General features: G+C 44.0%; 8 protein-coding genes and 1 long non-coding RNA gene across 10 annotated transcripts; 5 read left to right on the top strand and 4 right to left on the bottom strand.

Annotated features, from left to right (window-relative positions):
• The first annotated feature begins 14,648 nt into the window (after positions 1-14,648).
• On the top strand, positions 14,649-18,546 carry MGP2 (MALE GAMETOPHYTE DEFECTIVE 2). The gene is made up of 10 exons (XM_078577713.1): positions 14,649-14,953; positions 15,689-15,775; positions 15,879-15,956; positions 16,026-16,117; positions 16,207-16,408; positions 17,100-17,190; positions 17,274-17,332; positions 17,428-17,576; positions 17,644-17,725; positions 18,047-18,546. Exons 1-10 carry the CDS (start codon positions 14,705-14,707, stop codon positions 18,416-18,418), a joined length of 1,461 nt encoding a protein of 486 aa, XP_078433839.1. The 5' UTR covers positions 14,649-14,704; the 3' UTR covers positions 18,419-18,546.
• A 408-nt stretch (positions 18,547-18,954) lies between these two features.
• On the top strand, positions 18,955-26,081 carry SFC (ARF GTPase-activating protein). The gene is made up of 19 exons (XM_078577709.1): positions 18,955-19,136; positions 19,593-19,669; positions 20,378-20,478; positions 20,772-20,842; positions 22,274-22,336; positions 22,591-22,635; positions 22,821-22,886; positions 22,976-23,023; positions 23,115-23,210; positions 23,287-23,328; positions 23,443-23,658; positions 23,770-23,901; positions 23,989-24,219; positions 24,303-24,389; positions 24,477-24,818; positions 24,988-25,115; positions 25,215-25,308; positions 25,377-25,762; positions 25,867-26,081. The coding sequence occupies exons 1-19, from the start codon at positions 19,092-19,094 to the stop codon at positions 25,976-25,978; spliced, it is 2,382 nt and encodes a 793-aa protein (XP_078433835.1). The 5' UTR covers positions 18,955-19,091; the 3' UTR covers positions 25,979-26,081.
• Positions 26,082-26,192: 111 nt separating this feature from the next.
• CRN (Protein kinase superfamily protein) lies at positions 26,193-28,560 on the top strand. The gene is made up of 2 exons (XM_078578881.1): positions 26,193-27,200; positions 28,263-28,560. The coding sequence occupies exons 1-2, from the start codon at positions 26,392-26,394 to the stop codon at positions 28,558-28,560; spliced, it is 1,107 nt and encodes a 368-aa protein (XP_078435007.1). The 5' UTR covers positions 26,193-26,391.
• Positions 28,217-29,875, bottom strand: LOC144705165 (tRNA dimethylallyltransferase). The gene is made up of 7 exons (XM_078577715.1): positions 29,670-29,875; positions 29,483-29,600; positions 29,373-29,416; positions 29,156-29,266; positions 28,995-29,087; positions 28,811-28,911; positions 28,217-28,751 (listed from the first exon to the last, which is right to left on the bottom strand). Exons 1-7 carry the CDS (start codon positions 29,747-29,749, stop codon positions 28,582-28,584), a joined length of 717 nt encoding a protein of 238 aa, XP_078433841.1. The 5' UTR covers positions 29,750-29,875; the 3' UTR covers positions 28,217-28,581.
• A 1,647-nt stretch (positions 29,876-31,522) lies between these two features.
• Positions 31,523-32,230, top strand: MRPL11 (mitochondrial ribosomal protein L11). The gene has a single exon (XM_078577716.1). It carries the CDS (start codon positions 31,620-31,622, stop codon positions 32,082-32,084), a length of 465 nt encoding a protein of 154 aa, XP_078433842.1. The 5' UTR covers positions 31,523-31,619; the 3' UTR covers positions 32,085-32,230.
• Positions 32,231-40,437: 8,207 nt separating this feature from the next.
• Positions 40,438-41,927, bottom strand: LOC144705167 (uncharacterized). Its single transcript, XR_013581993.1, has 2 exons — positions 41,772-41,927; positions 40,438-41,014 (listed from the first exon to the last, which is right to left on the bottom strand). It is a non-coding gene; the product is annotated as an uncharacterized LOC144705167 (long non-coding RNA).
• A 278-nt stretch (positions 41,928-42,205) lies between these two features.
• LOC144705161 (auxin response factor 2-like) lies at positions 42,206-45,638 on the top strand. Its single transcript, XM_078577710.1, has 14 exons — positions 42,206-42,398; positions 42,476-42,588; positions 42,932-43,027; positions 43,112-43,168; positions 43,256-43,411; positions 43,493-43,577; positions 43,696-43,786; positions 43,874-44,038; positions 44,131-44,250; positions 44,321-44,399; positions 44,472-44,643; positions 44,729-45,018; positions 45,104-45,294; positions 45,389-45,638. Exons 1-14 carry the CDS (start codon positions 42,329-42,331, stop codon positions 45,528-45,530), a joined length of 1,827 nt encoding a protein of 608 aa, XP_078433836.1. The 5' UTR covers positions 42,206-42,328; the 3' UTR covers positions 45,531-45,638.
• LOC144705162 (aspartokinase 2, chloroplastic-like) lies at positions 45,597-48,989 on the bottom strand. Of its 2 annotated transcripts, none has more exons than XM_078577711.1 (14): positions 48,842-48,989; positions 48,283-48,663; positions 48,109-48,191; positions 47,986-48,026; positions 47,668-47,822; positions 47,280-47,429; positions 47,108-47,203; positions 46,918-47,034; positions 46,713-46,832; positions 46,531-46,623; positions 46,351-46,467; positions 46,149-46,268; positions 46,003-46,065; positions 45,597-45,809 (listed from the first exon to the last, which is right to left on the bottom strand). In XM_078577711.1, the coding sequence occupies exons 2-14, from the start codon at positions 48,661-48,663 to the stop codon at positions 45,678-45,680; spliced, it is 1,668 nt and encodes a 555-aa protein (XP_078433837.1). In that variant the 5' UTR covers positions 48,842-48,989; the 3' UTR covers positions 45,597-45,677. The 2 variants fall into 2 exon arrangements, with proteins under 2 accessions (XP_078433837.1, XP_078433838.1); XM_078577712.1 differs by having other exon boundaries at positions 46,149-46,265.
• Positions 48,990-50,629: 1,640 nt separating this feature from the next.
• On the bottom strand, positions 50,630-52,520 carry LOC144705164 (transcription factor ICE1-like). Its single transcript, XM_078577714.1, has 4 exons — positions 51,463-52,520; positions 51,179-51,403; positions 50,922-51,092; positions 50,630-50,828 (listed from the first exon to the last, which is right to left on the bottom strand). The coding sequence occupies exons 1-4, from the start codon at positions 52,360-52,362 to the stop codon at positions 50,745-50,747; spliced, it is 1,380 nt and encodes a 459-aa protein (XP_078433840.1). The 5' UTR covers positions 52,363-52,520; the 3' UTR covers positions 50,630-50,744.
• Between the last annotated feature and the right edge of the window lie 15,902 nt (positions 52,521-68,422).

The raw sequence follows: 68,422 nt of genomic DNA, 5'->3' as shown, positions 1-68,422 counted from the left end.
ACGTGTGACCAGTGAGTAAGTGGTCACACGTGGGGGGGGCATTTAATGAAAGCCTCCCACGTGGGAGGCCACTTAAATGTCTCCCACGTGGGAGAATGTTAAAGGAGGGGGCATTTAAAGCCCCAAACCCTAGCCGCACAGTTGAGTAATCCATTTTTCTTGTTTTTTTTCAGTTTGAGATCTCCTCTCCTCCCTCTCTCTCTCAGGCGCCGCCTCTGGCTGGAGCACCCTTCCTCTGCCTCCTTCCACTCCTCTTCAAGATCTGACATGGTATCAGAGCCAGGTTTTAAGTGGAGATCGACCTCTACAACGTTTTGAAGGAGCATATTTTCTGTAGATCTAACCCTAAAAGGGCTCGATCTGTGATCTTCAGAAAATATTTGAAGAATTCCTGCCCTCCTCGCCTGGGATCTAACCCTAGAAAGGTTCTTCCAGCAATCTGCAGCATCTGCAGCAGTGAGAAGGAATCCTTCCCAAAGTCTCTCCAAGTTTCTTTCAAGTTTCTTCAAGAATGCCAAGTTCTGGAGATGCAAGCACCTCCCAGAGTCGTCCTGAGATGATTCAAGACAGTCGTGAAGGGTCTGCGGCAAGAGTTGCAGAAACTGGGGCCGCTGTTTCAGAGATTGGAAGATCTGCAGTTATATTTCCCCCAGCCGAAGTGAAATTTGACGGGGGAAATATGTTCGAGTGGTCAAAAATGGTGACGTTGACGGTCTATGGGTGTTTTACGGGGATCACTTGACTGATCTTCCTAGAAACCCTACTGATCCGGACTTCAAGAAGTGGAAAGCGGAGGAGTCGCTTATCTTGGGCTGGATGTTGCGGTCTATGACCCCTGAGATGAGACGGGATTTCTTGTACTGCGAAACAGTCAAGGGATTATGGGATGAGATCCAGAGATATACTGCTGAACAGTCACACGACTGGCGGATTTATGAGTTGAAGGTTCAGGAAACCCTTGCACGACAGGGCAGTGAGAACGTTAGACAGTACTCCTCTCGGCTGAAGGCGATATGGAGGGAAATCGATCATTTGTGGCCCACGCAGAATCCTCAGTCGGTGGAGCGCCAGTACATACTAAAACAGCGGATTTTCACGTTCCTTATGGGACTGAATTCCGTATACGAGTCTGTGAAAGAGTCAGCTCCTTCACAGGGAGAAGCTACCATCGCTGGAGGAAGCAATTGGCGCCATTTTGCAAGCCGAAAGCCGATTTGGGGTCACCTCAAACTCACAAGGGCAGACTTCCGCTGCACTGCTCACAAAGAGGCCGGAGAGTCGGACAGACCTTGCTGGGAACAGGACAGCACGCCCATTCCAGCCAAGTACATCGGCAACGGGTGAGGGAGAAGATAGCCGTGATGCACTCTTCTGCAATTACTGTAAGAAACGGCGCCATACCAAAGAAAACTGTTGGAAACTTGCCTGGAAGAATCAGAACTCCGGGAAGAGAGCTATGGCTGTCTCGTCACTACCTCAGACCCCTAGTGGAGCTGTGGCGAGTCCCGAAGTCGAGGAAGTTCAGCAAAAATTGAGTTCGGCTTCACTAGTTCAGTCAGGTAATTCCTCTTCCCCAAAATGGGTTGCGGATACAGGGGCTACTGACCACATGTCTACAGGGATCCCTATTCACTGATTACATGCCGACAAGAGGGCCCCACCGAGTTCAGACTGCCGGGGGAAGGTCACTACCAGTTAAGGGGATCGGTGACATTGTGATTGGTTCTCTTGGAACCCTGCAGAAGGCTCTGCATGTCCAAGACCTTAAAGCAAATCTTATCTCATTACAAAAATTAGTTGACGATTACAAGTGGAGATTCGTCCTTGATAGTGACGACTGTTTTCTGTGTGAAAAGGTTTCCGGGAGGAGGATTTCATCCCTTAGAAGAGATGGTGGACTACTTCTCCTCGAGGCGTCTCCACAGAAGTGCTTAGTGGCGAGAAGAAAGTGCCCCGTGGAGGAGAGGGTGATGCGTCTACATCGGCGGATGGGACACCCCCCTTTTAAGTTGCTGAAAAACTGTTTCCCCACTCTGTTTCGGGGTTTTTTGGAAGACAATTTTTTTTGTGAAGCCTGTCATGTGGCTAAACATCGTCGTTCAACTTTTAAATCGATTGAAGACCGTTGCTTGTCACCCTTTGAGCGTATCCACAGTGATGTATGAGCGTATCCACAGTGAGCCCAACGAACAGTCTTACCGGCTGTCGTTGGTTCGTAGTTTTTGTGGATGATTGTACGAGGGCATCGTGGACCTACCTGTTGAGAACAAAGTCAGAGGTGCCTGAAATTCTGATCAACTTCTGCCGGCTGATTTCAACACAATTTGGGAAGCAGATAAGACGATTCAGAACCGACAATGGGACTGAATTCTTCAACTCATCGGTGGAATCATATTTTTCAAGTCACGGAATTATCCATGAATCATCATGTGTCAACACCCCCCAACAGAACGGACTGGCAGAGCGGCGTCTGGGGTACATTCTTGCTGTGACGCGCTCCTTGCTGATTGATGCGAGTCTCCCGAAGAGCTATTGGGGAGAGGCAGTGCTTACTGCTACTCATCTGATTAACCGACTTCCGATGCGAGTCATTGGGTATCTGTCACCTTTGGCCTTGCTAACTGCTGAGTTCCCGGGGCTCAAACTCTTCTCAGGACTGCCAGCCCGTATCTTCGGCTGTACGGCGTTCGTTCACCAGACTGCTGGGAAGCTAGATCCTAGAGCTTTGAAGTGCGTCTTTGTGGGGTACTCGGGTACCAAAAAGGGATACCGATGCTACCATCCACCCTCCAGGAAGTTCTATGTGTCTGCCGATGTTACCTTCAACGAAGCAGAATTCGTCTACAGAAATGAAGGTTCACCCACAACAACTGAAGCAATTGAGATTTCAAGCGGACTACAATTTTTGTCCCTTCCGGAGACGCGAGTTGAAAATGTTGGGGGACGAGAACCATCCGACAACACAAGTGAACAGATGACATCCGACAAGGAGAGTATAGCAGACCCGGAGAGAACTGCCCAGGAAGAAGAAGTGGAAGATTCGAGAATCCTACGATCGTCATCGAAGAGTCCAAAGAGCAAGATGTGCCAGCTGACGAAGATGCACTTGTAACAGCCTTGCCAGAGCCACTCCAGGATGATCTTGGATGGCCAATTGCACTACGCAAAGGTGTGAGGGCCTGTCGATCGACCACAAGATACCCAATTGGGAAATATGTGAAATATGAGAAGTTGGGAAGAGAATACAAAAGTTTCCTCACCATGCTGGGAGGCATCGCGATTCCAACCCGAGTTGAAGAAGCGCTTCAAGATCCGGGATGGAAAGCCGCCATGGATGAGGAGATGGCTGCCCTACAAAAGAATGGAACCTGGGAACTTGTTCACCTTCCTAAGGGCAAGAGGCTAGTTGGGTGCAAGTGGTGTTCACTCCAAAGTTTAACAGAGCGGGACATTGGAGAGATTAAAGGCCAGATTGGTTGCTAAAGGCTACACTCAAACAAGGTGTGGATTATGATGAAACCTTTGCCCCAGTGGCAAAGTTCAACACAGTCCGGGTACTCATTGCAGTGGCAGCAAAGTGTGACTGGGGAATCCTGCAGTTCGACGTGAAGAACGCATTCCTTCACGGAGAATTAGAAGAAGAAGTTTACATGCAACCTCCTCCGGGCTATCAACAACCAGGCAAGGCAAATCTCGTTTGCAGACTCAAGAAGGCTCTTTATGGACTAAAACAGTCTCCTAGAGCATGGTTCGGCAGATTCACCGGGACTATGTTGAAATTAGAGTACCATCAAGCTCGTGGAGATCATACACTCTTCATCAAGCACGGTTCTGGTGGAAGGATCACTGTTCTACTGGTCTATGTGGATGACATCCTCATCACCGGGAGTGATTCAGAAGAAATTCAGCGGCTGAGTGGTGCGCTGTCCACTCAGTTCGAAATGAAGGAGTTGGGGCAGTTGAAATATTTTTTGGGAATTGAGGTAGCTCACTCGAGTACTGGGATCTCCCTGAGTCAGCACAAATATACCCTGGACCTACTCAGGGAGACGGGACAGTTGGGATGCAAGCCAGCAGCAACCCCACTAGATCCGAGTATGAAGATTGGGAAAGGAGATGATGGGGCGCCAGTGGACAAGCAATCCTATCAGAGGTTGATAGGAAAATTGATCTACCTCAACCATACCAGGCCGGATATCTCATTTGCAGTCAGCCTACTCAGTCAATTTATGAGTGAGCCCTATGAAATCCACCAGCAAGCAGCTTACAGGATCCTGGCGTATCTGAAATTCACTGTCGGACAGGGTCTATTGTTCACGCGCAATGGAGGACTTAAGCTCGAGGCGTTTACAGACTCTGATTGGGCTGGCTCCCTGGTTGATCGCCGGTCCACATCAGGTTATTGCACCTTCTTAGGAGGCAGTTTGGTCACTTGGAGAAGCAAGAAGCAGAAAGAGGTATCTCTGTCAAGTGCCGAGGCGGAATTGCGGGCTTTGAAACGGGGTGTTTCCGAGTGCAGATGGCTCAAACATCTACTTGAAGACCTTGCGCTCTACGATGAAAGTGGCACTACTCTCTACTGCGACAACCAGTCAGCACTTGCAATTGTCAAAAATCCGGTTCAACACAACCGAACAAAACATATGGCCCTGAATCGTCATTACCTGACCGAGAACATTGACAGAGGGGTCATACGGCCCCAGTTTGTCCCATCGATGGAGCAAACAGCGGACATCTTCACTAAAGCTCTGCCAACGTCGAGATTTCAGGCATTGGTGTCCAAGCTCGGCATGGTCAACGTCCACGCCTAGCTTGCGGGGGGGTGTTGAATGAGCCTGAAATCCTCCATTTCTTCCTTAATAACTCTCTGCCTCAGTGTAGGTGGGCCACAGTTTATAAGTGGCCCACCAGGAGGCCCATTGTTACTCTCATTCCCCCTTATTTCTTCAGGTGACAGCGCAGGAGCAAGGAGGCTGTCTGACGTAGGACGACTATGGGATGGACGATTTAGGGCGGATGACGAGGCTATGGGTAGGAATGGGTTAAGGGATAAAACAATCCACAGAAATCACGGTCGATTCTCGGACTTAAAACCGATGAAATCTGGTGGTGCAGCTCCGACCCTTATCGAGGGCGGGAGTACTGTCTTCCCCCACCGCGACGATGCCTAAGCACCGAAATCAATACCTCGAATTCACGTCGCGAAGAAACACTCGAGAAAAGGAGAGAAGAAGAGGAAATCCAAGTCTAATTCTGACGGCGGTGGAAACTTCCCGAGAAAATACTGAGCGGAGAACACGTCGACACCACAGGGTTCAGGTATACCTCAGCACCGTGGTGCGTGTAGAGGCCGCAGGTAATTCTGCTCGTGGCGACGGCGCGCGTGATATCGAACGGGCGCCCGGCGTTGTCCGCCCGTGGACGCATGAAGCGGAGGCGCACGGCGGCGCGGGGATGGCACGCGGTGGCGTGGCGCGGCGTGTGACCGCGCGGCTGCGGCGGTGATGACGACGCAGCGGCAGCGTGGCGGGCGGTGGTGGCGCGGCGGCGACGGTGATGACGGCGACGGCGGCGGCATTTACGGGAAGGTTAGGGCAAGATGAGGGGTAGGGCAATCCTCCAAGAAGAGTTAGAAAGAAAACTCAATTCTTGAATTATGATTGCCTAATGAGTTCTTGAAACAAATGACCTTATATAGGCCTTGGAGGAAAGAGAAAATAACTAGAAAATAAGACGCAAGGGAAAACGTGCATCACGTCACGCCAAAGGGCAGTTGTGGATCTGCCTTTGGCGTCGTGTCATGACGCGCGTGGAGACGTGCGCGGGTAGTGACGTGGCGGACGACGGTTGTGGCGTGTTGACTTCTTCGTTGACTCCTGTTGACCGAGGTGGGTTGACTTCTGTTGACTTCATCTTTGGATCCGTAACGTCTGTGTTGACCCCGACTGCCTGCGGTGACGTGTCCCAGGCTGATGCATTGGCGTCCTCGCCATCACTGTCTCCCTCGTGTGACCAGTGAGTAAGTGGTCACACGTGGGGGGGGCATTTAATGAAAGCCTCCCACGTGGGAGAATGTTAAAGGAGGGGGCATTTAAAGCCCCAAACCCTAGCCGCACAGTTGAGTAATCCATTTTTCTTGTTTTTTTTCAGTTTGAGATCTCCTCTCCTCCCTCTCTCTCTCAGGCGCCGCCTCTGGCTGGAGCACCCTTCCTCTGCCTCCTTCCACTCCTCTTCAAGATCTGACATATTTCTATCATAAGCTTATATTTTTAATTAATATCACTTATCCTTCAGTACAAAATAATTGATCCTTCTTGGGTTTTTTGTTCCTGAAGTTTTCCTTGTGTTAGTAGTTGTTGTCAAAACCATGTCTCAAAAGAGATGAGGAGACTCATATACTAATGGGACATACTTTTGCAACTCATCTTCATAGATAATTGATTAAATGAAAAGGGGCTATCTTAATTAAAGTCATTTTTCAATTTAAATAATAAAATTCATTAGCCTTTGATTGCTAAAAAATGGCATTTTAGTGATGTGTAAGGATCATATCCAAAGAAAATGATGATTATGAATTCAATATTATTTAAATGAGATTAAATATGCGAGAATATAAACTTGTAAAGCAAGATGTAGAAAGAAGAGGAAAATGGTGTGTTAGAAAGGTGATAAATAATATCAGTCCAGATATTATCAATATTAATATGAATGATAGAAGGTAGAAATTAATGATGTCATGTAAATAACAAGAAATATTAATGGAAAAGACAAAGTGAACCGACAGTGTTGGGATAAGAAGGTAGATATATATATAGATATCTATATATATATATATATATATGGGTATATATTTATGTGAATATGATTCTTGCACGATGATGATGAAAGGTGAAACAGATGGTATAAGGAGTGGTGAAAGTGATAGGAAGTGATGTGATGAGATGGATCTAACCTAACAACAATAATGACAATGAAGCAATGTAAAGAAAAATGCCTCAACCTAGATACTCATGGTTTTCCAAGATCATGACCATGTGCAACTTCAGGTTAGCTTCTCCACATATACATTTCTCCTCACCCTCTAGAACACCAAGGACATTCTTAAAGGATCTCTAAACTCGCTCTCATTAAAAATAGCCTACCATTGTAGATATTAATATCAAATATATTTTTACAACGATCGGTTCCTCATCTTATAAACTTGATGGAATATATAGGAGTGAAGAAAGATGAAGCTTCCGTAAAAATTTTAGCTCGATTGGCCTTTTGGATCATCAGATATAGCGGCTTCAATTCAGAGAAATCATGGGCATTGATTTGTTTAACATAATCTCTCTCCTCCATGATGTCGCCACCTATCCCTTCTAGGATTTTATTTCCTTAACTTTTCTGAATATACTTTACAATGATAGGCTAAAAATGTTGAGTCATTCTTGAACTAAAGCTCCAAAAATGACACAAAACCCTACACATAATGATATAAAAATGAAGAAATTAAAATGATTAACTGTGGCACATCACTAGGCCATGTCAACACTCCATTGCTTCTGAAAAATGACATGAGGTCACATTTCATCATCTCAATAAAATAGGCGTAACTATTAATATTTTATATGAGTTGTAGTGATGCATTTTGTGAGGCACCACGTCTATGTGTTTTTACTTTTTGAACCCTTGACACGATGTCACCTTGCGCGCCACCTTATTTAACTTTCAAAACATATAATAAATGATAGATTGTCAATTTTTTAGGGCTGCCACATGTCATTCTATCATTTCCTTGAGACTGTATTCATTGTAGTTTTAAGCTGACATTTTCTTATTAGTTCACATCACCTTGTGCACTGAAGAAATAAAAACCCGTCAACAAATGACTGTTTTGCATTATAATAATGGCATATTTTTTCAATGTTTAGTTTTGTTCATTATTATAAAAAAACTTTGATTGGTTGCAATTTGATCAAATCGAATGGCAACACATGGAAGAGTGAAAAATAACATCAAAAGCCCTTCAATAATTCCAAAAACAAATAATTTGAGTATATATTCTGACTTAGAAAATAATACCACCCAAAAGATAATGTCATAAAGTTCTATAAATTTATTTTCAATAAAATTAGAATTTTATTTTATTAATGGTTATGAGGCCAGAAAATCCATAAAATAGCAAAAACATCTACGCAAATCATTTTAGGCTTGATAAACATGCATTATAATCACTTTAGTGTAGATAAGCATGGAAAATTCATGATTTTAGTCTAAGAAGTAGTATATTATCACAGATCAGTCCATATACTCTATAAACTGAGGGAACTGGATCTATCATGAGAACTTTTGAAAAAATCATTGCAGACTAATCATTTCACCCCATGAGAGATGCAAGAACAGAAAGTTGTTCATCATATATGATCCGAGGAAATAGAAGACTAAAAAATCATAGAGAATAAAGAATCTGACCTGGGTTAGCTGAATGATTACCCTCTCTCATTCTCTCCCTCCCTCCCTCTGGAACCTTAAAGATGTAGTGGCCATGTTACCTTTAATGTGTACTATTGACCAGGTTGGAGATTTTTGATAGTTCGGGATGGTTTTTGTCCCATCCCATGTTCAATTTTTTTGGGTCATTTGAATTTTCATCCCAAGACCATCCTATAAAAACCATACATCCAAAACTTTCCAGTACAGGTACCATCTAGTTGGAAAATATGTGCACCCATAGTGTATCGATTTTGTATGATGTAGACCTTCTAATTGAGAAATAGATCATGAAATGAAAACTAGTACGTTGATATAGCGCCCCCTAACACCTATGGATGAAACTGTTTCCCATCCCAAAATGAAAACAAAACTGGGGAACGACACGGTGAGACCAAAGTTTCATCATATTGAACTGAACCAGACCATCTGTTAGCCTTTTTAGGGCTGATCATATGTTCGATCTGATTCCAATAGGGACGTCATCCCATTTACTTATGGCACATCATTTTTCTCCCCCCTCATCAATCCATTCCCATTGATGATCCCACCACTACTGCAACCAGTACCACCAACAGTTGCCAGTGCCATCACCACTATTGTCCAACTCGGTAAGACCTCACACACTGCCTTCCTCTCTTTCTCCCTCTCTACATCTTTCCCTCTCTCCCTCTCACACCCACTCTCTCTAGCCCTCTTCCTCTCACATTCTCTCTCTAGCCCTCTCCCTCTCCCTCTAGCCCTCTTTTCATCTCACTCTCGCTCCCTCTCGTAGACCCTTCCGCTTAGTCTCTCACTCTCTCATCCTCTCCCTCTCTCAATATCTCCCTCTAAAACTCTCTCCCTCCCTCTCCCCCTTTCACTCCCTCCCTCTTGCAATCTCTCCCTCTTATACTCTTTCCATCTTGCACTATCTCAATCTCACACTCTCACTCTCCCTCACTTTTAGAGTGAGTGATAACATCAAATTAGATCAACAAAGTTATGCTTTTACACTCCTTTTTTTAGATTTTCACTAGCATTATTCACCATTTAAGGGTAAAATGAGAAATTTATTATTTAATTACTAAGCTCTAATTTTATATATTTTATTAATTTTTGATACTAACCCCACTTGAATCTTTAGAGTCAAGTGCATTTCTCACATCTTCTTAGAGTTTTATTTAAAAAACATGACCTAGATAAATACAATGATGAATTTGAGATACAAATGAGAGGAAAGTAGAAACCTAAGGTACTTATTAGATAATAAGGGGAGGCCCAATACACAAGAATCCCATTCTACAAGCTCATTCAAACCTCCTTAAAGACCGTGTCAACTAAAGGCAAGAATGTGGAATTAACCTGCCATTTGAATTTGAAATGTCTATTTTAAAATCTGAGAAGGAGGTCACATGGGTCAAGGCTGTAAATAAATAAATCCTAGCCCTCCAAGCCCTTGGAATTAAATCAATGGCTGGGAGAGTTAGGGCATATCTATTTATTCTCTTCTCCCCTCTCTTTGTAACTCAACCTGGATTTCTGCTCCCAACTTTTTGCTGGAGGCCTAGTGCATTAGATTTCTTTGATTCATTCTTGTTCTATAAGGCTGTGGGAGAGAGAGAGTTCAGGAGTGATCAAGATTCTTGGAAAAAGAACACCACTTGGCCCTTGGGGAAGTGACAACAGTTCATGTAATCTCCTAAATGTTTGATTTAAATTTTCTCACAATTTTTTCTAGGTAAATATTCCATAGATAGCCTAGACTTTAAGCTTTCTCACGTATCAAAAAACACTGAAAAGTTTATCCTCTAGCAAAAGTTACAACGTTTTCGGTCTACTACCCTCCGACCGAGTGACGCCGCCCACGAATTACGGCCAAAGGTTTTCTTCAACGTTAAATCTTATCTATTGCCCTAAAAATTCTCCAAAAGTTAAATTCTATTATTAGAACTTATCTAAAACAAAATAAATATGCATTTCATTTATTTAAAATAGTTTTGACTAGTTTTCCTTTATTTCATTGATTTTCCTATTTAGAAAAAAATCCAAGAAAAGTATAAATCCCCTAAAATATTATTTTCAAATATATTTGAAATGCAATTTACTCTCTCATTGCCTGCTGCTTGTGGATTCGACCCTTACCCTATTCTAACTAGGAAATTTTCATAAAGTTCGTTGCATAAATCATAGATTTAAAATGATTTAATTAACCCAAATTCTGGTTTATTAGTGAGAGAGTAGAGTGAGAGGTAGATAATGAGAGAGTAATGTAGGGAGAGAATAAGAGTGATAAAAGAAGAGAGTGAGAGATCCTCTCTCCCTTTCTCCCTCTCTTCCTCTCAAAAACTCCAAGGCTTCTTTGTAGTCCCAAAATTAGGGTCTATTTTTTAGATTATTCAATAAAAATATAACCATGCACTCACTTATTAATATTAGGTAGTGATTTTGTATATATCATCTCCACAGAGAATAGTGATTATGGATTTAATATTATTAATATAGTAATTATTGAGATGAGATGAGATACATTCTAAATACAAAATTGATTGACGAGAAAATTTGAGTCGAGATAGTGATATTAAGTTGAAGATAGTAGTTGCTAGATAGTAACAATTTGGTTTTGAGAAGGTAGAGTAAATGTGAGAATGAAATAATGATGATGCAAAGAGTGACGAGAATGGGACACATAATGAGTCAAGTACAACAATTAACGAGTAAGTTAACAAGATGATGATATGAAGGCGATAATACATTACTTATGAGGCGATGATGTGATGGTGAGATGTGGTAGTGAAGTTGATCTAAGCTATAAACGATGTCGAGAAAGAACAATATGAGGCAAAGAAGCTTCCCATATATCGTTACGTTCTTTCAAGATCATGGCTATTTATGAGCCTAGGTAAGCTCCTCCTCTTCTCTATTGCTTCTTCCCATACACCCATGACACCAAGAACACAATTGATGGATCTCAAAAACTCACTATCTTTCAATCAGCCCTCATGAGTAGGAAGCAAGTTTAAGGATGATTTTGATAGTGATCTGCACCTCTATTTACAGATTTGAGGGTATGGATGGAAAGAGGTGTTGAAGAAAAATCATCCCTGAAAATTGAAGCTCAATCAGACCTTTGGATTCTCACATATTGCAATTTGAAGTTGGAGCAGTCCTAACAATCCATTTTCTCTCTCTCCTTGTCATTGGTGCTAATGCTTCCTCTTTTTTTTCTGTTTTTGGTTACCTCGTTAGTTCATCATTTAATGATTGGTGTGATAGCTTCTTCTTTTGTGATCGTGCACTCTGGGAAGGCCACATGTACCAGCGTAAACGACAAGACAAAAATATAGATTTATTGTTTACGCATTGTGTGATGTGGTGTTGCGTCACCCCGTGCCATGCCATGAAATTCTTGCTTTTCCCCCTTTCTCTTGTGGATGACATGCTGACGTATGTCCTTCATGGCAGAAAAGGGGGGATATTCCCACATCATTACCTGATGTGACATGAATTTCCGCATGCAGCGTTAAGATTTTTTTTCTTTTTAATCAATTTTAGGGGTACATGTGTGTACCACGCCGTAATTGTTGAGTTCTCTTTTCCCCCATTTTTATTCTCTTCTCTCTCGATTATTATATCACATTAATTGTGATTTGAATCACATCTTTTATCTATTGGTCCACATCACCTCGGTGAATAAAAATAAATATTTTATATGATAATGATTGGCACGTTATGGCATCGCGACTTGCAACAATCAGAATTGCACCTTTTCACAATGATTAGCGCAGCTAATCATTACAGATTCTCCTGATTGGTCGATATTTGATGAATCTAATGGCGACAAGCATCAAGCGCATATTCAAGGAAAAAATATAATAATAATTCCACATAAAAATAATACTAAGTCAGAAAAATATAAAAAATATTTATTTTGATATAGAAAATTTGTACCTCCATAATTATAAGGTAAAAATTCATAAAATTTTATTTCTAATCAAAAAATTAATTTCTTTAAGAATATGATGTCGAAAAAATCCTTAAAAATTCCATTAATCATTTAAAGTTTGATTACACACATAGAATTGTTTGAACTCATACATATGTGTATTTTTCACAGAAATAACCCAAAAATTTACGTGTCATCACTTCCCCTCTCACTCTACTTTCCTTTTCTCACTATCTCCTACTATCACTCTTTCATTATCTCCCTCTCTCGTTCTCTCCCCACGAACTCTCTCACTCTCATACTTTTTTTCTCTCCCATTCTCTCCCTCTCTATGTCTCACCCTCTACCTTTCTCATTCTCATACTCTTTCACTCTGCCACTCTTTCACTCTCGCTCTCCTCTTCTTAGTCTTTCGCATTGACTAGTCCAAACCTAACTGGACCGCGGCAAGATTGAGACTGGATGGAACTTCAAGCCTAGGTTTAGGTTTTTTGCTAAAATTGGAATGAGACTGGACTGTGTCCTTCCGGAAGAATAACCATCCCATCCCAGCTGAGGCCTTGGACGCGACAGTTTTTGCCCTCCCCCCCCCCCCCCCACCCCACGAAAACGTCCCATTCGTGTCCCTACTGGTGACCGATGATGGTAAGGGACGGTATGTATATAGTTCTGGTGCATCCGGGACGTGGACAATGGATGGGACGGGATGAAGATCGTCACGTCGGACGTCCCCAATCAGTGCAGGGACGCAAAGGGGACAGTTTTTTTGTCTGAGACGTCCAGTATGGACAGCTTTTCATCCGAGTGGACGAAAAATGTCCCGTCTGGAGGTCTTGGGACGAATTTTTCCGTCCTGATTTTCGTTCAACCTCGCAGATGGGACGACATTTTCGTCTCGGGATGAAAAGACCGTCCCATCCCTGCAATGTAGTCCATACGGACTAGGGATCAGCAAACGTCATCCGTCACGTCATGCGTCACCGTGATGGACATGTGACGGATGACGTGATGGCAACGGTGACGAATCAGATGAGCCATGACGGTGACAGTGATGCGTGATGGGTTGCCCGTGACGGTGACGGGGTTGCCCGTGACGGTGACGGGGTTGCCCGGACGGGTGATGTGACGAAAAAGTATGTCACGGACGACGATCTGCAGTGGATATTCATCCACGGTCGTTCAACGGCCCAGAGAAGGAACTCCGCCATCTTTGCCTCCTTGCACTCCGCGTATCGCATCCTATAGTCCGCCGTCAGATCTTCGTCTCTATTTCTTCTGATAAACTGTCAGCAATTCTGCTTGCATGATTGTGAATTTTGATGGTTTCCTTGGTGAAGCACCGGGTTTGAGATTAATGTGAACTTAAGAGAGCATGAAGAAGAACAGATCTTATCAAATGGAAAATGAACACAATCTAGTAAATTTTAGGCGATTCTGCCCGTTGGATCGTAAAAATTGAGGAATTTCTCAAGGAAATCACTGGGAGTTTCTCTCTAGAGAAAATCGCAGACAGGAAAGTAACATACCAGAGATTGATCGCAAATCAGGGTCAATTTCGTTTCTTGAGGAAACCCAGAAGAATGCAACAATTGGGGAATCCACGGAAATGAGAAAAAACCTCGAAAAGTACCCGGATTCGACGATTTGAACAAGAACAACCCCGTTACACGTCCCTCTTCTCTTGGGTCGGCGAAAGTGGGGTTGCGTGGGAATTCCTCCAGCGAATCTGAGGCAGATTATTCTAATTGTTTGGCCAGCGGAGCCCTTGCCAATGAATCTCTCTTCTCGATGAATCCCTCTGCTCCAGGCTTCAACCTAAGGTCCAGGGGGCTTCGACCCTTCTACGGGAGAGAAGAAGACAGTGAAATCTACGGCAGAGAAGTAGAGGAGAATATGCGTTAGAGGAGATAATAACATAGTAAGTGAACTAATAACATATCATAAGAAGTAATAATAATAATTATTATTTGGCATAATTTTGTAATTTCCATCACCAGTGACGGTGACGGCGTCACCGTGATGGTGATGGCGTCACCGTGATGGTGACGTGACGGAATGAGGATGCGAGGACGCGTGACGGGTACGTGATGGGTACGTGACGGATTTTTTGTCACGTCACCGTTCGTCACAGCTCGTCGTCCGTCCCGTCACGTCCGGGGCGTCACGTCCCGGACGTACCGTTCCCTAGTGTGGACATATTATATAATTCAATTGACAGATTATATAATTCAATTGACAGATTCTATATGAATTTCTTCTCTTGCGTCGGTCATCTCGCACTGGGAGGTCGGGAGAAGAGCAGCGATGATAGCTGGCGGGGTGAAGAGCAGCTCCGGCAAGCGGCCCACCTTACTCCTCCTCCTCTGCTCCGTTCTTGTATTCTCCGTGCTTGTATTCTCCACTCAATCTACTTTCTTCTCGGGAAGGCGATCAAGTATTGGGACAAGTTTTGTTGTGGGGGACGATGAATCTGCCGCGGACGAGACGAGCTCTCCCCAGATCGAGGATATTGAGACACTTTCCGGATTCCAGTCCCAAGTCCAGCAATGCGTGGTATTCTATACCTGTCTCTTAATCTTCTCCGTTCAGTGCTTAATGAACACGTGATTGTTTGAGTTTCTCTGATCCCCCGGATCTGCAAAGGCCAGGAATTCTCTGGATTCCAGTCCCAATTCCTACAGTGTGTGGTATTCTATACTTGTCTTTGAATCTTCTCGGGTCAGTGCCCGGTTAACGCGTGATCTTGTGAGTTTGTCTGATATCCCGGATCTGCAGAGGCCAGGAATCATTTGAATTCTAATTGAGAGCAGGTAGATACTTTTCTGTGTTCTCCAAGGAATTGGAGACCCGTACTTAAGAAACTGACCAGGAGGTTGGAAAGTGGGCAAGATAGGATGAAACTAAATTGATTGTCAGTTGTTGCTTTCGTAGTTACCTGATTGCGCTATTTTCACATACCCCGAAGTTGTAGATTCCTGAAGAAACTGGAGCAGTTTTAACTTTTCTCAGTTTCTTCCGTTACCTCATTCACTGGTAGCTTTCCTAATGTACTTAAATTAACCCCGTGCTCTATGGCCTTCATAGATTGAGTTACTTTTCCTAGATTAGAATTTCTAAACGTACTTCTTTTACCCGTTGAGGAATCCGTCCGGCAATTCTCCTTTACTCTTTCAGTAACTTGCAGTGTTTTTTTGAGGATATCTTGTATCTTCTCCGACATTGATTGAACTGAATATTTTGGCTGCGGTTTTCCTCGTTAGTCCCTAACATGTGTGATCTGCTTCCCAGGCAAGTAGAGGACTTGGATTGGAGGCACATATTCTTGATTATTGCAACATAACCCTCAAATTCCCCGAGGGTACAAACAGTACCTGGGTACAGCACCTTTTGTACAGCATCCAATATTTTTTAATTTCTGTGTTCTTCATGAAAATTTGTATCGAGTTAAACATTTACCCGTTTTTTTCTCCCGTTACAGTACAATGCGCAGTTCAAAATTTTTGAACCATTAGAGTACAAGTATGATCTCTGCGATGCTATTCTTCTGTGGGAACAGGTTAGCTTTTACTGAGGCTCTCATGCTGGTGTGAAAATGCTTATTCTGTCGTTGGTGGTGAAATGGCAGTACCGTAATGTAACAACTGTGTTGACACGAGAGTACCTTGATGTGAGACCAGATGGGTGGCTTAAATATGCGGCAATGAGAATCGCGCAGCTGTAAGATTTCATTTAAAAATTGTAAGATTTGAAGATTTTATTCATCAGGATGAAAAAAATATCTTAAATTCAGAAAATGTGGATTGCAGGGGTGCTGACAAATGTTACAATCGTTCTCTTTGTGAGGAGCATCTAAACCTGCTCTTGCCAGCAATGCCGCCTTTCCACCCACGTCAGTTCCAGACATGTGCAGTAGTTGGGAACTCAGGGGATCTCTTAAAGACGGAGTTTGGAGAGGAGATTGATAGTCATGATGCTGTTTTCCGTGACAATGAGGCCCCGGTCAATGAGGTAAACTCCAGTTTCTTCTTTCCTCATGAAATGTAATTGTATCCCCAAACTCTCTTTCTGATTTCCATGGCTACCTTCAGAGTCGTTTCCCTTAAAATACCTGTGGCCCTCTCCCTAGGAGCGCAGTCAAAAAGTTGAATCAAGCCAGTTCAGCAAAGAAGATGATTCCAAAGGGGGCTTGAATCCATCATTTATCTTCCTCTTCCTTTCTGAGGTCCTTCATCCGATTATTGTGTTCGCCATCATCAATGATGATGAGATGATGATGACGAGTCATTCGTCTGAGACATGATGATGATGACAATAATGAAATCGTCACTACATCAACTCTCGTCTATTGTTAACGTTGACGATTTTGTCTCATCATCGCCTCTAGTCACTCTCCCTCTGTTAGCCTCACTCAGATGATGACAATACTGTCATATACACTCATGTGGCAAACAATGATGATGACGTTGACAAGCTTTGGATGACGATGACAATTGCCATCATCGTTCATAAACACTACTCGATGGAAACATACACCACGGTCTCCATGAAAATGCTGTCAAATATGTTATCTCTAGTGTCAAGTTTATGTCATCCTATTTTGCCTCTTTTAAACGTTTCTGTTACTGTTTAAAAAACATTAGATGGTGATAACTTTCAATGAATGCTTTAATGTTGAAGAGTGAGATTTTTTCTTTCTTAGAAATACGCCAAGCACGTGGGGTTAAAGAGAGACTTTCGTCTTGTGGTGAGAGGTGCTGCAAGGAACATGGGTGCAATTCTTGAAGGATCCTGTAAGTTTACATCAATCAATTTTCTTAATATCTATCTCCATTTTTTCACTCAACTAGTCTCTGTGCTTTTTATCTCTCTACAGCTGACGAGGTGCTCATCATCAAAAGTGTAACTCACAGGGACTTCAATAAAATGATAAAGGTAAGAGCTCTATCATACCATCTATTCATGTTGGGCTAAAAATTAATGATTAATTTCAACAAGCACCTGGAGGTTTGATCTGTGATCAATTCCAGGAGCTCCCAAATCCAGTCTATCTCTTCCAAGGGATAGTCCTGAGGAGGGGCGCCAAAGGAACCGGGATGAAATCTGTGGAGCTTGCTCTCTCCATGTGTGACATCGTTGACATCTACGGCTTCACCGTTGACCCGGGTTACACTGAGTGGTAACTTCACGGCCACCCTCATTCTAACCTTCAGTTGTTCTAACTCCCACAATTCTCTCTCTTACAGGACCCGGTACTTCTCAGAGCCAAAGAAAGGGCACAACCCACTGCAGGGGAGGGCATACTATCAGCTACTGGAGTGCTTGGGGGTGAGCATCAAGTAGACATGGTTGTTCGGTTCCTTTTGTGCGAATTTTTCGTTCTGTTCAGTTTTCCGAACAACAATATCAAATTCGAACAGATCATCGCACAGACCCATGTGCGATTCTATTGTTCGCTTTGTGCGAATTTTGTTCGAATGTGCGAATTTTGTTAGTTTTTGCACAAAAAAGAACAGAACAAAGAACAAGGCCCTGTGCGGTTCTTTTGTGAGATTTTTTTGTTCGTTTCAAACAAACAGGACAGAACAACCATATCTAGCATCAAGCGCAGTTGATAATGGGCTTAATCCTAAGGATTTTTATGGGCAGGTCATCAGGATCCACTCGCCGATGAGGGTCGGGCGGGCCCGGGACTGGGCCGACGTGCCGGGCCGGGAGGCCATAGCCCGGGCCCATGGTGCAGCGTGGAGGGTGAAGACGGGCCAGCCGGGGCCGAGCCCATTCGGGCGGTGCAAGGTATGGGGCCGAGTCGATCCGACGGTGGTTGGACCGGTGTCCGGCTCGCCGGACATGAGCCGGACGAGGAGAAACTCCAACTACAGCAAGTGGGAGACGATGCTGTTGACGAGCCTGAGGAAGGAAGCCCAGGCCCACTGGGCCCAATTGGAGGGCGTCTCTCTCTACAAGATGGACGGCAACAGGCTGGACGACCTCGTCTGCGTGAGGCACGCCCATTCCTAGAGAGAGACTGGTGACGTGGCGTTGTGGGCCCACGATATGTTGGCCGTTACGGGCGATTCCGAGTCCGATTCGCCGGAGTTGGGCTCGGGTCAACGATGTGAAAGGAAATGAAGGAAAATTTTGAAAAAGTCTTCGGCTGGAAAGGAACGAGTCAGGGCGAGTCGGGGTCCGAGTCGGGCCGAGTTGGGGGGCGGTTCGTTCTGCGCCGGTCAACTTGGCAGAGGGAAATGATGAGAAAGAAATTCCTCGTCACTCTTTCCCCTTTCTGCGCTTTTCTTCGTTCTTCCCCCTTCGCGTTGTCCCTCGTCTCTCTATATCTCTGTTTCCTTGTTTGGATTGCTTCTCATTGACGGTCGCTCGCTCTAGATCGCGTTGGGGTTTGCGAAGTTCTAGGTTTCGGCGTTTCTTGTCGTGTTTTCCGAAATTTCCGAGCTTTTGGAGCTCTCGGCTTCATGCCGGGAAGTGATCGAAAATGTTTGAGTATTGTGAGGGATTCATGGACCGGAATGCAATGAAGGAATGGTGTGGCATGTCAGAAATCTGCGACTTGTAGGCGAAAACGGTTTGGAGGTCGCGCTGGAGTGTTCCTCTCGGTTTGGAGGAATGGTGGTGAGGGGTCAGCTTTCATGAGGATTTGCTTCTTCAGGAAAAGTAAAGCGATCAGGGTTTCAAGATGTATTTTAGCAAGCTCGACGACTCTCCGATGTTTCGGAAGCAGGTCTGGAAACCGTCAAACTTAGCTTTTTCATTGTGGTTTCTTCGTCTGTTGTGCCAGACGGATGATGCTTGTTTCTATTTGAGATGTTTCCATTTTTTTTTCATCTTACGTTTGCTGATGTTTGTTTCTATTTGAGATGCTCTTTCGGCATCCCTCTCTTTATTACATGTTTTATGCTTTGAATCTGTCTTCTGGTCCTCCAACAAGTTTTTCAGTAATAGAAAGCATGCGGCTCGCATGAGCACAATCGATAAGATTGAAAACCTGTAGTCTGCATCTTTTGTTGTACATCGCATACTTCGTTATTCCTTCCCATTCTCATTAATGCGTAGCTTCTTTAAATTCTTACTGAGGAATTCATGATATTAATAAATCCATATTGCGTTGAATTTCTCAAATTATGACATATTTCTCCTCTCGCTATCACTCTTTGTTATCCGACATTTTTATTTACAGATGCAGTCGCTCGAGGAAAGTGCGGAATTACTACGAGAAAGGAGCCTGAAATTTTACAAAGGATGTCGGAAGTACACGTAAGTTAGCTTTTACACTTTATCTGAAAATGTATTCGGATGGCAATATTTCACATGTTCTACCATAGATAAAAGTCGCTAATGCTTCCAGCAGGCTGCAGCATGGTGTTCATTTAACACGCAAGATGTAATGAGTCTTTTTTTTATTTGAGATGTCGCAGCATTTAATTGCGACGTATCGTTTCTGGATATCTTAGTGAAAGTAAAGTTTTTTTTTCCTTTACATTAATGATCGTTGTCATTAATTGTATCTAAATTATCTTCCAGTGTATAGTATGCATTTCTTTGATATATCCGTATTTACAGTTAGTTTTGAAACTTTAGGTTAACGTTGCTTTAACATTTTTTTCAACAATGGAAGATGATCACCCATAATCGGTGATCAGCCTGATAGTATATACACATGAACATGAGTTACAAGGACTGAAGGATTCCCCTCCCCATTCATGTCCTTCTAAACTAGCATGAAACAAGACCCTCCACTTATTGAGTGACGCTGTCCATTGGAGCTGGCCTCCCCTAGTAAACGATCTTATTACAACGCAGCCAGATGGCCCATAGTATCACGAGTAGCCTTCATGTTTGTCATTGCTTTTTATCACTTCTGTGTTTTAGAAAGATTGTTTGTTGGACCCTTCCATGTTTATCCCTTTTTGGTTTCAAGTTCATAATGATTGTATCCTTTCTCTTACTCCTCTGAATTTTCAGGGAGGGTCTTGGTGAAGGTTATGATGGGGACATTTCTTTTGCAAGTTCTTTGGAAATGTTTGGAGGTGGCCACAATGACCCCATCTGTGTGGCCTTTGGAGGTCAGCCTTTTATCTACCGTTGTAGTGTGATTGTTTCTTTGTGCTTTTTTATCTCAAAAGATGTTCTTTCAATAAGGAAAGGGATCCCTCTACTTTCAGTATCACTCACTCAACATGTGGCGGATCGAATTAACTGTCTCAATTCATTCTTTATTTATCCATTGTCCTGTCCAGCTAGGCACTATTATACATTTCTTGCAAGATGTATCAGATGATCTTATAATTTAATTTCGTTATCACCGCATCCAAAGAAGTCTTCTCACCTGCTGAAATTTTATTTCTTATCAAATTAGGGCCTGTCATGACAAAATTTACTATTGCCCTAAGGGAAATTGGGACATACAAAGAAGTCCTTCGTTCACAGGTAATTTCGTAACCTTTTGAAAAGTACTTTGAATTCAGTCTCTATGTTTAATTCCTAAAGTTTTCTTGGGTTACTGGTAGGACTCTTCTTTTCTCTTCATATAAAATTGCCTTTTTAGTTTGATAACTTCTAATGATAACTGGTCATATTGTGAGAAACATGATTTATAAAGGGTAATCTTTGTGGTTTTTTTCTTTTTCAACATGAGATAGTGAGCTTGATTAGGTAACTCATTCCAGTTGTCTTGATTGTGATCCGATAGTTACGCTTGAGATATGATATGATCTTACACCCCCATCAGCACTGTATTCCATTGAGGATATTTTGTTTATATAATGGTTTCCCTTTGAGTAGAGAAACATGATTTAGTAGGGCAGCATACAAAGTGAAAGTAACCGTTGCCTTTTAGAGTATGTTAGAATAATCATAAAGTAGTTTAGTTTTCCATAGAAGCCAGCAGGTTTCTATCAAAACTGCGGCCGCCTTTTCTATCCCTTCTCTGTTTTCGTTGTGTGATCATCAGAGGTCAACTTAAATGACATAACGATGGCTTAGTTATCAGCGTTGTATGTTTTTTCGTTTTCGCGTCCGTGGGGGTACTCAAGGTGTCCATCATGTTGAGGCGTCACTGTGAAGTTGTGCTATGTTCGCCTCTCGTCGTGACATGATAGGCATGGTGTTTCATCCTTGTGAGGCTGAGACATATTCTCGTATTCCTCTTGTCTGATTTCTCATAGGATCTGAATCAAAATACTAATGGAAATTGTGAAATTGGCATGCTATTAAAAGAGATAGAATTCCTCCTGCAATCTCTATTCTGGTTTACTGTCTTTGAACCGATCCTATTTTCTTCCTCCTTAATCTCAAGCTTTGACAAGGCAAGCGCCTCGCCCAATTTCAGATCCAGTGACGCATAACTGCTTCTCCCCCCCTTTCTTCCCTTTTGAACCATGCTCAATGAATCTTTATCTTCTTGGATCAGGTCCCAACTGAGTCCCGATAAGTCATCACATGCAGGTCACGTGATGACTGATTACCCTAGCTTTTTCAAGAGCTCAATGAAATGAAATCTTTTCTCTGCTGCTCCTCTCGTACTTTATTCATATTTTTTTATTTTTTTTTCGCTGATTTCGTTCTCTATATTTGTGCTGGATCTATGCAATCAGCGGTTGGTTTTGTATGATGTCCTCCCATAAGCGATGTAGGCACCAATGTTCACATTTTCCTGTATGAATCATATTAATGTGTATCTGCGAATTTTCCGTCTTGTATGAATCTCATTTTGTATATGAAATATTTTTACTTTCAAACGGATAGTGGCAAAGTGTCCGGATATTATTGTTTTCAATTTTCTGTGGAAATCTGTAGAAATGATGTCAAAATTTACCTTTTATCACTACTTTTATCGTGTTCATATATTTTTTATGATAGGTTGAACACATGCTAAATGATAGGTTACTACAATTTGTCAACGTTGATCTCCTCGATGTGAAGGTATTTCTTGTTACCCTCTGTATCTGAAACTGTAGATATGTAGTGACGAGCAATGTTCCATTTTTCTCTACAGCTTTTACTCTTCTATTTCCCGAAGCTCATCGCACTATGGTTTTTTTCTTCCATTTTGGTTTTCATCATTAAGCTTTGACGTTTTGTCCTAAAAAACTCTACACCAGCCTGACGTCTCTTGTAATGATGCCTGATTTCGTCTGCTGTGAATTGCTATTTTACGTCTTTGGATTTCATGGCAGGAAGCGCGGAAGCGTTTTGACAAGGCCACCATCGTATATGATCAGGTCCGCTTTAATCTCTTCTTCTCGAACCAGAAATCTTTCGTCAATGAGTTTTAATATTTTATCCCCCCTTTCCCCGAGTTCAAAATCTGTCTGTAGGGTTGCGAGATATCTGAGAAGTTTTCTCTTCGAAATATGTTATCAATAAGTTTCTCTTAGAAATTTTTCCTTTTTGTCTTTGCTATCAGGCCAGGGAGAAATACCTTTCTCTTAGAAAAAGCACAAGACTGGATGTAGCTTCTGCCCTAGAGGAGGTAAAGGTCAATGGTTGTAGACTTTTTGTTTTGTCTTCAGTCCGCCTGTTTTGGCTGAAACCTCTATTTTACTTTGCACCTTACCTTAGGAACTACGTTGTGCAAGATCGTCATTTGAACAAGCCCGTTTTAATCTGGTGCGTCAACATGTTCTTGTCCGATTCTATTTGATATTGGGTGGGAAATTGGGGGAAATTGTATTCACTTAATGCCGCAGCCCATGTTTAGGTCAGTGTCCTTTCTAATATCGAGGCAAAGAAGCGGTTCGAATTTCTAGAAGCTGTTAGTGGAACGATGGATGCTCATCTTCGTTATTTTAAACAGGCAAGTACCATTAAGAGACCATTTTCGTCTAATTTTATTTTATTTTTTTGACATTATAAATCACCTTGCCTTGAAGGGGTACGAGTTGTTGCATCAGATGGAGCCGTACATCCAACAGGTTTCTTCAAGATTTTTTAAATTAGATAAATTTGAATTTGCCTCATTGCTGCATCTGTGTTGACTGGACGATCAGCCTTTCTGAATTATTTAAAAAACTGGAGGTTTTTTGAAGGTTTTGGCCTATGCGCAACAATCAAGGGAAAGGTCGAACTACGAACAGGCAGCTCTTTCAGAAAGAATGCAAGAGTTTAAAAAGCAAATTGACCGGAAGAGCCGGCGAACATCAAATGGGGATCAGGGGTCCCCAACCATAGATGGTATACAATCCATCGGCAGAAGTTCTCACAAAATGATTGAGGCAGTCATGCAATCTGCCTCTAAAGGAAAGGTAAATCCTTTTGTCTTATATATATAATATCAGCTTCTGTTTTGTTCCTATTTATATATATATATCAGTTTCTGCTATATAAACCCAAAACCCTAAACCCAAAACTTTCAGGTACAAGCTATTCGTCAAGGTTACCTCTCTAAACGTTCATCAAACTTGAGGGGCGACTGGAAGCGGAGGTTCTTTGTTCTTGACAGCCGGGGAATGTTGTATTACTACCGTAAGCAATGTAGCAAGCCTTCTGTAAGTCATCTTTATTTAAAACAATATTGAAAACCAATGATTGTTTCGACAATGCTGATCCCTTAGTGTCCCATATGCTTCTTCTAGGGTTGTGGGAGCCAGCACTCTGGCCAGAGAGGCCACGGCTCATCTGAAATTGGCGCTGGTCTGCTCAGCCGTTGGCTTTTTTCTCACTACCATGGTGGGGTCCATGACGAGAAGTCTGTCGCACATCATACAGTCAACTTACTAACATCGACGATCAAAGTTGACGCCGAGCAGTCAGACCTAAGGTTTTGTTTCCAGATCATCTCGCCCTCAAAGAATTACACCCTCCAGGTACATTTACTGAATTGTAGTTTTCTCGGGTTCTCTGTTCTGGGTCAACCGTTTACGATTTGGTTTCATCTACTCGGGATCAGGCGGAGAGTACAATCGACCAAATGGACTGGGTGGAGAAGATAACAGGCGTTATTGCTTCTCTCCTAAGCGCGCAGTCTCCAGACAGGGTTCGTATGATGGCCGTAGAAAATTTTTTTGGATAAATCCTGATGGTTACTTTTATCTGATTATTATTTTTACCATTCTGTGCGCAGTGTATTCCTGCGAGCCCTTCCAATTGCGCGCATCATCATCATCATAACGCAGCCAGTGAGAGCAGCTCGGTTGGCAGTTCCTTTGACTTTGACCGGCACTCGGTCTTTGAAGAAAATTCTTGTGGGAGGACCCCGTTGACTGGACAACTCAGAGGGTCACAGCCGCACCGGAGCAACGCAAAGCACGAAAAGCCCATTGACCTGTTCCGCAAAGTCGACGGCAACGACGTGTGCGCCGACTGTGGGGCCCCCGACCCCGACTGGGCCTCTCTAAATCTCGGCCTTCTCGTCTGCATAGAGTGTTCCGGCGTTCATCGCAACCTTGGCGTCCACATATCGAAGGTCAACGAAAAAAGAAACCATTTGCTTTTCCATTTTAAACTTTTTTTTTTAATATTGGCAAAATACATGGTGCCGGGAACGTCCAATCCTGTGGTTGTGCCTGTAGACCTTTCCATTTTAAACTTGATTTAAAAAAAAAATTAAATAATTTTTGCTTCCTTGTCTGCAGGTGCGATCCTTGACCCTGGATGTGAAAGTTTGGGAGCCGTCTGTGATAAACCTGTTCCAATCTCTCGGCAACACCTTTGCCAACTCTGTCTGGGAGGAGCTGCTACCATCTAACAACCGGCCGCCCGGGTGCGTTGACCTGGAGATCCTTGCGCATTGACCGTTGACCTAAGATCTCTAACTTGTCTAGTTTACTAACCCCCTAGTCATGTTCTTCTGCGAGGTCAGTGCCTCAGGGCTGGACGACCCCCTGCCATCGTTGACCACCAAACCCAGGCCTGGCGATGCGATCTCGGTCAAAGAAAAATTTATCCAGGCCAAGGTACATGTTTTATGATTCTTCATAAAGCTGTTGAAGTCGTGATTTTTGGGCGTTGACTTTTTCTCCAGTACGCGGAGAAGGCGTTCGTCCGGCGGACAGATGCAGAACTGGGGCCGGAGGCGGTGAAGCTGCAGATGTGGCGGAGCGTGGGGGCCAACGACAAGAAGGCGGCGTACCGGCTGATTGTGACGGCGGCGGCGGAGGTCAACACCGTTCCGGCCGGGTCAACAGAGGTCAACGGAGGTCAACGTCGTCCCGGGGGAGATCCACCGTTGGATGTTCAGGGGCTCTCTCTCCTCCACGTGGCGTGTCAGTCCGCCGACCTGGGGATGGCGGAGCTGCTCCTCCAGTACGGCGCCAACGTCAACGCCGGCGATCTCACCAGAGGTCTAACCCCGCTTCATCTTTGCATTCTCGAAGGCAAGAACGAGCTGGCCAGGCTCTTCCTCTCCAGGTCGCCTCATCTCTCTCTCTAAACTAACATTTCTCTCTCTAGAACTGAAACATGGGTCGCCGCATCTCTCTCTCTAGAACTGAGGCATAGGTCTTTGTGCGCAGGGGGGCGGACCCGCGGGCGGCGGACAGAGAGGGGAAGACCGCCGTGGAGTACGCGTCGGAGGCGGGGATCATAGAGGAAGAGATGCTTCTGCTGGGGGACGCCAACGGCTAGAGAGAGAAAGGAATAATCTTCTTCTTCTTGGGAACTTGCGCCCTAGCTTCTAGAGAGGGAAAATGGGCCCATCCTGTAATCGTCTTAACCCAATTAGTCTCTCTCTCTCTGTGTCTGTCTTCCACCGGAAGCGTTGGACCGTCGGATGAGGATTTGGCGGCGGAGATCTGATCCGCCCCTCCCCGAGTTGTCGCTTTCGTCTCCCTCCTCGGTGACGTGGCGCGTGGGCCCCACCCGCCGCCTAAGACAAACGAGCAGAACAGGCGGGAAACGCAGAAAAACCCTCGTAGAAAGAGAGAGGGAGAGAGAGAGAGAGAGAAGCCATACCGTGTGACGCCATGACCATCTTCTTCGTTCCATCTCTGGTTCTTCTTCTTCTTCTTCTGCCTTGTTCTTGAATCGAGAGACTGAAGATGTCCCACGCCCTTGTTCTCTCCCTCTTGGTCGTCTTCTTCCTCCTGCCGAGCTTCCCCTCGTCGTCTTCCTCCGAAAATCTCGTGCCGGAGGCGAGAATACCGTCCTTATCCCCGGCGGCGCCGCCGTCCCACCGGCTGCGGCGAGTCCTCCTCGGCGCGCTGCTGGGTTCCCTGACCGGCGCCTCCCTCTCCCTCCTCCTCCTCATCCTCGGCCGCCTCTGCATTCTCTACGCCAGCGCGAGCCCCTTGCTCCGCGGCCCCGTCGTCTTCTCCCCCGCCGTCCCCGCCAAGGCCCTGCAATTCGCCCTCTCCGACCCCTCCCGCCTCGCCCCCATCCTCCAATCGAAGCTCTACTCCCGGGCGGAGCTCGACGGCGGGCTCGCCGTGGCGGTGAAGAGGATCGAGCGCGGGGGAGCGCTGCGGAGCGCGGCGGAGCGGCGGTGGGTGCAGAGGGGGCTGGCGGGGCTGGCCGCGGCGAAGCATAGGAACGTGATGGCGCTGCGGGGGTTCGTGGTGGGGGCGGAGGGGCGGGTGGACGTGGTGTATGACTTGGTGGGGGGGATGAGCTTGGAGGAGGCCATGGAGAGGGAGAGGAGAGAGGGGAGGAGGGAGATGGGGTGGGAGTCGAGGCACAGGATTGCCGTGGGGGTGGCCAAGGGGCTGCGCCACTTGCACTTTGAGTGCTGCCCGAGAATTCTCCATTACGCGGTGAAGCCCTCCAACGTGTTGCTGGACGAGGAGCTCGAGCCCAGGCTTGCCGACTGCGGCCTTGCTGGCCTTCTCCCCCCCTCCGGCGACTTGCCCTCCTCTCTCTCTCCCTCTCTCTCTCTCTCTCTCTCTCTCTCTCTCTCTCTCTCTCTCTCTCTCTCTCTCTCTCTCTCTCTCTCTCTCTCTCTCTCTCTCTCTCTCTCTCTCTCTCTCTCTGTATTTATCTCGCTATCTATCTATCTAAATCCATTTCTGGGTTTTCGAATTTCCACACTTCTACCATCGTCTCCAGCCTTTAATCTCCTCTGCTGTGCGGATAAGAGTCAATCTCTATCTCTCTCTCTTAATGGGTTTAACCCATCTCTCTCTCCCCATGGATTAAACTCTCTCTCTTGGTTTCTTGATCTCTTGATGGGTTTAACTCATCTCTCTCTCTCTCTCCATGGGTTTATCTCTCTCTCTCTGTCTCTTGATGTGTTTAACTCCTCTCTCTCTCTCTTGGTGGGTTTATCTCCTCTCTCTCTCTGTCGCTCAATGGGCTTATCTCCTTTCTCTCTCTCTCTCTCTGAATGGGTTTAACTCATCTCTCTCTGTCTCTAAATGGGTTTATCTCCTCCCTCTCTCTCTCTGTCTCTCAATGGGTTTATCTCCTCTCTCTCTCCCTGTATCTTGATGGGTTATCTCCTCTCTCTCTCTCTTAATGGGCTTATCTCCTCTCTCTCTTTCTCTCTGAATGGATTCAACTCCTCTCTCTCTCTCTCTCCCTCTCTCGTGGAAAGGGCTTATCTCCTCTCTCTATCTGTCTAAATGGGTTTAACTCTCTCCCTATCTCTCCAAGTGTAGTTGACTCTCTCTCAGTCTCTCTAAGTGGGTTCAACTCTCTATCTCTTCAAGTGGGTTTGACTCTCTCTCAGTCTCTCTAAATGGGTTTAACTCTCGCTCTATCTCTCCAAGTGGGTTTGACTCTCTCTCGGTCTCTCTAAATGGGTTTAACTCTCTCTCCATCTCTCCAAGTGGGTTTGACTCTCTCTCTCTGTCTCTCTAAATGGGTTTAGCTCCTCCCTCTCTCTCTATCTCTCTGTCTCCCTGTGGGTTTTACTTGGGGCTGCACAGAAGTTCGAAATCAGGGTGTGTGAAAGAGACTTTCCTGGTGCATGCAGAGATGCCACTGTTCAGTACACGGACAAGAGCGACGTGTTCAGCTTCGGCATGATCCTGGCTGCTCTGATCACTGGGAAGAACCCGCGAGAACCCTTCTCCGGAGGATGGGGGAAATGGCTGAGGCGCCTTCAACAGTCGGGGGAGTTGAGGGAAGCTCTGCCGCAGGACTCGGACGGCGAGGAAGACGAGCTGCTCATGGCGCTCAGAATCGCCATCGTCTGCCTCTCCGACTCCCCCACCGACCGCCCCTCCTCCGACGAGCTCGTCGCCATGCTCTCTCAGATCCACAGCTTCTGACCCAACCATTCTTCTGTAAATTCATTCTCCATCATCTGTTTTCACTGTTAGTCTTAGATCCTCTTCGTCTTCTCCCTCTGTCACCCTCTGCAACACCAAGTACTGCAGCGCGGTGGAGTAGACCGCCGCTCGCTTCCTTCCCGAAGACTTGGTCAGGACGAAGGAGCTCGACCCGTCTCCTTCTTCACTAGCTGCCGGCGGTTTGATTAAGGTTGTCGAAATTTTTGGGGGGTCAGAAGAAGAGACAAACCTGTTGTGATGGAGAAGGTGCAGGAAATCCAGAGGTTGTAGATGAACTGTTGCCTCGGGTTGTCGGCCAGTAAGAGCCTGCAGGGTTCCGCCAATCTGGAGCTGCATCTCGAGATTGATCTTAATTCAATGCGATGGGATGATGACAACGATGAAGGGTTTCGGATTGATCTGCTTGATCTTACTTGGCGTGAGATATCGCGTCGGATGCCAGGGACAAGGTCCGCACCATGGCCATGTCCCTGCCTCTGTGGTTTCTGTACCTCTGCTGACACCTCCTGCAGGAAGAACAGTTTGGGGAAGAAAGACGTCTTTTACTCAACTGTTGCATGACATAACTGCTCACCGCTCATCGAAGAAATCCCCAAAATCGTCGATTATCACCGCGGCAGGAAAATTGGTGAGGAGATGAAACGCCGCAAAGTACTTTTTGATCGCTTCGTCGTCCTCGATGTACCTTGCAGAGCAAAACAGGGAAAAAAACGTCACGGATAGCCGATTTCTATCGCTTGTTTCTTACCAAAAAGCATAATCGCGATCGTAAAAGGAGGGCGAATTCATACTTCATCCGTATTCGTCGGAAAACCTCGGAAGATGGATCGATCCCCTGCAGAATTGCTAAAACAATCTCAAACATAAATTGAATTCGCAGGAAGCACCGCTAGAACCAGACCTGGAACAAGCACGGCGGCTTGGACTCTATTCTTCGCCTGTTACAGATGAACACGACGTCTTCGCGGCTTCGGAGCGCGCAATTGAACGCGAACTGGAACAGGAGAGAAGTCTTCCCGCTGCGCGCAAAATCGCGAGTTTAAAGAGGAAGATGAACCAGAAAGATCAAACCTTCACGGGACTTCAACCTCTCGGAAGGCCCCAACAAGACCATCATCCTCTCCTCTCCGCCGCCATCGCCGCCGTGGAAGAAGAACCTCTCCACCATGCCGCCAACCGGGAAGAAAAAATTCAAAATTTTCACTGGCAACAGTGAATTTATAGGTGTACTTCCGGATCGTCCCGAACGTGGACGGTGGACGGGGAGAATTTCGTCCCGTCCGACGTCCGGCTTGAGTGCAGAGAAGTGGACGGGACGATATTTTCGCCCGACGATACAAAATCGTCCCGTCCATAACTCCCCGGACGAATTTCCATCCTGTCTAGGAAAACCCTCCCCTTCCTCGGCCTGGACTAAAAAACTCATTTTATATTTTTAATATATTAAAGGTCATAAAAATACAGGAACTTTAATGCAAAATGTCACCATAAGGCCACGTGGCTAGATCTCAACTGTCGGATGTGACTCCGACAGTTTGTCGTCCTTCCTTAACCGCCCATCATCTGAGACCTCCGGACGGGACGGTTTTTAGCCGAACGTGGACGGTTTTTAGTCCCACAGGATGAAAACCGTCCCATTCGGTCATCCCGTGGCGAATTTTCGTCCCCAGTAGGGATTGGCACGTGTCATCCATCACGTCACATGTCACCAAGACGGAAATATGACAGATGACTTGACGGTGACAGTAACCATTTTAGGAGTCGTGATAGTGACGGTGACGGATGACGAAGTTGTCGTGACGGTGACGGGGTGCCTAGGGCACGTGATGTGACGGAACAGTCGTCACGGTTGACGTCCATGACGGGATTTTTGAAAAGTTAAACGGACAGAAATACATATAAAATTTATTATTCTTAATCTTTCCGACGGCTGAGATTTCGCGACGTGACGTGGTCATTTCGATTTCCTGGCATTTTGTACGAAAATCCCTTTTTTTTTTTGCACGCACAAACTGACGCCGCCTATAAATAATTGGAGATATACCCCTCCATTCAAATAGGGTTTTATTCATGTCACTAGTGACGGTGACGCCATCACGGTGACATGGACCTTGACAGGATGTCCTATGGAGGGACTGCGACAAGAACGCGACGGTTTTTTGGCATATATCGGGACGCGTGACGGGACGTTGACATGATGAAATTTTCGTCACGTCACCGTCTGTCACGTAGGCATCGGGGATCGGATCAGATCGGACGGTTCGAAGCTTGTTAGAAAGATTTGACCGAACAAATGCTGTTTTGAACTGATCTGTCCGAACCTTTCGATCGAACATACCCCTTGTTCGTGTTCGATCGAAAGTTTCGAACGAACAATTTGGTTCGTACATGTTCAGTCAGTCATTTATTTGAATCGTTCAAACAAGTTTGAACAAATGGCCAGCGGCCGCCAGCGACCGCCAGCGACTTTCTCTCTGGCGGCCGCTGGGCTCCGCTGGCGGTCGTTGGCCAGTGCTGGGCGCCGCTGGATTCGAACATTCCATCCGATTCGAACAACGTGTTCAAATCGGATCGAATTCAAACATTTGTTCTGAACAGCCATCTTGTTTGAACAATCTGATCCAAACCCGATGCCCAGATCGTGTTTGGAGTGGATCTAAATTGGACAGATCGGTGTTCGGATTCGATCGTTTGAAGCCCGATCCATTCGAACATTCAAACGATCTGTCCGAATCCCCGATCCCTACCGTCACATTTAGTCATCCGTTCTGTCACGTCCAGAGCATCACGTCCTGGATGTGGCGTTCCCTAATCCCGATATCCGTACATTCCCTTGGACGGGACGTCCCGGGACGAAAAAGTCGTCCCGTCAGCGTTCTTACACTATAAATATGAGTTTATAGGGTCACAGTTGACACAATTCGAATTCGTCAACGTCAACGTCATCAGTCCGGGGTGTCTTCTTCCAAGGGTTTCAAAGAGGGAAGAGACTGTTGGTTGTATTGAAGCGAGGTTCTTGCTCGGGAGGGCGGCCGGCCATGGCGACGCTGAAGGAGATCCTGACGAGGCGGCCGGTGGCGGCGACGATCAAGCTGACGGTGCCGGCCGGCGGCGCTCGGCCGGCGCCGCCGGTAGGGCCGGCGCTGGGGCAGTACCGCCTGAATCTCATGGCCTTCTGCAAGGACTTCAACGCCAGGACGCAAAAATACAAGCCGGAGACGCCCATGGCGGTGAGCATCACTGCGTTCAAGGACAACACCTTCGAGTTCACCGTCAGATCGCCCTCCGTGACTTGGTATTTGAAGAAGGCCGCCGGAATCGAGTCCGGGAGTAGCCGGTCTGGCCACGTCGTCGCGTCCTCCATTACTCTTCGCCATGTCTACGAGATCGCCAAGGTGAAGCAGGCCGATCCCTTCTGCCAGTACATGTCTCTCGAGTCCATTTGCAAGTCCGTCATCGGGACCGCCAACACTATGGGCATCCAAGTTGTTCGAGATCTGTGAAGGTGGTGTTAGATTCCTCTCGATTTGAGATCTCGTGGCTTGAGTGATGAATTTAGTTAGGATTGTGCGTTTTTGCGAGCTTCTCCTGCGGTTTTCTCCTCTTTTTCGCCGTTCAAGAAAAAAAAAGGAAAAGATTTTACTCCGTTTCCTCTCGTGTTTACATCCTCTTCTAGGATTAGGGGCCATGAATTTTTCTTTTTGGATATCTGGATTTGAGACGTTCTTCGTCTCAAATCTGTCAAACACTAATGAATCTCGAGGAAGAATATGATACAGTTAGCCATCCTTGTTTCTGAAATATACCAAAATTGGAGTAACTTGTGGGGATTCAAGTTCCTTATGTTCCTTATTCTTGAGTTTAGAACTAGCCGGGGAGTGCCCACTTCTCTCCGGCGCGAAGAACTGTTCTCAGATGGTGGTATGTCAAACAATCGTGAATCTTGAGGAAGAATATGATACAGTTAACCGTCCTTGTTTCTGACATCTAGCGAAATTAGAGTAATTTGTGGGGATTCAAGTTCCTGTGTTCCTTATTCTTGAGCTTAGAACTAGCACGGTTGGAGTGCCCACTTCTCTCCGGCGTGAAGAACTGTTCTCAGATGGTGGTATGTCAAATTATTCCAGTTCTTTGCTGATTTGTCAATCTACCCGTGCACTCAAACCATGTCTGATCTTTATTACCGGAAGTTTGGAATAAAGATTCCTGTCCGGTTTCGTATTTTTCTGATCTGTTCTCAGGTAGAATTCGGTCCCTTGTTCTCCTGCTCTACTTCAAAGGTAGAATTCAACCAGGTCATCGGCCAATCTCACCGATCAAGGCTATGTCAAAGTCAAAGTCAGTATCAAAATTCGGATTTAAATTTTCAATTCAATGTAGGGATTTCACAAAGACATTGTGTTATGGATATGGCATGTAGACATTTTATTCAATTAGGTGCCCTGAAATTTAAACCACAACTCGGGGTTTGGAAGAAATGTGCTCCATTACTTCAGGGCAAAATTATTTTACAATAGGAGCTGATTAAAAGGAATTGGATGTCACTAGGCGGATATTTAGAAGAAATGTGGAGAAGATGACAAAATCAAATTTGTATCATGTGATAAACTTAGATTCGATCTCAGACCCTAAACCTGGAGAGGGACGGTGTTTAGGAATACTTCCATTTGACATGCACATTTGATAACTCTCATTATAGGTTTACAAGGACAAGGTGTTCAATTGTCATTAATAGATTTATTTGTGGCGATGAACTTTGCACATCTCCATCAGTGAAGATTCAAGACCATGTAGAATATCTTGAGTATTCAAGTCTTGCTCAACTTAATGAAGTCAAATCCAAAATATAAGGAACTTGCCTCTTCTACCCTTGCTTCAACAAGGAATTTGTAGTTAAGTCCACGTGCACTAGCAAACTCTCTCACATGCAAGACACTCAAAGGGAAAAAACATGGTTGTAAAAAACATGGTTGCAATTGAGTGGACCATTAAAGATCTAAGTGTTGGTTTTTAGAGGCCTAGATCTGGATGAAGACGATGATTCTACGCAGTGGAATACACATAATGAAATCAAAACGACATTGATAAGACTATGAGACGAAATACCTTCGCACGGATTGCATCACTTATTTATTTGATTCAAGAGTGAGACGAGTCGAGCTGCTTAAGTGTGCAGCCTCTAAATGTATTTACGCAATCCTCGGCACGTCGAATGTATTCCTTCTCGTTAATGAGTCTCGTTCAATCTCTGTCGTTGTCATTATGTCGTCATGATCGCATCGGAGATGGAGAGGGTGTGTGGGGAGAAGAAGATGAAAGGCCCCAGAACAATTCTGGCGTAGATGATTTTCGCTTTATACTAAGTGGGTATTTTTCATAAAAACTCCCAAAACTTAAGTATTTCTTCGTACATCTAAAAGAACATTTATTGGCTGATGTATTAGTTTTGTTAACGACTCTAGTGGTCTAATAACCTTTATTGGCCTTATAAATTAATTAATTATATCGTATGTATTAATTATTGATATATCAATTTAACCAAATTGATAGGTTGAGTTTCAAACACATGGGGTGCCAAGCTACATTTAATGTTCTAGAAGCTACAAAGGAGAGAATATCGATTCACATCATGTAACTTTTTTATCATCGGTTATCGTGTATGTATAGTCCCTCATCCACCTGATGGTCTTAAGACGACCTAGGGTATGGTTAACTTTCATACCCTAATTGGTCATTCGAATTAGTCCTCATGCATTCAAAAATCATTAGAGAACTCTTCTCCAATATTTAATTGTCTTAGCCAAAAACTTCATCGCATCGTCTTGCTTGAGATGTCACATCTTATACCGAGGGTGGAGGATCTCATCTTGATCACTCAATCGTCTTCATGAACTTCTTCATGTACATAAACTAAGACCGTTTAGAATCCTATGATTAGAAACTCGTTGATAATAGTCAAAGTACAATACTCCGTCCACAAGACATCTTTGTTGTCTTAGGTCCAACGATCACTTACACAACCGTAACGTGAATTAACACGATTGACAATTTGGTATAATATCATTCAGGGATTCGTATGGATCAATTCAGTGAACTATTTTCACTAAAGAACACCCACCATCTATCCTTAGTGTCTCCACGCTAATGGCTACATTACCGGCCTCACTCATCATATGAGTGAGGCTAGATAGTATTATTCTATTTGGATACTTCGATGTCCTTCTCGTGTATACTTCAAATAAGAATCTTTAGAACATATGCTTAAAGACTACTGATCTTCGTATTACGATCTTATCATAATTAACTAAGTTTGATCATGTATTCATGAACTTCATTATAACCATCACACATGGACTATAATAAATATGTTCTATTAATGAACAAAGAACGAGATGTGGAATGTGTGATAAGCTTGTTGGCCACATATATTTCTATTACTAAGGTTGTCCAAAAATTACAGTACTCTTTAAAATGTGTCAAAATAGTGATCAAAATTACATGCACAATATAAAGCGGAATATCATAAGCTTGATAGGCCTGATTATAGAAACCCACATGTTATGGGATGTAGACAATATACAAGATAAAAGTATTTTGAGTTTGAAAAAAAATATCATGGATATTCCAAAGCTTCATGTTTCGAATAGAAATATAGATTTTATGCACCTTTAGGTGATTTTCTTAATACCTTATCAATGTCTAGAAGATCTTTCCCTGTAGCCCACTCTCTATATTGTACTTCATGAAGTGGGCTTCTAGGCTACATCATAATAGAACCCAGAATGATTCATTCATAGATTTGTCGATGGAAGGTTCCACTCAATGGAGACATGAGTTTTTGTTTACATGATTACATCATTGAGGAAATAATGAACCTAAATTTGGAGTGTTAATTTGTCAATGACAATTGTGTAATTTAATCAACTTTCTAAGACCTTGACTCTAAAGTAATATGCTTAGATAGTGATGCACAAGGGTTATCTCCATGGGGAACAACTATAAGGGAATTAATGCATTGCAAACAAAAAATTATGAGATGCAAATATGTAATATCAAATAAAAAATATGCTAAGATGAGTGATAAATAACATGTAACCGTTAAGTCATGCACGCTTTTATGTTGGGTTAAAGCTTATTGAAATAAGTATTTATTTTGTCATTATTCTTACATGATATTTATAATGAAGTCATTGAGTATATGCAATAACTAGGTAAATTATGATGAGATCATTTGTCTTTAAATATATATTGTGATTTTTCATATCATGGTTATATAAGTGATCCACAAACCTAAGACACCAATGAATATATTTTAATTATGACTTAAAAGTTCACAATCACATATCCAAACTAGTATTTGCTAAAAAGTAGCAAGAATTACATAAAGGTGATTGAGCGGTCAAGATGGGGTCATCTAACCTCAATATGAGAGTAGATTGACTCACGGAATAAGAAACATTGCATTTGGGTAGTGGAAATATTCAAAAAAATTTTTTTTTAATGATATTCATTTCACATCAGTACTATGTCATTCGAAAGTCTCGCACAGATGAACAATTATGCTTATATAATACTTGATAAAGCTAAAGATTTCATACGGTGTATCTTAGTACCCCATGGACCTGGAAATTAAATATATCATTGGATTAAATTAATACTTTATAAGGTTATTTGATAAATAGTATTAGGCCATTAAATTTATTACCTAGACTGATATGTGGGTTTAAATGGCCACATGTATAAAATGTTTAGACCTTGATCAAAAAACTTAGGTTACATTGACTACAATAAAATATTCAAGTCAAGTATAGATGAAGGGGCACCCATTTTAAGGGAACATGACAACCAGATCTTGGAATCCCCTCGTATTATTATCTTCTCAGATTTCTCCCCCTCATAGTTATACTAAATGGTGAGAAGATAAACAAGATCTTCACAAAGGATTGAAGAAAGTTCAAGAGGAGATCCAAAGTTTTAAAAACCTCATGATACATCTAAGAGGTAGGATGCATGATAGACTTGAAGATACTTTTATAAGAAATAAAGTGATGTAGAACTCTGTTCCACACATGTTGATATGATCGTAATTTATTTTATAGAACATTTTTTATTTTATTTTCTTCTTATGCTGAATGAAATAGGATTTTGGACAATCGATCAAGCCCAAAAATCGCAATAGTGAGGAGGGTGATTAGTAGAGATAAATAAAAAAACTACTCATAGAAAGAAGCATAATGGATAATGACAAGCGGCCAAATAGATATTGTTGGTGGACATGTTGGAATAGATATTGATGGATAGTAATTCAAATGAAGAAGACAATGCAAGTGCAAGGAATTCACCATACATCCTATAATTGTCAAGGTTATCTAAGAAAAAAAGAGAGCTCCTCCTCCTCTCATTTGCCTAGTTAACAATTCCAGAAATAATATTTGATTGATCTCAAAATTAATATATTAATCTTAGCCCGTTAACATAGGAAAATTCCCAATTTGATTTCTATATAGATACAATGATAAATTTATAAATTAGAGGGAATGCATAGATAGAACATAGAGATAAAGATAGTCCCTATTTTTTATTTTGGAAATTCATCTTGGGGTGTTAGATATCAATTTCTAAAGTTAGATTATTATGGGTTGTTATTTTTCCATCTCCTTATTGATCCTCATTTTGCTCACTAATGTGTTAACGAAAATCCTTTGAATTTTCAAAGATTCTGACAGAATTTAGTATTTTTGAGAATCAATTTGACATGTGTTCATTAAAAAAATGCAACCTCAAATTAACAAAAATTTTCACATGGGTCCCTATCCTCGAGTCGTATTTTTTAAGATTTTAATGGTTGGTTCTTTGTATTTCTATACTTACCCATTGCATTTATTACAATTTAAATCATGAATTTTTGTCTCATTCACGTGCATTTTTATTATCTTTAGTTTGAATAAAATCATACTATTTGCAAAGCAGAGAGCAGAGAAAATGTCATATTGTGATTGGCCCATTGTGGCCTATAAACCAGAAATTGTGGTTAAATATGTCTTATGTGTTATAAAATAAACATATGTATTCATTTCATTAATACACATATCACGTAAGGGTGAAATCCAAATGCAATAGTGTGTTGAAAAAGTGAAAGTTTACTTTACGGGTATGAATTACTAGAATTTTATATTTATTTCTAATATTAAAATTTTATTAAATGAAAGGAAACTATTAAAATTCAAATTATTTGTAAAAAATACATAAAATATTTGTCATATGTATATCTGCCTACCCAAATCTAATAAAATACTTTTAATAAATAATAACTAATTATAGTTAGTTGATATTTATGGGTATTTTGGTAATGTAAAGTGACAAGGGATTGTCACAAGCATGTATGGTATGCATGAGATGAGTGGGGCAAGGTTGTTTTAGATCGCACAATAGGTGGAGATGGCTGAAGATATGCGTTGTAGAGTGCTAGAGTGGGGTGAGTGATGTGGTCTTACTGCCAGTGGTGGCATCAAATATGTAGACAGGTATGTGATGAGGAGTGGTAGAGTCAATGGTGGCTATCAAATGGATGCTAACATATGAAAAATGACAAAGAAATTATCAGGAAAAGGATATAAGATCACACTAACCTTGTAGTCACATGCCCAACAGGCTGAGTATTGATTTTTATTCACAAATATTGATCACAACACCACCACTTCAATATTCCTCTCTTGAATTTTAAAACTAGATCCAAACAAGATTTTGAATGATTAAATTACCCCACTGATTTTCTTCATGAAAAAATCATTGGGTGCTTTTTTTACATAGACAAGGGTGTGTATTTATAGTTATAAAACCACGAATGGTTAGAGAAGATGTAGACAATATTTTCCTCAAAAATTTAACCTGAAACTACTTATAGATCATCCGATGTCAGGTTCTGAAGTTAGAGAAATCTAAGCTCATGATTAAGACTCTCTCTTCCTCGCTTTTGCAAATATTCAGCTTCCAATTTTGCATTTAAAAATATGCTTCCATGACATGTGCCCTCGATTTTGCTGTGAAGTGCCAATCATCTGCATAAATTTTCTATGTAAACCCACATTTACACATGAAATATGTTTTTCTCCCCATGCTAAACTTTGAGGACTTTTATCCAGCTGCAATGTGTCTTGCACATTAATTACCTTTTATCGCAAACTATTTGTTCTTTTTTCTATTTGATATACATTGTTTTATGGTAAAAAAAGAAATATGTGAACGATACATTGTAATAATTTGATGTAGCCAATGATTGGCTGGAATCATTCTATACAACCAATTATTAGCAAAAACCTGAACAAATCTGATAGCAACTTCTGGGAAAATAGATTAAATACTATCAAAATGTGTTTAAACCCTAAAAAATGTTTTTATTAATATAGAAATATATTTTTTGACTTATAAAAGTTTTTTCATTATAGATTCAATGTTAGAATACCAAGTGAAAATACCAACGATCTGAGAAAATCAAAATATCATTATAAAAAAATATAATGAGCTATGTTGAGCTTAAACAAAGTCCTTTTAATAAGAATAAACATGTAAAATTTATTAAAATTATTAGTAAAATTAACATCTTATTTGTGACTATAAATATGATTGCAATTTGTTATACCATAATGGTAGTTATTCGAGTAGCTAGTTCGTCCTCAGATATATAACTTACTGTGTTAATAATCATGAAAACTATCCTTAAAATTGTTTTATACATTTTGTGGGATAATTGAAAGAAAATGAATTTAAGATATCCATCATGCTTGTCCTTCGTATCATTGGCATTTGAGTAAAGGCGACAAAGAAGATGAGGAGCTTACCTTCTCTCATAAATTTGTATGGTTCTAGTGAAAGGTAAGGACCTAGGGTCAGTGAACGAGCCTTATACTTTTACTTTCATCATTGTTGCTAGGTTAAAACCATAATCAATATCATCACACATTTATAACTTTCTATCTTGTTATATTGTCATTGCAACTTCATCCTCTGTCTCGCTCTTCTCATTATCCTACTTATGTCAGTAACTCGTACTTACTATCCTTTAGATTAATATAGTTAAATCTTATCAATAAAATTAACTATCACCTTCTTGCCTCACATTTTTCTTGCCTTTCTACCGTGTATTTAATAAGCATCCTTTCTCAATAGAAGGTTGTATTCCGCTGTTATTTTTAATGTTTTATCATTTATTTTTCTCCTAATTATCACCTCAGTCCCCTGACAGAGTTAGTGGCAAAGATATCACCATTAATTTTTGCCAATAATTTTGATGCCTCCATGCTACTAAAATTTGAATAATATACTGAGATAATTATGTATCTTCAGTTCATTGGTGAAGCCGAAGAAACAATTATGAGACCCAGCCCTTGAAAGGTTTCATAAAATATTGGGTCTAGAGAGACATTCCTGAGTATTTTTTATCAAATAAAAATACATAATGACATCCATTATTCCATTTTGGGGGAAAGGATTTTGACTTGAAGTGTGCATGGGGGTTGGGGACGGTTGACTTGGAAGGCCGCAATGGGGGTCTGAAATTTCTGTCCACTTTGACATCTTAGACAAAACCTTGGACAAGGCGCAACTTCTCAACCCATCCAAATTTTGGGTCCAGTTTTTCATAATGTTGTGATACTAGCGAAATTTAGGCATGATTTTCAATTTCCAAGCCTAGAGGGTGTCATTTTACTGCAGGGTAACATAGGTTCACAAAATAGACACGATGTTTATAATCATGAATCCATAGATGTATTTATGTGTTTTTAATTGAAAAAAAAAATGCAAGAATTTTCAGATCAATTTTCAAATGAGAGCAAGGAGAGGCTCAAGCCATAATCAGACCCAAAGGAGGGCACTCAAGTCAATAATATAAATATCAAGGCCCAACCACAGCACTAAAAGACACCCAAATCCACTTTACACTCTGGACTTGGGCCCAATTTGGATTATATGCCTCTGTTGCCATTTTATTTAGAGGCAAAGAATGTGGATGTGATGGCCAACTCTATTTTAAAACTCTCTTTTAAAGCTCTCTTTTGATCTTGCTACATCAGAGGCCAAGTAAAACAACCAGATTTCAGAGCCAAATCATCTTCAAAAGAGAGTTGTCGAGAAAATATTTAAATCTCGTTGAAAGAGCAAAGATATCTAGCACCACTCAGCTGAGGATACCCCTAAGGTCATTCAATAATTCTTTATCCATCGTGGGATTAAGAAGCTTGCCTGGGTGGGAAAAAGTTATTTTTGATCGATCGTGATGATCCACCAAAAATCAGATTACCTGAGTTGCTCCAATCGGCCGATCAACCTGTTCGGATTTTTTTTTCTTATATTCTCTTTCTCATCAAACAAACCCATTAGCCCATTGAAGAAAACTGCGTCATATGTTGTATCCATCCTGCTACCAAGGCCATCACTGTAGGAAAATTATCATGATCATGATATGAACAGATTCATATGAATATTCGGCCATTATTGAAGATCCAGGCAAGCGATATCATTGAATGCCGATCCGAGAACCTCGGGAAAATAAATAGGCGGCATCGTGGGGCCATCCGGCACGGCGGCCCAGCTCGTGATATTTGGTCGGGAGATTTGAGCGGCGTGGGGATTCCTACCACGTGTGGAGCGGACAATTCCACGGCAGTGGAATCTGGTCCCTAGTATTCTTACTTAGTCCTAGACTAGAGGAATGGGGGAAAATAACGGGAAAACTAAAGAATCATCGAAGAGAAGAGATTAAAAAAAAAAGGGGAAGAAAGAGACAGACAGGATTGGCCCACGCGGGGACGTGTGTGTCGCGAGGGGGACAGGAATGATGGCCTTCGGAGCGAGACTGGGGGAGTGAAATTTCCACCTCCAGCATGGCGCCGACGACAATCGAAGGGGAAGACGACGAGGAGCGAAGACTCGCTCCTCGCTCGAAGAATGCTCGGCCCTCCCTTTTCTCCCTGAACGGCGGCAGGCATTCATTTCTAGCAAGAATTTATCGCAAAAGCTCGCGGCACCCGCTGCGGCCTGTCGGCGACCGCTAGCAAAAGGCCAGCACCGCGCGTCTGCCGGTCCTCGGTCGCAAAGGCAAAGTTGCCATGATTGCACCCGACGAGGAGACGGAGACGGAAGCCGAATCAAATCGAGAAAGAGGAATCAGAGAGGGGAAGAAGAGATTTGACCTTGAATCGATCGAGCTTCTTCCGGCTGAATCTCAGTTCTTCGTCGCGATCGAGCTCCTTCTTCCCGCAGATCTGGAGATTCTTCGATTTTTTTCCGAGCGGCGGTCTGATGAACAGTGACTGTTCGGAGAAGAAGCAATTAAAACGGCCAGGCTTTTTTGCAGATTAACCCCCCAATAAATCAGGACTCTAACAAAGAGCCCACTTTTGGCTCCCGTGTGGCGCAGAGCGCCAGATCCGTCCACCTGGCACGGTCGTTATCGTGCGGTACGGCGTTTCCTCCGACGTCGAGGAGAGAGAGGGGAATGAGCCACGTGTCGAGATCTCCGCCGTCGATGGGGAAGGGGCTGACGGAGGTTGACCGGGGGGTTGAGTTGACTCAACCAGGGTTAGGGAAAGGGGGGTGGGGGTGTTCTTGTTGCTGGCGCTTCAGTTGCTGAGACGGAGCGGGGGAAGGGTACAAAAGAGAAGGGGGAGAGGATTTCGCGGAGGAGAAGGATGAAGATTAGGGTTGGATGACGATCTGAAGTTGAGATTTTGCGTTGATTCTTTGCGAGATGTCTTCTTTCGAGGCTTCGGTGGAGGCGAATTCCGATGACCGGTGCTCTTCTAATCGGGCGTTGACAGGTGTTGAGATCAGTCGATCTTCTTCGTCGATTTTCCTTTCTCTTACTTTTGTTTTTCTACTTTTTTTTTCCCCTCAGATGCGGAGGACGTCTTGTACAACGAGCTGTGGCACGCTTGCGCTGGCCCTCTGGTGACGGTACCCCGCCAGGATGAGAGGGTTTTCTACTTTCCTCAGGGACACATCGAGCAAGTAATTCCCCTCCCTGGACGCGAATTGAAGCTTCGCCCTGCTATTTTAATTTTTTCTGTTTCATGCATTCTGATCTCGTTCGATGTCAAGGTTTTTTTTCGCGGGTAGAGGGCTATTATATTTGTGTGATCTCGTTTTCTTAAAGGGTTGGGGGTTTTGTCAGATCAGATTTGTGGAATTGTACCCCGTTTTTGGAATTTTTTCATTTTTTCTGTTCAGTTTCTGTTCTCCCTGGACTTGAATTGAAGCTCCGTCTTGCGATTTATTTCTCCCTGCTTCAAGATCTCATTTCATGCATTCTGAGTTCGATGTCAAGAAATTTTGTGGGATCTCGTTTTCTCAGGTGGGGGCTTCCACGAATCAAATTTGTGAACAGAAAATGCCACTTTACGATCTGCCCTCTAAAATCCTTTGCCGTGTCATGAACGTCGAGTTGAAGGTGCTCACTGCTCACTGATCCCAAACAATTTTGTGGCCTGTGTTCTTCCTCCGGAACTGATGATATCTCGTTGTGTTCTCACAGGCTGAGCCCGACACAGACGAAGTCTTTGCGCAGGTTACTCTGCTCCCAGAGACAAACGTATGATATCCATTCTTCTCAGAATCTGCACAACATGGAACATCTCAAGAACACGATCTTGTCTAAAATCCTTTTTCCGTCTTTCAGCAGGACGAAAATAGTGTGGAGAAAGAGGCCTTGCCTCCTGCCCCAGCTCGCCCTCGGGTGCATTCCTTCTGTAAAACTCTGACCGCCTCTGATACGAGCACGCACGGGGGATTTTCTGTGCTAAGAAGGCACGCAGATGAGTGTCTTCCTCCTCTGGTTTGTCCTCTCTGGTTTCCCCCTTTGATTAATTTTTTTCTAGAGAGAAACTAATCTTTGATTTGGTTTAATTTTAACAAGGATATGGCGAAACAGCCCCCCGCCCAGGAGCTGGTGGCTAAGGATTTACACGGCGTCGAGTGGCGTTTCCGCCACATTTTCCGCGGTACTTGACACTTCGCGCTTAATAATTCGTCCCCACTGGACACAGTATGTTGTTTTGGTTAGTGTTTTGCCATGAATTAGCGCTTCAATCATACCCTTAATGATTAACTAATCGACAGGTCAGCCGCGTAGGCATTTGCTTCAGAGTGGTTGGAGTGTATTTGTGAGCTCAAAGAGACTTGTAGCCGGCGACGCTTTCATTTTCCTTCGGTTTGGCTCTCCTCCGTTACTTTTTTAATTTCTGGGTCGAGTTTATCTGTCGTCGTTGTGGCTAACCCCGGTTAAATGTTCAACTAGAGGAGAGAACAATGAACTCCGAGTTGGAGTAAGGAGAGCCATGAGGCAGCAGCCCAACGTTCCTACAACGGTGATATCAAGCCACAGCATGCACCTCGGCGTGCTGGCAACTGCCTGGCACGCTGTTTCTACGGGGACTCTGTTCACCGTTTTTTATAAGCCCAGGCGAGTGATCTTCGAAAAAATGACCTTCAATTACACTCCTCGAGCCTCTTTCTAATAAGAGTTTTTTCTTTTTCTCAATTCATCGCCTTCAGGATGAGTCCGTCGGAATTCCTCGTGTCTTACGACCGATACATGGAGTCTCTGAAGGTTAACTTCGCCTTTGGAACGAGATACAAGATGAAATTTGAAGGGGAAGAATCTCCTGAACAGAGGTACGATGTGGGTTACTCTCTGCAATGCTAATAGTTATTTTTATAATATCGAAAGAAATTCTCCTCCCAGGTTTGGGGGAACTATAGTTTCCGCCGGAGATATGGTGGATCAGAGCAGGTGGCCGGGGTCGAAGTGGAGATGTCTCAAGGTGAAGTTCTCATCTGGGACATTTTGTTATAGCCTTCCGTTATTAATCCAGATTATGGGTTTTATTTTTCAGGTGAAATGGGATGAAAATTCCTCCGTCCGACGCCCTGAGAGGGTATCTCCATGGGAGATAGAGCCCGCCTCGGCCTCTCTTCCGCTGGCCCCTCACCCAGTTCCACGGAATAAAAGACACCGGCCAACGGCGCTGACCTCGTCCTCCGACTCTTCTGTTCATACAAGAGAGGGTATCGATAGATACTTCAAAAAAAAAAAAAATCTTTTTTACTAGTTCAAGAACTCATAAACGTTACCCGTTACCCGTTCTTTCAGCTGCTCAACCCAAGGCCCCCGAATCGCCGATGATCTTCCTTGGGCAAGACAAGGAAAGGCAAATGCCTGCCGGTTCGTCGTGTTTTTTAAGGGTCGGCCCGAGAACCGAGCCAGTGAAGGAGATTACGAAACCGCAGAGCGGGCAGAGTCAAAGCTTGAGGATCTTCGGGATAAGTCTGGGCTCCAGCGATGTCGTCTCCGGGAGAGTTGATCAGTGTACAACCGAGATGAAGAGGCAAGAGCCGTTTCTTCTGCCCAGGACTCCTGCCCAGACCAGAAGCTGCAGAAAGGTAAGGAAATTACGCTGCGAATTGGTCTTTTATTTCTCAATCACGAAGAAGGAAAAGGGAAAAAAAAGAATGGAGATCGGTGCAGGTTCATAAACAGGGGGTGGGTCTGGGAAGATCGGTGGACCTCTCCAAGTTGAACGGCTACGGTGAGCTGATGGCGGAGCTGGATCGGATGTTTGACTTGGGCGGAGAGCTGGTGGGCCCCGCCGGAGACTGGGTCGTCGTCTACACCGACGACGAGGGCGATATGATGCTCGTGGGCGACGATCCCTGGCTGTGGGTCCCACTTCCGTTTGGCCTTTTATTCACTAAATATACATATAATTTATATTTAAATATTCTTTTTTTTTATTTCTTTCTTCGCGCGCAGGGAATTCTGCGGCATGGTTGGGAAGATATTCATCTACACGCGGGAGGAGGTGCGCAAGATGGGCCCGGGGGACCGCGGGCCCACCGCTATTCCCCCCGGCGAAAAGTCAACGCCCCGGGAGCCGGAAGTGCCCTCGATGTAGCCGTGATTTACAGTTTTGCCCCTGTTGAGTCTCCCCTTGGTGGCCGTCGTGTATATGCGCTCTGTATAATTAAAATTTACTCGCAAATAAATCGGAGAGTTTCTTCCTCATCAACCAATAGAGAGACTAGAGAGAGTTTAGTTTAGTTTAGTTGCAGGGGGGGATGCAGGAGTCGTCGGATCCAAAATCGGAGCAGAATCCGCTCTCGAAGAAAGCCTCGTGGAGCGCCGCCACCGCTTGCTTTGCCTCGCTGTCGTTGACCACGAGCGATATGTTCACCTGCACAGAGAGATATTGAGAAAAAAAAAAGAAAATTAATAATAGACTTCAATAATATTAGACTCCACAAGCAGTAAAGCATTCTCTCGCAACGAGAACACTCAGAAGGGAGAAACACGAGTCTCAACAAAACAATAGACTTCAATAATGATCCTTTAAGGTTAAGATATTGAGAATAAGAGAATTATGAAACCTTGGAGGCTCCTTGAGAGATCATCTGTACGTTGACCCCGTTCGTCCTGAGAACATTGAAGGCCTGCCAAGATGGCAAGAATATGGTTGAATCAGATGAAAAGAGAGTAGGAAGTGACATGGGTATTAAGGAATTAGAAGTTGTACCCTCTCCAAGATGAGGGACGAACGCTGGACGTTGCCAATCAGCGAGATTATCGATCTCCCCTGAAGAAGATGGACCACGGCGATCTTCTCCAGCTCCTCCACCACGTGATCTAGTTCCTGCTGGGGTGCCTCGTTTAGTCAATTCATGAAACAAAAAAAATCGAACTTTTTCAGGGTTTTTAGCGTCTTTCTTGTTAATTACCTGCTGGATGAGCTCTCTGCTCCAAATTTTAGAAGGATCCAAGGTCATCGAAATGCTGACTTCACTGGTAGCAACAGAGTCAACGGAGATGCCCAGGTCTTCGAAAATTGAGAAGACCTGCAAACAAAATCAAATCACAAACCTCCTCCCAAATTAACCCACAATGATTAACCACTGTACCTTTGCAAGGAAACCGTACTGGCCAAGCATCCGAGTGCTCACGATATCCAGCAGTGTGATGTTAGGCTTCAACACTATGCTAGTCAACAGGGCCTGGGGATGAAAGAAGGGTCAGATTGATTTCTTTAAAAGGAGCGCAACAACGTCAAAAGAGCCTTGTCATGGAATATTTGTCGGTCAACCTTACTCATATCCCTAGATCTTGTGATGAGAGTGCCGGGGGCGCGACGGTTGTAAGAGTTCTTCACCCTGACAGGGACATCACCTTCTCTGGCAGGTCTCATCGACTGAGGATGCAGCACCTGCGATCATAAAATAAAAATACTTCCATTTTCATTTTTTTCACGAGTAAAATAATCCCATTTTTTACCATAAAAATAAAGTTACCTGCGCGCCAAAATATGCAAGCTCAGCAGCCTCGTCAAACGTCAGATGAGGGACAGGCTCTGCCTTTGGATGGATGTTCGGGTCACAAGTCAACACCCCATCAACGTCTTTCCACACCTGAAAATTTTATGAAAAATCTAGAATCACATTCTTATCAAGGATAAAATCCCACGAGAAAGCATTAAAGCACCTGAATTTCCTTCAATCCAAGGGCTTTGCCGATAGTTGTCGCAGTCAGATCACTTCCTCCCCTCCCCAATGTCGTCACGGCGCACGATTTACATCCCTAATTGATACATCCGGATGAAATTCAGTGAAAAATTCATGGCTACTAAATAAGATAGAGATATTAGGGAAGTGACCTTGCCAACGAAACCAGTGACTACAGGAATGGCAGGATCTTTGATCCAATCTCCATGTAGACGGCTTGCAACCGCTGGATAAGTTGCCTCTAGAATGTCGGCATTTGTGAAGTCGTCTGTGGTTATAAATCCAATATCAAATGCATCATACTGCAAATGGTCGAAGAAACAAGAGAGCGTCAACTTAACTTGCGAAACGCGATTGCGATGAATTCCAATAACACCCAATTCGAAAATTTAACAAGATCACTTTCACAAAAGTTATCAAATTTTCAAAATGACGGATTTTCCATCAACCATTTTGGAAAAAGTTGACGTATGTAACGCGATCAGAGCACAGCGACTCTGTCGTGGGAGTCAAATCTCCATGCATATTGGGAGTAAGTACCTGACGGGCTTTGGCTCCGATCTTATTCAAATATGCTGAAAAAATCCTCGTGGACATGCATTCTCCAAAGGAAACTAAGTAGTCCCTTGTACGAAGAGTGAGCTCTTTCATCATAGCGATTCCTTTCAAAAGTTGTTCGAGCTCCTCCAGTAGTACTGGGAAAGATCACTTAAACAAATTCAGTATATATTTAAATATTCATGTCGGGAAAGAACTACAGAGGGAAATTACTCCACGACACATATCACCAAGGAAATAGGTTTCCGAGGAGAAGATTGAGAGCACAATTAAAAAAAAAATAAAGACAAGTTTTCCAACCAGAGATAATAAACCGATCTAGCCCGAGTTCGTCAACTGTTCTGCATATCAGAAATGAAATCAATGGGCGTAATACTCTGAAACACAGATGAGAATAAATAATTGCGTAAGGCAAACACTTACTTAAGATGTAATTCTTTCACAAAGGTAAGCTCATCGATTTCTGATACATGAGAGATACCGCACCGCACCGCCTTTTCTCCGGCCTATGTATATAATCAAGCATAATCCACAGAAACACAGGCGGATGTAAGAATATCTATATAAACCATGATATGTATAATTATTAATCTTTACCATAAGGAGTTTGTTTGTTGTTTTCCCCATCGCGGAGAGCACGATCACGGGGCATTCTTCAGGAAAGCTGAGTATGAGATCTGCAACCTCGCGCATCCTCTCAGCCGATGCGACGGAGGAGCCCCCAAACTTCATCACGATACTCAACTGCGCAGCACTTGAATCAACAATCTTACTGGTCGGCTCATTCTTCTGAGCGACAGATACAACCCCCTGCTGGCAGCAAACACAGAATCCGTTCTTCGCGACACGCGTAGACCTACTTTTCAAGCTGGCAGCCTTCTCAAACAGCAAAATCGTCCGGGGAGAAAGACAGCGCAGGGATCGTCTCGGCCTGGCGACGCAACTGGTCGGGGAAGGAAGCTGGTACGACATGGCCATCTGGCAGGAAAAAACATCGAAAAATGAAAAGAAAAATGTCAACAAACCACGGAATCCGCCGTCGACAACAAATCCAGCAATGGCGTAAAAAATAACAACCAGACGAAAGATCTTGCGACTAAACTACCTCAAAAGGTCGAGAATCAAGTAAATGTGCAAGTTCGAACGCAATCCGTACCTGAAACGAAGAGCGTGCGAGGGGAAGAAGAGAGGAGAGACGGAACTCTCTCTGCAGAGGCGCCAAAGATCAGATCTTTTCTCTGCACCTGCTGCTGTGGCTTTATAAGCGGAAACAGGGCTGTGACTTAAACGTCAATCCAAATTTCTCCCGATCTCCATCGCACGGCTGAGATAGAGTAGTGAGACTTGAGACACTCTTTCTCGTATCCTTTGGGCGGTGACTCGTGCTATCTACACCGTCGGTGACGGCATCCGCTCGTTGGTTGATTTAAACCATGGGCCTATCGGTCCAATTAGGGAACGGCACGTGACGATATGGATGACGGGTTTGTGGCGCACTGTGACGTGACGCAATGTTCGTCACGTCACCGTCATGTCAATCGTCCAAGGATTTTCAAAAAATTTGTCACCTACCCATCACTCGCCTGCGTGTCCTTGTTTCATCACGTCACCGTCACGGTGATGGCGTCACTGTCACTAGTGACGGGAATTATTTTTATTTTTATATCTTATTTATATGTATTTGTTGTTGTTATTGTTATTGTTTTATGTCACCGGCCCTCTCCCTCTCTCTCTCAACTCCTTCTCCCCCTACGATCGCTCCCTCTCCTTCTCCCCTTACGATCTCTTTCCCTTTCTCTGTCTCTCTCTGAATCGCTCCGTCTTCCTCTTCTCTCTAGATAGCTCCATCTCTTTCTCCCTCTCGTTCTCCCTCTCCCTTTCTGGATCACTCCCCCTTCCTCTCTCTATTTCGGTCGTTCTCACTCCTCCCTCTCTATCGATGATAGTAGTTGATTTTTCTGCTCTCGCGCGGAGGGGGATTTCCACATAGGGCTGGATACTGATCTTGATCTTAGATCGGGGGTCGCGATCAGCCTGCTGATCTCTCGGGGTATCAATCAGGTATTTTTGTTTCAAATTTCAATGTCCTTTTATGCTTGAATGATTGATCGTCTCGTTTCTTCGCTGTTTGTATTCGTTTGCTCAATCGTGCTGAAGAATGAGATTGAATCTAGATTGGCTTTCAGATTTTATCATCGCTGGGCGTTTCTTAGAAATTTTATTGCAACCTTATCAACTTCTTTCCTCTTTTCTCATCCATTGCGTATCGTCAAGGATTCAAATCATTCAGTTGAGAACATTACAATTCCGTCAAGGACGTCATTACCACCGATTTAATAATAAATTATAATTGTATTAAAATTCCAACACGGAGGTCATCTGCGACGGATTAATCATCACGTCACTCGTCTGGACCACCCCATCATTTTCACGTCAAAGTCACGGGCAATCCATCACCGTCACCGTGACGCATGACGTGGCGGATGACGATTGCCGATCCCTAGGCCCAATATTCATCATTTGGTAAGATTATTTTCCTTTTTCTAGTTAATATTAAACTATTAAAAGTTCAAAACTTTCTCGGTGAGATCTTCTCGCTCAGTATTGGTCAAGGCCAGAAACATAATTTGAAGAGTTCCCGAGGGTCTATTCGCGAAATACTTTATGGGCATCAAAGTACGGCCAAAAACTAAATTCAAAATCTTTTGGGCGAGCAGGTCATTCTAGGGGCTGAACCATAATTTATAGAGTTTACGAGGTCATTTCACGAAAACAACAAGGTCAATTTCACCTTTCGGGCAATACGGGTAAAAATACCCGATTAGGCACCGTCTCTCTCGCCCGACAAGAGCAGGAAACCCTAACTGTACTGTCCGATTCTCTGAGGCTCAACTTCGACTAGAGCGATGCACTCGGAACTCGGAAGAAATTGATAAAGGGGATGGAGAAGAAGGGTTCTTCTTATTGCTAGTTAAATTAGTAGAAAATGGAAAGAGGGGGGGCGAAGAAACACGCCATTAGAGCTATCTACTACTCCAAATTGGGTGAGATTAAGGCGGCTAAATGGACCCTTGACAGGCCGCCGAGTGGAGAAGCACCGCCTTAATCTCCTCTGCCCGCGCGCCAGGCCCTTCCTTGCATTGCTGTTAAAACCAAACAAAGAAGATGAGGAACACGGACGAGGAAGAAGGGGGTTTTTTTCTCTGGTATTTTTTTTTTCCAGGGTTTTTTCTAACCTCAGCTCTGAACACGTCCAATGCGAAGCCATTGAAGCAGCTGATGACGGCTTGCTGGATATCAAGCCCGAGGCTGTCGAGCGCCCTCATCGTGGACAGAAGCAGCCCGGGCCTCCTAGAACAGAACATGTGTATATTCACAGCTCGCCCTTCCCTCTCTCTCACCTCCACCTGCTCGCCAAACCAGTTTTTAGGGTTTCACCCCATCGAAGAAGAAGAAGAAGAAGAAGAAGAAGGATTTAGAGAGAGGGGCTGACCCGGGGGAGCTGACCGTTGGGGCTGGGCAGCGAGCTCGAGAGGAGCTCTTCCTTGACCCGGCATGGCAGAGTCGGCGGGGTGGGGGTTAACGGGTGGAAGCTTGCAGGCCCCGCCATTGACGGACCCGCCGGGCCAGACTCGAGCTCGCTGTGTAGCTCGTTGATCCTCTGCAAGAGCTCCTTGAGATACTCGATCGCGTCTCCCAGAATCGACGCCCGATCCATCTACCCATAAATCAAATCAAGCTCTGATTTTTGAAATGGGAAATTCTCCATTTCCTCACCTTGGTGATCTTGGGCACGACGGATCTGAGCATGTAGAGCCGGTCGTTGAGCTTCTTCCGCCGGCGCCTTTCCGCCATGAGATTCTTCGCCGGCAGCCCCTTCTTCTTCCCCTTCTGGTCAGTCACCCCGCTGTTCGCATTCGACCCGCCCCCCGCGCCGGCCCTAACGTCGTCGGAGTCGTAATTCAAGCCGGAGCCGTCAACGCTGGCGTCGTCCAGATCGTCGTCCTCGTCCAGCAGCCGCTTCTCCCGTTCCTCCGCGGCGGCGCCGCGGCGGAGCGCGGCGGCGCGCTTCTGGAAGAGATTGGGCTGGGCGCCGGCGGAGGGGAACATCTCCAGCGGTCGGATGACCTTGGGGCGGTTCAGAAACGAGGAGCCCTCGAAGGGCTCCAGCGCATCTCCGCCGCCCGTGTCGAGATCGACGGCGCCCAGCATCCCGCCGCGGCCGAACGAGGGGTTTCCGATCAGCCCGGCGGCCTCGCAGAGCTCCAGCGAGGGGGGCTCCAGCGGGCTGCCGTAGACGGCGCCGAGGAGAGAGGAAAGGGCGGTTCTTTGCGGGAAGAAGGCTTGGGACGGGTCGAGGTTGAAGACGGACGACGGTGAGCAGGACGAGGACGAATCCACGGGCTGGAGAAGCAGGTCTTGGTGGTGGTGGTGGTGGTGGCGGATTTGGGGGGGAGGAAGAGGGTGGAAGGACGGGTCGACGTGGCCGAGGTACCATTCGTCATCCAGCATCGATTTGAAGGACGCCAGCCCGAGCTCGTCCTTCCCTTCCCCCGCCGCCATCGCCGCCGCCGCCGCCGCCGCCGCCGCCTCGCCGCGCGTCCACGACGCGGCGTCTTCTTCCTCTTCTCCGCCGCCGTCGATCCATCCTCCGCCGCCGCCCATCTTCGGTAGCATCACTCCTCCGCTCGGAAATCTTCGCAGAATGGATGAAGATCAGACCACCAGCGCTCTTATTCGAGGGCAGTTATCCGGCGGTGACAGTACCCTTCTCTTACGGTCACCGCTCTCCTCCTCTGCGATTATCAGTTGCAGAAGAGACAAATCCGAATCATGGCGGCGAGGAATTAGGGTTTCTTATTTCTTAGCCATGATGACGAGGGTGCCCTAATCGAGCCCTAATCTCTCCCGATCCGCTCTTGTTTCCGAGGAAAAAAGCCGGGAAATCTGCGGAATCGCGCTCCCTATGCAAAACGCATCGCCCATCGAGCCCAATTCCGGAAACTCGTCACATCGTAGCATCATCATCTTCATCATCATAGCATAATCCTTGATCGGCGATCTTCCCTGCGCCGGAGGGCAAACTGTCATTAATGGCGTGGAAGAGAGAGGAATAAATTGACAGCAGAGGAGGAAGACCCATCACCCAAGTTCCTCGTGAGTCGCTCCTTTCACCGCAGATAAAGCAATTCCCCATCTGTCGAGATTGATTGAGGGGGGAAGACGACGGAGAAGAGGAGTGCAAGTCAAAAGGGATAATTGGGCTTGGTTTGGGCCCACTTCCCGCCCGATTTAAGCCGGTCACGAGCTTGTTCGAGCTCTAGGGCTAGCAAACTCACGAGTTTTGGGGATCGGCGATGGTGGCCGCAATCATTTGAGCGCGCTCGCCGGGGGAATTTACTCCGATCCGAGGGGAATTCGAAGAGCACGGGCCCTCCTCTCTGTTCATTCCTTGACGAACGCTTCCTGTCCGCCCCTGTTTCCGGCGAATTTCAAGCTCTCTCTATCGATCTGCGTAAATTTTGATGTTGGGCTCGATTGAATGCGCAAAGTGTCGTCGAGCGCAGAGTTGGGAAGCTGTCGTGCCGCTTGATCGCTGGCCATTGTATTTGATTCCGTCGCAGGTTCGTTCCTTGTCGGTGGTTGTGGATGCAACGTTGTTCTGGTGTTCGTGTTTTATAATTGTGGAATGATGGGAATTTCCGAAGGTTTCTTTATTCATCAACCACGGACGGATGTTCGTATTGTAGAGTTGCGAAAAGGGTGGGGTACTTTCATGTTTTATGCACAAATCGTCAAGTTGTTGAGCATTGAGTTTTGGTAGTAGAAACCTGGGTGTCTTCTCTGTTTTTTTTTTACTATTTAATTGATTTTTCATGTATTGGTGGATGGTAGCGGCGGTCTTTGCTGTATTGAAATGGGAATTGGACGTATATTCTAAACTTATTTAGTTTGATTCTCTGATCTTGTCCAATTTTCTATTCATTGTGTTGTTTATTGATTTTAGGACGGTGGTGCCTATTCTTGTTGAATTGAAAATCAGCATGCGAAGTATATTAAATGATTTGTTGCCTTGTTCTTTTCAAAGGTGAACTTGTAGTGACGAAACTTCTCTTATTTCTTTGTGCGCATAAACAACTGGACTTAAATATTTAATTCATAAGGGAGGTGTGTCAGTGATAAAATATAAAACTGAGGAAATAGGAGATGATAAAGACATTACCACCATGATACTTGGGGCTAAAATCACTCCAATAACGAATCTTTTCTTTCCAGAATAAAACAAACTTCAAACTAAGTTGCAGTATCAAATTTGTGGAATTTGAAACTGACATTGGAGTTGAAATCAAAGAAACTCAAATGAAATTGAAAAACCATATATATTCGTTCTTTTGCTGGAGAGAAGGGCCGAGTCGCGAAACAAATGAAAAGTTTGCTAGGTTCGCTGATCATAAGCTTTGCCATATAAACAATTTAAAATTTTTTGGTAATTGACTTAACAATAAGTTTGAGCATATAGCTTAGCACCTCGAGATGGCAGGGATTAAGATTCATGTCTTCATCCAAAGTTATCTCAAGACGGAGTGCCCGTCGTAGTAAGAATATCTTGATTAGTACATTCATGTGTGATGATTAGATCATCACGTACGAACAATGGCATGATGTTATTATTATATGTCAGCACTCTACACACATGGTTTGACACTCTTTGAGATAGGCAACATTCAAATTAATTGGAGATTGACTCACTCAGAGTCTCAGACGCTGAATGTTAGTAATGACACGCGAGAATATATAACTTGTACATTTAGGAGTCTCTTGAAGTTAACGCACGGCACTGAATCTATAAATTGAATATTAAGTTCATAAATACGAAAATAATGACCATAGAGAAATATTAGTAATTAAATACAGTAGATATAACACAAACTACCTTACCAGCTTAATGTGCATTAGATGGCCTCTTAGAGACTGAGGTCAATTGGGACAACGGTTGAGGACAGTGATGACTGCAGTGTGCACTAAGAGAAAGGGGGATTAGAGGTAATGGAAAGAGCATAAGAGACTAGGGCCCTTACTAGCGGAGGACACAGTCCGGTGTTGTCCTGGTCTTACCAAAAATCTAAATCTAGAACTGAAGTTTGGTTCGGCCTCGGTTGGTCATGTTTGACTAGTAAATGTGAAAGTCAATGTCAAGTTGACTAGGTCGTCTCACTCCATCTAAATAGACTTCATCTAATGAGAGGGGGAGAGGGAGAGAGATAGAGTGAGAGTAATATATTTAGAGAGTGAAAGCGTGCGAGAGAGTAAGAGAATAAGAGAGAGGGAGAGAGAGAGAGAGACAGAGAAAGAGTGAGAGGAATATAATTAGAGATTGAAAGAGTGTGAGAGATTAAGAGAGTAAGAGGGGGAGAGAGGGAGAGTAAGAGGGAGATAATGAGAGAGGGAGGAAGAGCGAAAAGGAAAGTTAGGGAGAAAAAAGGAGAGGGCACGAGAGAACGAGACTGAGAAAAGAACAGAGTGGTAGACAAAGAGAGGGAGCATGAGAGAATGAGACAGAGATAGTGCAAGACGGAGTGAATACAAGAGGGAGAGGGAGTGGGTAAGGGGGAGAGTGTGAGAGAAGGAGAGATTAAGGTAGGGAGAGGAGGGGGGAAAGTGAGAGGGGGAGTGTGAGAGAGAGGGAGATGTGAGTCAGCGGACTCGACATCCCATTCATAAGCCCGTCTGTTATGTGTGAGCACCAACGGACTTAGTCCGCTCGGTGCCGTAGTCACCATCGCCGCTCCGAAGAGGGTCAGGAGGTCATCCGCATCGTCACATGTCTCTCACCCTGGAGCTTGGAGCTCGGCAAAACCCCACAAGTCGGGGCATGCAGGTACCATAAATCTGACACGAACTAACTTATCAGCTTAATGTGCAGTAGATGGCCTCTTAGAAACCTCGGTCAAGTGGGACGACAATTAAGGACAGCGATCGCTGTAGTGTGCATTAAAGAAAGGGGGATTAGAGACAATGGAAGAGCATCAGGGACTAGGGCTCTTACTAGGAAAGGACACGGTCCAATCTTCACCTGGTCTTACTGAAAACATAAACCTATACGTGAAGTTCAGTCCTGTCTCGGTCTCTGTCTGGTCCGGTCTCGGTTGGTCATGTTGACATGTCAATGTGAAAGTCAATGTCAAGTTGACTTGGCCGTCTCACTGCATCTAAATAGACTTCTTATAAATCTTGCCTTGGTGCCAGAGTAGTGTTCTGTAATGAGAGAGGGGGGGAGAAAAGGTGAGAGGAATATAATTAAAGAGTGAAAGAGTGTGAGAGAGTAAGAGGGTAAGAGGGGGAGAGAATGAGAGAGGGAGACAGAAAAATTGAGAGAAATATAATTAGAGAGTGAAACAGGTGAGAGAGTGAAAAAGTGAAATAGGGAGAGAGGGAGAGATGGGGAGAGAAAGATTGAGAGGAATATGATTAGAGAGTGAAAGAGTGTGAGAGAATGAGAAAGTGAAATAGGGAGAGAATGAGAGAGGGAGAGAGGGAGAGATAGAGAGAGAAAGATTGAGAGGAATATAATTAGAGAGTGAAAGAGTGTGAGATAGTGAGAAAGTGAAATAGGGAGAGAATGAAGGGGGAGAGAGGGAGATAATGAGAGAGGGAGAGAGGGAGAGAGTGAGAAAGTGAAATAGGGAGAGAATGAGAGTGAGAAAAGGAGAGTGTGGGAAAAAAGAGAGGGAGCGTGAGAGAACGAGACTGAGATAGTGCAAGATGGAGAGAATACAGGAGGGAGAGATTTAGAGAGATTGCAAGACAGAACGAGTGAGACTGTAAAAGAAAGAGAGTGACAGAGGGAGAAAGGGAGTGGGTAAGAGGGAGAGTGTGAGAGAGGGAGAGATGGAGAGATTGAGACAGAGAGAGGGGGGGAGAAATTGAGAGGGAGAGTGAGAGAGAGGGAGATGTAAGTGAGTCAGCAAACTCGACATCCAATTCAAATGTCATGTGAACCAATATGACTTATATAAACAGGTGTGAATATTAACTACACACGTACCCCTATACTTGTTATGAAAATTGACTAGGACTCAATATTAATTAAGCAACTTTAAAGACTATGTGATATTATGTTACAAATACAAACCACTGAAGTATTGATTGTCAATGGGGAAAATACAACGACTACAATAAATTCTCACTTGTCTTATTCTCTCCTTCTTCCTTCTCCTCTCATTCAAGCAAGAACAATTCTTTACATGGTATCAGCGTGACGACGACAGACAAAATGATGGAAGCAAACTCCTCAACAATAACTTCTTCCCTTGCCGCAACGCCTTCCTCTAAAATACACCTATGGAAATTCTATAAGGCCAAAGAAAAAGTTATGGAAAGGGAAAATTTTGCTATTTCGAGATGTACTAAAAGTTGTGGAGGAGGGTAGATACCGGTTTATAAGAACAAAACAGGTCATAGAACAAGGGTGTAAGTTTTTCACAAATTTTTTTCATAAAAAGGAAATTTTTTCAAAATATGAAAAAGTGATGAAAAAATGGAAAACCCCCAAAAAAAATGTGTCATAAAATTCTAGAGTGTTATAAAAAGTATGAGAAGAGAAATAAGGGTTTTTCAAGCCATGTATCCCTGTATGATAGGTGGGTAAGTACTACAGGATAAGAATAAAATAGGAAGTAGAACCAGGATATAGACAGATTTAAACGAAAATAAATAAATCTGAAATTTATTGAAAATCAGCCATTTTTCGAAAAATGGTGTATAGGAGTTAGAGTTACATCAAAGAAGTTAAATTAATAATTAATGAATATTATTAAAGTTAAAATAATAATAAATATATATTATAAAAGTTAAAATTATAATGAGAGAGCAAGTATTGGCCGTGAGGCTTCGACGATTGAGAAATCCTAAGCTTAGTACTTGGAGATTTCACCGATTGAGAACTCCTTAGCTCAGTCCAAGGACGTTGTCGATGGCATTGTCCGACGTGTAAATCACTTAGTGAATGTAACTATGTGATGTGATGTGACCTAGGAGAATGTACATGCAGGCCCCGACTCGTGATGATTCGCCAAACTCCAAGCTCCAAAGCAGACAACTGGTGACGGTGATGGTGACCTTCTAACCCTCGTTGGAGTGACGATGGCGACTACGGCGCCGAACAGAACAAGTTCGTAGGTGCTCGCACGTAACGGACGGGCTTGGTTTGTGCCTAGGAAGATGCTCAACTTCGTAGTTTTCTCGATAAATGTCTCTCACCTAATCTAACCCGAGCGCGGTGGAGTGTAGTAAAAAATATACTAAAAGACGTAATATAACTGACAAGCAAGGGGAACGATATACCTCGTCGGTAGCAGCGTGCATCGTTGGCGTCTTGGTCGATGCAAAGGGACCGGTTGGGGCAGAACGGTGGAGGTATGCTGGAGGCTAGCACGACGTTGCTCAATGGGCAGCGATGGGGCGGCGCTGTAGCAGTATTCGGAGGAAAAACTGATGTCAAGGAGGACGTGCGATGCGCGGCGATGGCGGCGTTCAGCAATAGTGCGGCGAAGCAGCAGCGAGATGCGGGCGGTGGACGATGCGGGCACGGGCACAACAACAGTTGTGTAGTTTCGGCGGCACAGATGCGGGCATTGGCTCGGCTAGTGCAGGTCGTGCAACAGAGGTCGTGAGACGTCCACGAGACTCGAGCACAAGCTCCGTGTGTGTGCGACGGCCGGTCTACCCTCACAGAACGTAGGGTTGATGCTGACCCAATGCGGTCGACCGCTAGGCAGGCAGTTGCGTAGTCTGCAAAGCTCGTCTCTCAGACAAAGGAGCAGGATGGTCGTTAAACCGTTGAGCAGTCCACAAGTTCTGCGGGCAACTGTGTGATCAGTGTGATCAGCAGCTAGGCAAGCGGTTCCGCCGTGTAAGCAGCGCGGACGGTTCACGTGTTCAGCGAGTAACCCAGCGGTCAGCGCTGTCGGCCGCGAGGCAGGCAGCCCGCAGTCTGTGCACTTTGTCACACATAAGGATGCACAGCTCAATCGAGGGGCCGTGTGACGGTCGTGACAGAGTCAACGTGGGCCAGGTACCATTGCGGTCATGTCCGGCCTTCCGACACGTCTTTGATAGGGTGACATAGCAAGCAGCCGAACGTGGGGACTACGGCGCCAGAAGGGTTGACCAGTCACGGTGGATACCCGTGTGCTTGACCCTACGCGGCGGATTCCCTGTGTCGCGCGGGTTCAGTTGCGGCCGATGACTTTGGTTGGCGTGGCCGATTCGCCACATGCAGTGAGCGACATGAGTCATGCACGGGCACGTCCGCGGGAGAACGCCTTACACGCTAGACACCAAATCTGCGGCGGCAATGAGGGTTCTAGAGTGAAACAATAAGGGATGAACGGGAGGGGGAAAAACAGTGGTTCCTGTGTCTCTCCTGCCCCCCTTTTCATTCTCCTCGGTTCCTTCTTTCCTTCTCCTTCTTCTCCTTCCTATCCTTCTTCTCCTTCTTCTTTCTCAAGGTGAGATCTGAAATGAAAATAACTACAACAAACTTCCAGATCTAGATTGAACGTGGGCTCATCATGGCCTTATATAGGTCCACTATGGGGCCGAATAAGAGACCCCATTTTACATCTTAAAATTAATAAAACTAAGAGATTAAAAATGATACGAAATTAAAATGATACGGACACGTCACGACGAGTAGGGTCACTCGTCGTGACGAACACGAAACAGAAATTAAACCAATGAAAAAGATAAGTGAAAATATGAAGATACGAATGCGGACATGCTCTACCTGGGGTATTTAGACCCTAGCGTCTTCACAGATGCTTTGGCGTGCTGGTCGGGCTGGACACGGACCGGCGGTGATGCTGATGTTGATGAAGACGGCTCCAATGACGTGTTGTCGATAACGCTTGGGTGCGCTCCATTATTTTGCCGATTGAGAACTCCTCAACTCAGTCCAAGGAGGCTTCGTCGATTGAGAACACCTCAGCAAAGGCAATTAAGGCTTCACCGATTGAGAACACCTTTGAGGCTTCGCCGATTGAGAACACCTAGGAGGCTTTGCCGATTGACAACACCTTTGTCTTTAGAGGCTTTGTCGATTGAGAATCCCTTAGAGAGGCTTCGCCAATTGAGAACACCTTGGAGGCTTCGCTGATTGAGAACACATCGAGGTTGTTTACTCGGGTTAAGCAAAACTTTATTGTTACAAGGACTTTGACTCATGATACCCTTAAGAAATCTTGATTATAAGCTCATACTTGTAAAAATAAAGTTTTGTTTAACCCGAGTAAACGAGCTTGAGGTGTTCTCAATCGGCGAAGCCTCGAAGGTGTTCTCTATCGGCGAAGCATCTCTAAGGGGTTCTCAATCGGCAAAGCCTCATAGGTGTTCTCAATTGGCGAATCCTCGAAGGTGTTCTCAATCGGTGAAGCCTCCATTGCCTTTGGTGAGGTGTTCTCAATCAGCGAAGCATCCTTGGACTGAGCTGAGGAGTTCTCAATCGGCGAAGCCTCCAAGTACTGAGCTTAAGATTTCTCAATCGGCGAAGCCTCATAGCCAATACTTGCTCTCTCATTATAATTTTAAATTTGATAATAGATATTAATTATTATTTTAAATTTTATAATATTTATTAATTATTATTTAACTTCTTAGCGGTAACTCTAACTCCTATACACCATTTTCGAAAAATGGCTGATTTTTATCAAAAAATGCAGATTTTTCAATAAATTTCAGATTTATTTATTTTCGTTTAAATCTGTCTAAATCCTGGCTCTACTTCCTATTTTATTCTTAGCCTGATGTACTTACCCACTTATCATTCACGGATACATGGCTTGAAAAACCCTTATTTCTCCTCTCATACTTTTTTTAACACTCAAGTATTTTAGGACACATTTTTTTGGGGGGGTTTTCCATTTTTTCGTCCTTTTTTCATATTTTGAAAAAAATTCCTTTTTTATTAAAACAATTTGTGAAAAAATTACACCCTTGTTATATAGCCTGTTTTGTTCTTATAAACCTATATCTACCCTCCTACACAACTTTTAGTACATCTCAAAATAGTGCAATTTTCCCTTCCCATAACTTTTTCTTTGGCCTTATAAAATTTCCATAGGTGTTCTCCGATGGTATCCTGATAGTGGTAATTCTGTCTGGGGATATGGTTTACTTGAAGCTCTAAAGTGAGAATTATAAGACATGGAAGAGCGCAATGCTCCCCCTTCTTAATGGGTATGATTTAATGAAGTTTATAGAATAACTCCCTCCTCCAATCTCTTTTTCAGATGATTAGGAAAACATAACTGAGAACCCCAAGTTTAAGAGATGCTGGAGAATAGACCAACAGGTTTTGGGAATTCTGCACCAAACCATTTCTGAATCCATCATCCCCAAATCAGTAAAGCCAAGTCAACTCAAGAAGCATGGGAAAAGCTGGAGTATGTGTTTGTTGGTAGGAATCAGATCCGTGTGTTGGAGCTTCAACGATAGTGCCACAACATGAAGAAAGGATCAATGAGCCTAGATGAGTATATCAAACATCTCATGTTAGTAATCGAAGCCTTAGAATTGGTTGGGTAACTTGTCAATGCTTCCTCTATAGCCTTTAATTTCTTGCGCGGGCTTGGCGCTGCCTATACCCAATTATCCATTAGCATCAATGCTAACGTTGGACATCTAATATTTGAAGAAATTGTGATTAAACTCAAAGCACATGACGCCTTCCTTATGTTCACCCAAGAAGAAGAAATCACTTACTTTTTCTCCTACTCCAAACAGTGTTCAAGCCCTCTACAAAGCATGACCACGTCATCAATCCCCAATTTATTTTCAAATGAAAGACACAGTTAAATCAGAGGATTATATCAAAATCAAGAGTGAGGAAGAAAAAGGAACTAAAGATTTCAACCTAACTATCAACTGTGCTCCCAAATTTGAACATTGATCAAGAGAATACCCTGAGCTGCAGAAATATTTCCATACTTGGAAGCCAAATGACCGTGATTCATCATTAGCCCAAGTCAACCTCTCAGGCTCAACAGAAAATCAAGCTTGGTATCCTGATATTGGGGCCACGCACCACATCAATGTCGATAAACAAAGTTAATCCCAGCATTAGGAATGCCATGGAAATGGCGAAGCACACATCGGTAAAAACACAGATTTGAAAATAGTATCTACTGGCTCTTCCAAAATTTCCACAACCAGTAGAAATTTTTATCTAAAAGACGTTCTACGTGTATTAAACATTGCCAAGAGTTTAATGTATATTCATTAATTCACTACTGATAATAATGTCTATGTTGAATTTCATAACTCTTATTGTCTTGTGAGGGCAAAGCCACATATCCAATCCTACTATGATAAATATCTAAACATGGCCTCTACTACCTGAAACCGCCCATCTCGATCAAAGCAACATTCATTGAAGAAAATGTATCAGCTGAAGTATGGCATGTCGGCTTTGACATCCTCAGTTTTGCACCTTGCAGATCAATAGTTAACTGAATTGGTTTACCTACTACTCATATTAATCAACAAACATTATGTGATTCTTGAAATATTCCTAAGTCTCATAAGCTACCTTTTTTCTCGATAGCTCGTCATTCTAACAAATGCTTAGAAATCATTCATTGAAATTTCTGGGGTCCCTCTCTTATTATTTCAATTATGGGTTTTCCTATCATGTCATCTTTATTGATGATTTCATAAAATATACATGGTTTTATCCTCTAAAATGCAAAAGTGATCTGCTAGACACGTTTAAAGTTTTCCAATATCGAGTAGAAAATCAATTTAGTACAAAAATCAAGTATCTCCAATCTGATTGGGTTTGAGAGTACCAAGCTCTTCACAACTATCTTAAAACTTGAGGATTTGTTCATAGAGTATCCTGCCCACAGACTCCTAAACAAAGTGGAAAAACATAAAGAAAGCACATACATTTATTTGCAAATGCTCTTTCTTTACTTCATACAGTCCACATGCCCAAAACATTTTGGGATGAAGTTGTTGCTACTGCTTTGTTCCTTATTAATTGAACGCCAACTCCTGTTTTCAAGAACAAATCACCTTATGAACTCTTATTCTAAGCACCACAAGAATACTCTTCATTAAGAACATTTGGATGTCTATACTACCCCTACTTACGACATTATTCGTGAGAAGTCCATATTTCTAGGCTATAGTTTTGTACACATGGGCTACATATGCCCCTTGTTGCACACATATAATTTTTTATCTCTCTGACTTTTATTTTTTATGAAAATTATTTTCCATTTTAACTTCACTGAATTCAACTCGTCTTGGGTTACTTGGACCGTATTGAAATAACCCAAGACCATATCCACGTCACGATGTTCCTTTTGATACATGTGCATCTCCTAAGTCTAGTGATCATCCTTACTCTTCTCATATGTGATGGAAACATATGTGACCGACAAGCCGATGACACACTCCATACCTCGTTCCATATTCATTAATAGAACATATTTATTTTAGTGCATGTGTGGTGTCTATAATGAAGTCCATGAATACATGACCACACTTAGTGCATTATGATGAGATCGTAATACGGAGATCACTAGTCTTTAAGCATGTTTTTAAATATTTCTATTTGAAGGATACTCCAGAAGGACATTGAACTATCGAGATAGAAAAACAGATACCTCACTTATATGATGAGTATAGCTGGTCCCATAGCCATTAATGAGGAGACACTAGCAATAGATAGTTGACACTTTTTAGTGGAAATCCGTTCACTGAATCGATTCGCACAAATCTCTGAATGGTATTGTACCAAATTTTCGATCAAGTTAATTCACGTTATGATTGTTTAAGTGATCTTTAGACCTGAGACACCAAAGAACTCTTGTGGACATGATGCAGGACAATTAGGGAAAACTGGGTATGAGGACTATCTAGTGTTGGGTGGGATAAAATAGACCACAAATCACACGATCGAATCCAAAGATTTAAATCTGGTGAGAATAATGATGGTGCAGCCCCTTTCCTTGTCGAGGGCGGGAGTACTGTCTTACAACCACCGCGGTGAAAACAAATCAACAAGATCAATAAATTCTAACGGAGGATCGCTAGAAGATTCAAAGGCCTATTCAACTAGTCGCTTGAAGATTCAAAATCCCAAAACAAATCCGACGGCGGTGGACAAGCAATCAAAGAACACTGGACAAAGAACACTAGCATCAAAGAGGGTAGAAAGTACCTAATGCAGGATGATTAGGGGATGACGGGGTGATGTAGGGTGTCTAGAGGAGACGGGGACATGGTGACGATGGGAACCGGATACTAGGATGACTAAGGGAGGGATGGGATAAAACAGACCACAAATCATACGATCGAATTTGAAGATTTAAATCCTGTGAAAATAATGATGGTGCAGCCCCTTTCCTCGTCGAGGGGGGGAGTACTGTCTTACAACCACCATGGTGAAAACAAAGCAACACGTTCAATAAATCCGAATGACGATCGCTAGAAGACTCAAAGACCTATTCAATTAGTCGCTTGAAGATTCTAAATCTAATCAAATCCAACGGCGGTGGATGAACACTCGAAGAACACAAAAAGAAGAACACGGACACCAAAGAGTGTAGAAGTACCTCAGCACTAGATAGTGTGTGAAGAGGTTACGGGAAATTCTCGATGCGTTGTTGGCAGGACAATTGACGTGCGCTTCGACAGGGTGTTGCGGATCCAACTGGGCATCTAGTTGTTGGCAGGACGCGTTGTTGGCGGCGACAAGTGGCTGCGAGGGCATCCGCGGGCACAGCAGGCGCGCGCGGGCGGCCAAGGGCCCGGCGAGCACAGGCGGCCGTGGCGTGGCACGCATGCAGTCGAGGGCGCGGCGGTTGGGCACGGCGGGCGCGACGCGGCCAAGCGCGCGGCGCGCGCGGCGCGTGGCGGCGCGCAGCCAAGGGGGACGGGCACGAGCTGCCAGGGCGCAGGGCGAGGATGGTGGTCAGTCGATGGGTGGGCGGCAGGAGTGGTCCTTCCTCGACGGTGGCAGCAGCGACTGCAAGAGGCGGCGATGGCGGCGGCTCGGGAGGGGACCACTAGGGCAAACTTTCTTTCTGAAGAAGAAAACTTCAATTCAAAAGAAAATTCACCAAGTGTTTCTTAAAACTTTGGCCTACATATAGGCCTTGGAGGAACGTGAAAATAAGATAAAATAACCGTTAAGTTGATGTAGGTGACATGTTGACTTGTCACGTCAAAGGGTACTCTGTAGTTGGCGTTGATGACATGTCATGACGCGGGACATCTCGTGTGTAAGTGGGAGCACGTCCGATGTCGGTGTGTTGACGTGGTCACCAACATGACAATTCTGCAATTGGCGTTTACAGCGCGTCATGACGTGGAAAGTCTCGGGTGGCGATGGAGGCACATCCAAAGATGATGCGTTGACGTCGTCGCCATCAGTACCTCAGCACTAGGGCAGTGCGTCGTGGCGGTGCGGGTAATTCTCGATGCGTCATTGGCGGGGCGAGTGATGTGCGCTTCGACAGGGAGTCGTGGATCCAAATCTGCGGTCAGTTGCCGCGGGGTCAAGAGCGGAGTCATCCCCTTGGGGGTTGGGGGCAGCGCCCCGAAACCTAAATGGTAAACGAGGTGTGCTGTTGCGGGACGTAGAATCTGAAGGTTTGGATGCTAATCGTAGGGGTTGTGTGGGCAGACGGCTGCGCGGGTGGGCGGCTGGTATGTGCACGTGGGCATGACCGGTTGGTGGGGTCGGGCGGACAATCATGCGCGCGGTGGCGGGGGAGTGGCGTCCATGCGCGCGGCGGTGCGTGCAGGTGATCGTGCGTGCGCACGGCGCTGGCGGGTGGCTGTGTGGGCAGTCGTGCACGCGTGCGACACTGGCGGATGGTCGTGCGCGCGCTCGCACGGTAGGGCGCCCGTGAGCTGGGTAGCCGTGCATGCGCATAGGGCGAGCGGATGGCCATGCACGTGGCAGCGCGAGCTGGCATCTGTGCACGCGGCGGTGTAGGCGGGCAGCTGTGCGCGCGCGCGGTACTGGCAGGCAGCTGTGCACGCAGCAGTGCAGGAGGGTGCGCGAGGCTTGAACGGCGTCGGGCGTGCGCGGGTACGGGCCACTGGCAGAGGGGCAGAAGGCCTGACATGCTACGGGTAGGTGGGAGCAAAGGTGGTCTTCCCTTGACTGCGGCGGCAGTGGCAAGCGGCGGCGGCAACGACTTGGAAGGGAAGAGAGGTAGGGCAAAATTCCTCAAGAAGAAAGAAACTTCAATTCTTAAGAAAAATTCACCAAGTGTTTCTTAAAACATTGGCCTATGTATAGGCCTTGGAGGAAAGAGAAATAAGATAACCGTCGAGTCGACGTTGGCGACGCGTCAACTTGTCATGTCAAAGGAAGGTTCTGAAGTTGGCATTGACGATGTGTCATGACAGGGGACGTCTCGTGTGTAGGTGGAGGCGCGACCAAAGCCGGTGAGTTGTTGTGGTCGCCATCAGGACAGTTCTGAAGTTGGTGTTGACGACGAGTTATGACGCGGGACGTCTCATGTGTAGGTGGAGACACGTCCGAAGCCAGTGCATTGTCGTGGTTGCCATCAGGACACATGGTTGTTCTTTGATTATGACCAATGAGTCTCTAATCAAGGGATTCTAAATGGTCTTAGTTCGGGTGCATCAAGAAGTTTACGTAGACAATTGAGTGGTCAAGATGGGATCATCCACCCTCGGTATAAGGGGAGATGACTCAAGGAAGACGAGCAATGAAGTCCTTAGCTAAGGTTGTAAAATATCGCATCAGTACTAACTTGAATGACCAATTAGGGTTTGAGAGTTGACCACACCCTAAGTCATCCTAGGAGTGTCAAGTGGATGATGGACTATACACACATGATAATCAATGACAAACAGGTTCCATGAGGGAGTCGATACACACTCCTTTGCATCTTTTAGAGCATGAGGTGTACTGTGGCACCCAAGTGTTGGAGACTCAACCTATCGATTGGGTTCACATATTAATTAATCTATTTGATGATAAATTTAATTAATTTTCAAGTCCAATAAAGGTTATTGGGTGGCTTGAGTCGTTAAATAGACTAATACATGGGCCTTGAGGTCACACACAAATGGTCTTTTTGACGTCGAAAGATATACATAAGTTTGGGGGATATTCGCTTAGTATAAATAGGGTAAGGCCCTGAATGAAATTCACCCATGCCAGAATTTCTTAGGGGCCTTTCCCTTCTTCTCTGTTCTCCCCAAACATCCACTCCACTTCCTATGTAATCGGGTCGTCGAAACGACGACAAGAGAGAGGTGAATAATTTCATGTCATGGATTGGGTGGATGTCTTGAGGCTGCACTCATGAGCAATTCAATTCATGTCACTCCAGGACCCTAAAAATCATGGATGTGATCCATGCATAAGTAATTTGTTTCATCATTTTGTTGATGCCATTGTGATTCATTTAAGTCTTCCACTGCAAATCGTTTGAGTTATTCATCTAAATCAAGGCCTCTAGAACCCAACAATATGGATGACTCATTAGCTGCTACATTATTATCTTCATTGTCTTCCACTTCATCCCCTTCTCCATCATTCTAAAATGCCTCGCCACACTAGCCTATCATGATTTAATCAGATGATCTTCCTAGGAAAAATCTAGATCTCCTTTTTATGCTCGATCTTACACCTGAACCTAGCATATTCCTAAAAACAAAACCCCTACAAGACCTCTACAGTCAGACCACTTCACACTCCCTCGACTGCACTCGTTTTCCTGAATCTCCTTCCAAACAGTTAAGGTTCTACTCAGACTAACATCCTCTCCCTCATGGCCTTATGGGTACTCTTTCTAAAATAACCGACCCCGTCTCATTTCATGTTGCCTCCACAATCTCTAAATGGATGAAAGCCATGACTAAGGAATATCAAGTCAATGCTTAATCAAACCTTGAGCCTTGTTCCTTGGCACCCAAACTTTTATGTCATTAGATGTAAATGGGTCTATCAATTGAAGTATACGGCCACAAGATCCATTGATAAGTGCAAAGCCCGACTAGTAGCTATAGGCTATACTCAACATTAAGATTTCGACTTTATTGAACCTTCAACCAAGTTATTAAACATGCCACTATATGTATAGTGCTATCTTTAGCTGTTATCCACCGTTGGAAGATACATGAATGAGATGTCTCTAGTGCCTTTTTACATGATGACTTGTGATAACATGTAAATTATTAAGCTATCTATGATAAATTAACACTTTTATGCATTAAAATAAATATAAATGCTTGATCTCAAACTTTAAATGATTAAATATATTTTTATAGTGATAGTAAGTTTTTTGTGGATTTAATGGGACGACGGAACAGACCAGTAACCTTTTTCATACTTCTGATTTTTTGTGGATTTAATGGGACGGCAGAATAGACCAGTAACCTTTTTCATACTTCTGAAGCAATGACATGAAGCTGTCAATAAAGCAGGAAAGAGTCAATATTCGCCCGCGAAACAATGATTTAATTGAACATTCATTTGGATCAATTAGGATTTTTCGACATTATATTCTTGAAGAAATTAATTTTTTGATGTGGAATATTTTGTTTGAAGTTTATGACCTTACATTTTATGGATATATGAATTTTCTAAAACAATTTATTTATTTATTTTATTTTTATGAATTAGTATTATTTTCATAATGAGTTATTAATATATTTTTTGCCTTGAATAAGTGCCCGACAT

This window comes from Wolffia australiana, chromosome 7, assembly GCF_029677425.1.
Source record: "Wolffia australiana isolate 7733 chromosome 7, ASM2967742v1".
NCBI classification, from domain to species: Eukaryota; Viridiplantae; Streptophyta; class Magnoliopsida; order Alismatales; family Araceae; genus Wolffia; species Wolffia australiana.
This window is presented reverse-complemented; position numbering and strand designations above follow the sequence as displayed.

Excerpts from the sequence above, each read along its gene's own strand:
- MGP2 (XM_078577713.1), top strand. The coding sequence starts at position 14,705 with ATGATAGCTGGCGGGGTGAAGAGCAGCTCCGGCAAGCGGCCCACCTTA. Across the intron at positions 14,954-15,688 it reads CCCAAGTCCAGCAATGCGTG|GCAAGTAGAGGACTTGGATT; the intron begins GTATTCTATACC and ends TCTGCTTCCCAG. Across the intron at positions 16,409-17,099 it reads ATGAGGCCCCGGTCAATGAG|AAATACGCCAAGCACGTGGG; the intron begins GTAAACTCCAGT and ends TTTCTTTCTTAG.
- SFC (XM_078577709.1), top strand. The coding sequence starts at position 19,092 with ATGTATTTTAGCAAGCTCGACGACTCTCCGATGTTTCGGAAGCAG. Across the intron at positions 20,479-20,771 it reads CATCTGTGTGGCCTTTGGAG|GGCCTGTCATGACAAAATTT; the intron begins GTCAGCCTTTTA and ends TTATCAAATTAG. Across the intron at positions 24,390-24,476 it reads GCGCGCAGTCTCCAGACAGG|TGTATTCCTGCGAGCCCTTC; the intron begins GTTCGTATGATG and ends TTCTGTGCGCAG.
- CRN (XM_078578881.1), top strand. The coding sequence starts at position 26,392 with ATGTCCCACGCCCTTGTTCTCTCCCTCTTGGTCGTCTTCTTCCTCCTG. Across the intron at positions 27,201-28,262 it reads CCCTCCGGCGACTTGCCCTC|AGATGCCACTGTTCAGTACA; the intron begins CTCTCTCTCTCC and ends TGGTGCATGCAG.
- LOC144705165 (XM_078577715.1), bottom strand. The coding sequence starts at position 29,749 with ATGGTGGAGAGGTTCTTCTTCCACGGCGGCGATGGCGGCGGAGAGGAG. Across the intron at positions 29,417-29,482 it reads AGCCGCCGTGCTTGTTCCAG|GGGATCGATCCATCTTCCGA; the intron begins GTCTGGTTCTAG and ends GCAATTCTGCAG. Across the intron at positions 28,752-28,810 it reads CACCTTCTCCATCACAACAG|CTAGTGAAGAAGGAGACGGG; the intron begins GTTTGTCTCTTC and ends AACCGCCGGCAG.
- MRPL11 (XM_078577716.1), top strand. The coding sequence starts at position 31,620 with ATGGCGACGCTGAAGGAGATCCTGACGAGGCGGCCGGTGGCGGCGACG.
- LOC144705161 (XM_078577710.1), top strand. The coding sequence starts at position 42,329 with ATGTCTTCTTTCGAGGCTTCGGTGGAGGCGAATTCCGATGACCGGTGC. Across the intron at positions 43,787-43,873 it reads GACGCTTTCATTTTCCTTCG|AGGAGAGAACAATGAACTCC; the intron begins GTTTGGCTCTCC and ends ATGTTCAACTAG. Across the intron at positions 44,039-44,130 it reads ACCGTTTTTTATAAGCCCAG|GATGAGTCCGTCGGAATTCC; the intron begins GCGAGTGATCTT and ends CATCGCCTTCAG.
- LOC144705162 (XM_078577711.1), bottom strand. The coding sequence starts at position 48,663 with ATGGCCATGTCGTACCAGCTTCCTTCCCCGACCAGTTGCGTCGCCAGG. Across the intron at positions 47,430-47,667 it reads TCGGAGCCAAAGCCCGTCAG|TATGATGCATTTGATATTGG; the intron begins GTACTTACTCCC and ends GACCATTTGCAG. Across the intron at positions 46,833-46,917 it reads TTGCATATTTTGGCGCGCAG|GTGCTGCATCCTCAGTCGAT; the intron begins GTAACTTTATTT and ends TTATGATCGCAG.
- LOC144705164 (XM_078577714.1), bottom strand. The coding sequence starts at position 52,362 with ATGCTACCGAAGATGGGCGGCGGCGGAGGATGGATCGACGGCGGCGGA. Across the intron at positions 51,404-51,462 it reads TCGTGCCCAAGATCACCAAG|ATGGATCGGGCGTCGATTCT; the intron begins GTGAGGAAATGG and ends ATTTATGGGTAG. Across the intron at positions 50,829-50,921 it reads TGGACGTGTTCAGAGCTGAG|CAATGCAAGGAAGGGCCTGG; the intron begins GTTAGAAAAAAC and ends TGGTTTTAACAG.